The 62,157-nt window shown below is 39.4% G+C and overlaps 2 long non-coding RNA genes across 2 annotated transcripts; one reads left to right on the top strand and one right to left on the bottom strand.

Annotated features, from left to right (window-relative positions):
- Positions 1-3,038: 3,038 nt before the first annotated feature.
- Positions 3,039-43,923, bottom strand: LOC116578219. The gene is made up of 4 exons (XR_004280788.1): positions 43,836-43,923; positions 43,577-43,716; positions 9,471-9,525; positions 3,039-3,588 (listed from the first exon to the last, which is right to left on the bottom strand). It is a non-coding gene; the product is annotated as an uncharacterized LOC116578219 (long non-coding RNA).
- LOC116578301 lies at positions 8,903-12,512 on the top strand. Its single transcript, XR_004280816.1, has 3 exons — positions 8,903-9,060; positions 11,914-12,027; positions 12,304-12,512. It is a non-coding gene; the product is annotated as an uncharacterized LOC116578301 (long non-coding RNA).
- Positions 43,924-62,157: the final 18,234 nt, after the last annotated feature.

The raw sequence follows: 62,157 nt of genomic DNA, 5'->3' as shown, positions 1-62,157 counted from the left end.
GAATATATTAATAATTGGCAAGGCTGAATATGATAGGATTATAAGAGGGCCCCCCAAATTCCCAGCCCCTGATGTACACGTATGCCTCTTATAGTAACCCCCGTCCCCTTAAGTATGGGTGGAACCTATAAATATCGTGGAATAGCACACCTGTGGTTAGGTTACTAACCGGCTGACTCAGAATTAATCAAAAGACAGATTATCCTGGACCTGATTTAATCTAGCGGAAGAAGGGGAAGCATCAGAAAAGAGAGCTCCTACTGGCCTGGGGAAAAGGAGCAGCCACACTACAACCTATCTAGAGAGCTTCGGGCCTGAGAGTAACTTCTGGTTCCTAAGAGGGGTCCCTGGCTGGGAGCTACTAAAAAGGGGGGAGGTCAGTCATAGAACCACAAAGAAATTAAGTCTGTCAAGTTATCAATAAAATGAGCATTTTTCAAGATCACCAGTGGTGAGCGGTGGATCCAGCAAAGCCCTGGTTCCTGGCGCATGGGAACGGTAAGATACTAAACACGAATGTTTGTAGTACTTAATTACTCAGTAAGAGACAGCTAATATACTAGACCTGGCAAGCATCCAATTCCAAAGTCTGACTTCCACAGAAGCCATGCAAGGGGCAGTGTAAGACGAAGGGAAGGTAAAGGTAAACGTACCCCTCCCTCTTCCCCTAACACACACATCCACACTCACACAAACACATGAAACTCTTAAAACACATATCCAACTTGGAAAGAAGTGGAAGGACAGTTACTGCTGTCAGTTTCAAAAGGAGAAGTAACAATTCCCACAAAAACTCCATCCTGACCACCTCTGAGCCCTAGCAGAGCCAAGGACAAGCTTTAGAGGTTTTAATTTTAGAGGAAAGAGAGGAAACTAGAAAGACAAAAGGATTATTTAACTTCCCAATCTAGTTGTTTCTGGCAATTACATAGAGATTTAATTTAATAATCTATTCTCATGGCGGTATGAGCAGGCTCCAGCCCCCCACTGCTTTCCACACTATTCTACCCCTGGGGCTACATAAACAATACCTTTAAATTTTAAGTTATAAAACAATAAAACAGTTTTCAACTGGATTGGAAAGGGAGTCACTGAGACAGAAAAGAGAGGGGTGTATAATGCATCTCTCCAAGCATGTGCAGTAAAATAATGAGGGATAGACCTACAGTGTGGCAAAAATTGATGAAGAGTCTGTTCTAGAAGAAAATATAAGCCCTCATAAAAAAGGAAAATTTTTTAGAAGTGCTTTGGGTTATAAATTAAATAAGACCATGAATTTAAGAAATAAGGGTTCAAAAATAAGAGGAAAATACAGAAAAAGAAAAAAATGAACCAGATTAAGAGATTAAGATGAAGAGTTCAGTGTTGGAGAAAAAACCTGAGGACAAATATTTCACAATTACAGATAGATACATATTTTTGGACAAACAAATAAATAAGCATGGATGATAACCTAACTGTTGACAAAGAGAAAAAGCTAATGATAAAATACAGAATGCAGAGAAAAAAATTGATATATTAATAATTACAGAAAAGAAAATAGATATCATAGTGGATAAAGGTGTCCACCAAAAATATAACTGGAGTCCTTAAAAAAGAAAACTCAAAAAAAGGGGGGGAATATCATAAGTGTCATAATAGAATATATTCCTGAAATGAGTGGGAAACTAAATAAGTAAATTAGAAGGAAAACTGAGGAGTGTCTAGGCGGCTGTCAGTTAAGCATCTGCCTTCAGCTCTGGTCATGATCCCAGGGTCCTGGGATCAAGCCCCATGTCAGGCTCCCTGCTCATCAGGGAATCTACTTCTCTCCCTCCCTCTCTGCCACTGACCTCACTTGTGCTCTCTTGCTCGCACTGTCTCTATGATAAACAAACAAACAAACTAATTAATTAATTAATTAATTTAAATAAATAAATAAAAGGAAAACTGGTGTGAACAACTGACATGAAGACATACTCTGGACCAGTATTGACAACACCACATGCTGGTGAGGCTGAGGAGCAACTGGAACTCTCTTTCACAGCTGGTGAGAATACCAAATGGTAGAGTTACTTTGAAGACAGTTTGGAAGTTTCTTACAAAACTAAAGATATTCTTACACAACCCAGTAATTTCACTCCTTGGTATTTACTCAAATGACCTGAGAACTTATGTCCATACAAAAACCTGCACTTGGATGTTTATAAAAACTTCATTCAGAGATGCCAAAATTTGGAAGCAACAAAGATGTCCTTCAGGGGGTGAGCTGATCAACCAGAAAGCCGAAACAATGAAACATCTTTCAGCACTAGAAAGAAATGAGCTGTCAAGCCAAGAAGAGAGATGGAAGAAACTTAAATATTGCTAAGTGAAAAAAGCCAATCCAAAAACGCTCCTTACTGCATAATTTCAACCATATGATATTCTGGAAAAGGTACGCTGTTGACTGTGAAAATACAGTTATTGTCAAGAGTTAGAGGGGAGGGAGGGATAACTAGGAAGAACACAGGGGATTTTTAGAGCACTGAGACATGATTCCACAATAGTGGATACATATCATTATGCATTTGTCAAAATTCACAGTTTATACAACACCAAGAGTGAACACTAATACAAACTATGGGCTTCAGGTGATAATGACATGTCAGTGTAGGTTCACAGATTGTACAGATGTAGCATTGTAGAGCACGATGTTGGTAATGGAGCAGCCTATACTTTCTGCTTAATATTACTATTAACCTAAAACTGCTCTGAAAATAGTCTACTTAAAACAAAACATAATTATAGGGGTAGATATATTATTGAAATATTCATTCTTGGGGAGCCTGGGTGGCTCAGTGGGTTAAAGCCTCTGCCTTCAGCTCAGGTCATGATCGCAGAGTCCTGGGATCGGGCACTGCTTAACGAGGAGCCTGTTTCCCTGCCCCTCCTCCCCGCCCCCCTGCCCCCCCGCCCCCCCGCCTCTCTGCCTACTTGTGATCTCTGTCTGTCAAATAAATAAATAATATCTTTTAAAAAAATTCATTCTCTCAGATCATGCCAGGATTTGTGCCAGGAGAGAGAATAAGATGTGTTTATAAATTGTAGAAAATACTGTCTTCCATAGTTCACCAAAAGACAAATTGATTCTAGTGGGTGATAATCGATATATGAATGAACCCTTCTTTTAATAAAGGTATTTCAAGAGTAGAGGGCACAGTGTTTGCCTTTGGAATTGGATGATGTCTCCATTGTCTTCCTCACTGGATCTTTAATTTCCTTTTATGGTTTAACAATACATAGGTTTCCCCTCCTCAAGACTGAACCCATTACAGACTTACACATTCAGAAATGATTCAAAAAGAGTTTTGTTCTAATAGAAATATCTATTTCCAGATAACATTAAGAATTCTATGCCTTACTCAAATAAGAGATTCTTAATAAGATAACACCAGATTAAGAAGGAAATACAAGTTCAAGGTCATCTGGGTGGCTCAGTCAGTTAAGTGTCTGACTCTTGGTTTCAGCTTGTCATGATCTCAAGGTCCAGGGATTGAGCCCCACATCAGGCTCTCTGCTCAGATTCTTTCTCCACCCCTCCAAGCCCCCACGCCTCTTGCACTTTCTCTAAAGATGAAACAAAACAAAGAAAGAAATGTAAATCCAAGTAATCAATGGGGTAAACACTGAGCAAGGGTTTTCAATACTGTGTCTCAAGTTTTGGCACCATCCTTAAGAAATGTTCTCAGATTTACAGAAATCACTGTATTTCTATATAAGAAGCTCCATTTAATGTAACATGAAAATATGAGTGTCCCCTCTCCATTTGTGTGAATAATACCACTGCAGATAAAGTGCAATCTAAATAACAAAAACTCATTTTTATTGAATTTTTTCTGAGTGGGAGGAATTGTGTTAAGAACTTTACAGGTGTTCATACTCTTTAATTCTCTTAACCTACAAAATTAATAATTAATCCCAACTTTTTTTCCTAGATGAGGATACTGTAGATCAGAGATGGTAAGTAACCTGCCCAGGGTTGCACAGCAAGTATGTGAAAGAGCCATGATTTGAAACCAGTCGTGCCTAAATCAAAAATATCTGTTCCTCACTTTATTACTCTTCTACTTGTTTTGTTTTTATTTTTTTTTACGATTTTACTTATTTATTTGACTGAGAGAGAGAGATCACAAGAAGGCAGAGAAGCAGGCAGAGAGAGGAAGGGAAGCAGGCTCCCCACTGAACAGAGAACCTGATGTGGGCCCCAATCCCAGGACCCTGGGATCATGACCCAAGCTGAAGACAGAGGCTTAACCCACTGAACCACCCAGGTGCCCCTCTTCTACTTGTTTTAGATTCTCCTCCTCCTCCCCCTCCTCCTCCTCCTCCCCCTCCCCCTCCCCCCCTCCTTCTTCTTCTTCTTCTCTTTGTTTAAATTTAATCTCCACAATAATTTTGTGATAAAATTTAATTATTTTGATTTACAGTTGAAAAAAATACATCTTTTAGGCTTAGGTGCTGACTAAATGAAACTTGTCTGAGATAACTTTCCATGTGATTTGAACTGGGCCTTGCTTGTTTATTCTCACTTTTAAATATTGTTTCACATCATGTTTAAAAAGGGTGACACTAAGTTTCAACTACGACATGTAATTTCTATGGCAAAGGTGCTAATATGGGACTTATTAAATAATTAAATAGGGAGCACCTGCGTGGCTCAGTGGGTTAAGCTTCTGCCTTCAGCTCAGGTCATGATCTCAGGGTCCTGGGATCGAGCCCTGCATCGGGCTCTCTGCTCAGCGGGGAGCCTGCTTCCTCCTCTCTCTCTCTGCCTGCCTCTCTATCTCTTTCTCACTGTCAAATAAATAAATTCTTTAAAAAAATAATAGTAATTAAATAGTTTGCTTTCTTGCTTTCTCAGAAAAACCGTACTTTTCCTCTCTGCCTCTAAAATGCAGGGACAAATGAACAATCTTAATAAAATGCCCCCAGGAATCAGCACCAAAACTCCCTTTCAGGAACTGTCAGAAGTTCGAAAATGGTGGCAGGCCAGCAAAATGTAATTCTTTTAAAATCTTACCTCGGAGTCTAAGAAATTCCTCACAACTTTGAAACCTTCAAGAGAAAGGGCTTTGAGGGATAGTTTCAATTGTGGCAAGATTGTAACTTTCCCATCATCAGACCCCCGTCCAAAATGAAGGGCTTCACAGGTGTAATGAAAATTCTCTGAGTCTGGCTGCTTTAGACTCTAGCACAGACTTGAAAATAATTAGTGAACTACCCTAGCCATGATGCGCTCCTTTCTGCCAGCAAAGCTCTTCAGAGGCAATAATTTGCCTCTCCTCAGGAACATCAAACTCTTCAACTGAATAACGATGGGCTGGAAATAATATGGGTCTGAACTAGATCAGTGAGAGTCCGATTCTTGAAACCTGTAATCCCATTTTACTGCTTAGAAATTGAAAGGGCTGTGAGAGTAATGAAACCACATGCCACAGCCCTGATGTGGCCTCCTCACAGCAAAAGCACAGGAGCTAAATTCAGGTCTCATTTGACAGCTGGAGCCCTCTGACTAGGAACCCCCTTCTGCTCCCTTTACCCCATTGGCAAAAATATCCTACTGTCCTACGCTCCTCCTTTCTTGTGGCCTGTGCTTTGGAATTTCTGGAAATCACCATCCTCATTAATATGAGACGCCTAGACTATTAGATGAACAATACTTTGGTCGACTTTGCTTTGTGCAGAAATTATTAAAACAATCCATGTTCACTGTAGAAAATCCCGAAAATATGAACACAGGTATATAGAGGTAAAACAGCCTAATATAAAAATCAAAGAGTAGCCCTATCAGGGTTATAGAGGAATGTAGGGGGTGGTCTTGACAAAAAGAGAAACGATGGAAACTTCTGGGTTGCTCAGCATGTCTTATATCTTGATCTGGATGATGGTGACATGGGGAACACATGTTCAAAATATGAATTAAGTGACACAGTTTGCTATATATTCTACTTCAATAAAAAAAGAAAGGATTTGAAATCATTGATCACCTCAAACTTAGAGCCACCTTTACATTTTGAAATATTTCCTTCGTATCTATCCGTATCTATATACATATATATGGTATGTAGCATGTACTTCTGCTCTTGGTCTGGAATTCTTCATTTTTCCCTAAAATACGTCCCTCTACTTAGTAACATTCAACTTGCAAATATTTGTAGATAAAGCAAAGCTCTGTGCAGAACCAGTGGAAACAACCTCTGCTAGAGAGAGCTATTAGGTCTTTGTTCCATGATTCTATTCTAGGGAGCCTCCACACCCCTTCTTTTTATTTTTTTCTTTCCTTTTTTTTTTTTTTTTAAGTCTGCAAGATCTCTGCTATGTGTTTATTTCTAAGGTATTTCACAAAATCTGTGACTCCATTTTCTCCAATAATTCAAAAGTCACTGAGATGTTGAAATTATCAGCAGGAAGAGGGGAATGATGTGGATGGAAGGAAAAGACCAGAAGCACATGGAAGTGGGGCTTGACTCACGCAGAGATGCCTGGCTGGGCTTCACTTTCTCAGGACTTGGACTTGGGGTTCAAGCCAAGTTTAACCTAATTTCCCTGTGCAGCAGGCTCCATGTGACATCTGGTTTGTGTCAGCAATTACCTTTTCTTCCTAGCCTGTAACTTCATATAGAAATCCCTAAAACAGTAACCTAAAAATGAATCGAATTTTGTGGGAGCATCCCATTTTTGTGGCAGAATGGGCTTGCTTTTCAAACTGACATTCAATTATCTAGACATCTCCAACACTGGATTCTTAGCAAGTGGGAACATTCCGTTGTCATCATATCACCCCTGGACCAGTTCTAAACGTGCCTCTCCCTGGTGGATATTTGTGTCCAATCCAGTTCTCAAGATGCAGCCTTTGAGACATGCACTGGTGTACTGGTGGCTTATTAAGGAAGATTCTAGGAGAAATTAGTAAGGGCAGCAGGAAGCGGAACAGGGAAAGGAAGAGTCCAAGTGGGCATATGACTTCAGGCAAAGCCCCGGCCAAACCTAAGTCTACAGGAACGCTGGAGACCAAAGTAGAGAACACTGTTGGCTGGCCTCCAGGCAGGAGAGGTAGGCTTTCATACAACTGCAAGAGTCAGTCCTAGGTTGGAGTCTTCTCTAGAGATTATCCTCTCCTAAACACCTCCAAATTTCCAAGCAAAGTGGAAAAATGGCACCATTATCCTAAGGGGCATCCTCAGAAGGGAGCTGTAGGAGCTCCACTTCGGGAGCAAGGGCACACGGAAACTGAAGCAAGGATGTCAGGTAAAGGGATCCTGGGGGTGTGGGTGGAGTGTGGTGTATCTGGGGCAGTGACTATGAAACTTCCCTGTCTTAACTCTGTCACAGCTCACCCCACAGGACAAGGGACCCGCCCTCCCTTCAGTCACCCCAGTGCCTCTTTTGTGTTCTCATTTTTAATGACCAAGTCATGTCATCATTTCCATGAGTGATGTCACCTCCAGGTTGAGGGCAAGTTGCTGTTCTTAAAAGACTTCATCTCTATAGAACAACCCGGAGGAGCCTTGAGAGCTAAGTTTTCTTATTCTCATTTTACAGCTGAAAGAAACTAAGTCTCACATATGAAAACTGTTTCCTCCTTGTGTTCTTAGTCTGTGTGTTAAAGAAAGACATCTAAGGTCCCCAGGCACCTGCACAGTGCTGACTGGGCACTGTCTTATTCCTGGAGGCACCATTCCCCCAGGCTATGCTGTGCATGGCACCCCTTGAAGGTGTGTAACTCCCCATATTTATATTCTACTCCCAAAATCCTAGCATCAATATGGGGGTTCCTTGGGAAGAGGAAAGATAAACTTTGGTGCTGCTTATTTTTTTCGTTTTTGAAGCCCCCAAACATCTTGACCAATATTTCAACTGTTTTAACCTATTTACTCAATTAAAAAACCTCAGATCTCCCCCTTCAAATCTTATGGTACAGCCTCCTAAAGGGGCTATATTCTTAAATTGGAATCATTGTGTCTTCTCTAACTCTCCATCAAGAAAATATTTTCTATTTTATGTTAGAAAAGCATTTGGGGGGCATTGCTTCTCTTTTCACACATTTTGAACATATATTCTAAAACTGCACACTTTTTACCTCTGAAATATGTATGTGTCTCCTCTCCTAATATTTCTGAGATTTTAGGAAGTAGCCAGATCCTGTTTCCTATGTCATATGACAGCACGTACTCTTAAGAGTTCCTTCAGTGATTGTCTTATCTGAGTCATAATGACAGAAAATTAGGCAGTGTGGTGATAATCATATATTTAAAAAAACAAAATTGAAGGGACACTTCGGTGGTTCAGGCCATTAACTGTCAGACTCGTGGTCTGGGCCCAAGTCCTGATCTCAAGAGACCTGAGATCGAGCTCTGCTCAGGGTCCATGTTCAGCATGATGTCTGCTGGAGTTTCCCTCTCTCCCCCTCCCACTCATTCTCTCTCTCTCTCTTTAAAACAAACAAACAAATAAGTATTTTTTAAAAACCAGAAATCTGAGAGTTTTGGAAATGCCTTCAGAAAGCATGCTACATGCCGCAGAGTACTCAGAGCTCCGTTCTCTGACATAGGACAGCCCCTTGCCAGCCCAGCTCTGGGGTGACCTGCGGCAATGACTGAAGTTTCCGTATCCCACTTTCTTTCTGTAGAATAGGGAAAGAATGTCTACTTCTCAGGGTTCTTGAAAGAGTTCGACGTGATCATATTTGTGAAGCTTTGACTCACTGCCTGCATGGAAAGAAATCATCACCACCATATATGTACACTTGCAGGTTTGTATGTCCATATGTAGAGATGAGGGCACGGGAGGGCCCATTGCACAGGGAGCCAGGGACGCTGTGTTCTACTGCCGGTTCTACTCCTTACAAGGAGCTTGCCATGAGCACAAACAAGCCCTTTTCATCTACAGATTGCGGTTTTCTCATCTGTAACATAACATGGTTGGATGAGCTTATAAAAGTTTTCTTCATGACCTAAAACCTTTTTCTCTATGTTTCCACGGATCCAAGTGTCCATTCATGTCCGTGATACCTTTCAACTCAAAATGAACAACTAGATGGTAAGTATACCTAAATGAAATCTCTCCTTCCTTTTTCTATGCTAATGATCATTAAAAAATAGATATGTTTCCTCCTAAATGACCAGAAGACATCCAGAGTACCTGATCCCAAAGTCTTACGATCTCAGCCATGTTGTTAAGGTAGTGGACACCACAAAAGAAATCAAAGCAATTTAATAGAGCTGGATTTAACTAATAAGTCTCATAGCTACTGGCAACATCTCATCGCTAATTCCAGGAAGGAGACTTACCTAGACACAGATATATTTAGCATTAGCAACAATATTATACTATTGCAGAATTTTGTAGGCCACTAGATACGCTCTTATGTGTGCATGCCCAAGGCAAGAAATAGTTCATGGTGTGCCGAGTAAATGTTTAATTGTTAAAAATTGTTAATTTTTACTTACTTTATTGTCCATTCTATATTTTGAGCTCCTTGAGGGCCAGTACCTTTTCTAACATCTATAAAAAAAAAATTACTGCCTATTAAAGTGGTATACATATATTAACATATTTTACCTATACAACACAGAAAAGAAATACAAAGAACGCGATTAGACATACATGCGTGTTCTGCTGCATGAATGCCAGGAATCTGGGAACATTCCAATTTTCTGCTTTACCATCTCTGTGTGTGTCTTCCATTCTCAAGATCAGCCCACGATTCAGTATGGCTGCTAGAGTTCCAGCTATTATGTTCATTTTCCAGAACGAAAGAGAAAAGAAGGGAAAGGGGATCTAACTCCCAATTGTGTCAGAAACTTTAAAGACCCATTTCAGAAGTTAGGAAGAACACTTAGGCTAAAATCGTATTCGTGAGAACCTAGTTACAAGGAGGCTAAGGAGCACATTTATTCCTGGAGACAATGTCCTGACCTGTAACCAAAGGGAAGAGTGATATTTAATAGGCCACTGATGTCAATGTCATCTCCATGTTACAGATGCAGACATTAAGGTTTATTGTGGTTAAAAAGTTGTGCACAATCATAAGCCATTACATTACATCCCTAAGCCAATGCACTTCTCACAATGTAACACCTCCATCCATGTGACCCTGCAGAGTAGTCAGGTCGGAGATAGTCAATACTCATTTGTGCAGCGAGGCACAAATGAGCACCTTCGACCATCAGCAGTAAAATAGTGAAAAGCACGGGCTCTTGAGCTGTTCCTGTCAAACTTTTGCACACACGTGATTATCCTGCTTATCTCATGAAAAGGAAGACACTGATTTGGTGGAAATGAGGTAAATCTGAGAGCCCGCATTTCTAACAAGCTTGCGGGTAATAGCTGTGCTGTGGGTCCATGGAACACTCTTTGAGAAGGAGAGAATTACATTCTCCAGTATGCTTGAAATGCGGCTACTCTGAATTGAGATGTGCTGTGCAGTACATGTAAAATACGCAGTGGACATCAATGACTTAATATGAAAAAAATACAAAATATCTCATTAATATTTTAAATAGATTTCATATTATACTTATAGTATTTTGGTCATACTGGATTAAATAAAATATACTATTAAAATTAAATTAATTTCACTTTTTTCTTTTAATAAAAATTTATTTATTTATTTGTCGGAGAGAAAGACAGAGATAGAGCACAAGCAGAGGAAACAACAGGCAGAAGGAGAAGCAGACTCCCTGCCCAGCAGGGAGCCTGATGCAGGACCTAGTCCCAGGACCCTGGGATCATGACCTGAGCTGAAGTCAGACTCTCAACCAACTGAGCCACCCACGCGTCCCAATTTCACTTATTTCTTTTTACTTTTTAAGTGTGGCTACCTGAAAACATAAAATTACCTACCTGTCTCCTATTCTGTTTTTATTGGACAGTGCTGGTCTAGACTGAGCCTTGCTACTTTGTGCAAATTCTGAATCCCTACATACTAGCAAAAAAATCATGATCAGATTAACTTCACTAAGTTCAGTTTTCCCTCATAAGCTAGGAGTAAAAAAGTGTTTTCCTTCTAGAGTTGTTGTGATTACTGAACAAGAGAACCAAATAAAATGCTTAAAACCTGGTAACTCTGAAGTTGAGCTGTAGAGCTGGGATTTCATTAAGGACCATCAAACAAACAAAAATCATATGATGCTTCATATTTTTAAAGATTTTAAATGCTTATTTCCTTTTTAGAGAGAACAAGAGGTTAGGGGGAAGGACAGAGGGAGAGAGAATCCTAAGCAGTCTCCATGCCCAGGATAGCACTGGATGTAGGGCTCAACCTCACAACCCCAGGATCATGAGTAGGACGCTCAACAGACTGAGTCATCCGGGTGCCCCCAATATTTCATATTTTTAAAATATGCCAAACATATTAAAGAAGTACTTTCATAGTCTTTCTCGCCAATCATTTGAAAAGTGATTTTGGCCAAACACATCACAGAAATTTTGCCATGCTCATTCTCCTTATTTCCTAAATGTGATAAAATTGGTGAGGTTTCCAGTGAACACAGGGCTACCGAGTCGAGGTCTATCATCAGTGTCTGACATAGCTAGGGCACCTACCTTTCCAGGCTGGGGATCACCTGAGCCATGACAATCTTGCTTGCACAGAACTACATTTTACTCTCGGTCCTCAGAGCAATTTACATAAAAAAATTATCTCTTCCAAATTCCATGTTTTCACCAGTCTATCTCTTCTCAGAACACCCAGGGTCTAGATGAATTCACTAGAAGTCTATTTGCTGAGTGGACAGTTTGTCTAAAGCCAATTAGTGGAAAGGCTAATTTGCCAAATGACTGATACATCAAATTCACTTATACCTTTCAACTATTTAGCTATGGTTCATGGGTTTTGACTTTGTCCTCATTGCAACATTTCAAGACATGCTTAATTTGTTTTTGTCACAGTCCCCACTGCTCTGGATAGAGCAAAAGGGCAAAGAGAGGAAGAGGCCAAAGGAACAGCAGAGGGATGAGAACTGAGGAGGGGAAGCTATGGAAAAGAAGAGAAACACTGCAGAGGTAAGAGGTACATAATTATAAGATGACATTCTCAAATAAGGATCATTCTTATGAATATATTTTTCAAGAGTATATCATTAATTATGCAAACAGACAATGGTAATAGTTCCTAATATGCAAGAAAATATTCTAGAACGTATGTTTTTTGAGTATGTGGAGAATCCTTAACAATATAATGTCTTTGGGCATTGCCATTTTCATATTCAATCATTACCCCTGTGAAATACCTTCTTTATGCCCCAGTCTCCATGTCTATCTGTTTCTTTCATTCTCCAGCTGGTAATGAGCAGCAGGGGCAAAAATGGAAAGAAGTCCATCAGAAATAGCTTTTGAAAATGGAAGCTGGGTGGATTGGTCACCCTGAACACATTTGCCTTGGGTATCCAGTGAGTCAACTTCTGGAAGTTAGCTTGCCTATGGATGGACAGGAAGTTGACAATGGGTGAGTTAAGGGGGAAAAGGGAAGCCCAAAAAACTAAAGATGTTGCTCCACTTTTGTAAGAAAAGGTTTAGGCAAACAATGATCAGAAATGTACTTTTTGGTTTGTTTGTTTAAGTTCCCAAGCTGTAGTGATCTAAAGCAGTATCAAAAAATGTTTGACCCTCAACCAGCACCCTGAGCCCTGCCTAGCAACTCACCAACCCATCACTTAACAACCATGCTCTTCCTTCCTACTTAAGTGGATGTGATTGGAGAACCTTCTGACATACTCCTTGGTCACTGCACTTGGTGTATGTGATAATCAGAAATCGAATTGCCATCTTGAGTCTCCCAACTATATTAGCACAGTGCTTGCTTCAGCAGCACATATACCAACTATATTAGCACAGAAGTGTGAACAGAGGTGTGCTTAGAGATTAGTAAAGAAATATACCACTGTGTTAATGAGATAGTATAATTCAAAGATGAGCAAAACATGTCTAGACCCACACTGAAGGTGTTAGTATGACACAAGAATGAGTAGGGGAACAGGGGCACAGAGAGATCTGAAAGGTCACACCATCAGTGCTCAACTCAGATCGAGAATGCCCCTTGTGGGGGCACGTGGGTGGCTCAGTTGGTTGAGTGCCTGCCTTCGGCTCAGGTCATGATCCCAGGGTCCTGGGATTGAGCCCCAGGGTCGAGCTCCCTTTTCAGTGGGGAGTCTGCCTCTCCTCCTGTGCCCCACCCTCTGCTCGTGCTCTCTCTCGATCAAATAAATACATAGAATCTTTAAAAAAAAATAGTAATGGTCCTTCTGCCTCTCTCCACCTGTGTGGTCCTAGATGCAGGCATATTCATCTCATGAGATGGAAACCTGAGGTCATCATACCTGCCTGATGCAAAAGTTGCTTACTAGATTTGATTGTCTCTACTCTTCAGTGTTTGCACAACAAAGTTTCTAAATATACTTTGGTTCACATGAGTTACAAATTATGAGTTTCTGAGTCTCTTAGCCGATACTGTTTTTTCTATAAATTCTGCTTTATAATCATTTCCAGGACAATCAAAGCAGCCAATTTACTCCATCTTTTCACTAAATGTATGTGTGTATATATGAGGCTATTAGGTCTTTATAATTACATGCTGGGATAGATATTTGGATCCTTGTTTATAAAGGAAATAACTAAATCTCAAACATGTAAGGAATATACTCAGGGTATCGCAGCTGTTCAAAAAACTTGGACACGTATATTTGACTCCAAAGTCTCTGGGACACAACCTTTGCAGCCTCCAACCTTCGAAGAGTCACTAGCAAGTCACTCATGGGAGGTGACAGATCTGTGATCTGAGCCTAATTCTGAATTATGGAAAATCCATGCTTTGTCAGGCAGTCTTTTCTGAACAGTAATGTCATAATCACATCAACTACTTGCAAGTTCCTGGTTTTATCCTTTTGAAAGTTGTATTATTGTGAATAGTAAGAACTATATAGAGGTGCTGTCTTCTTTCCGTTTTTCTCATATGTAATTCATATTTTAATTATTGAAGTAGAAAAAAGCTGGCACTATTTTTTGTTTGGTTTGGTTTTTGTTGTTGTTGTTGTTGTTGGTTGTTTGTTGTTTGTTTTTTGTTTTGTCTACAAAACACCAATTAATGGGTGCCTGGGTGGCTTAGTGGGTTAGGCCTCTGCCTCCGGCTCAGGTCATGATCTCAGGGTCCTGGGATCGAGCCCCACATTGGTCTCTCTGCTCAGCGGGGAGCCTGCTTCCTCTTCTCTCTCTGCCTACTTGTGACCTCTCTCTCTGTGTGTGTAAAATAAATTAATAAAATCTTAAAAAAATAAAAACACCCATTAACTTCTCACATAGTAACAGCACTCTCAGGTGAACACAGGATATTACTGATAAGATGACTAGACTCTAGAAATAAACCTTTGGGTCTGCATCAGCTTTGGGCTGAGGTAAGGAGTTATGCCTTACCTACCACACACACACACACACACACACACACACACACACAAAAGGAATAAAAACAAAGTCAACCAAAAACTGACTCACACAGGAGTCCAGCCAGTAGTGAAAACTAGATATTCTAGAGCTGAGAAAAGCAAACATTAAGATAAAATTCAAAAGCAAAAACAGAAAAAATTCACAAAAAACTAAACCAAACCAAACCAAACCAACAAACAAAAAAATAGGGTCAAAGCAGAAATAGCTCTAGGATTAACTCATCATAATAACCTTGAAAATGCTCAATCATCAAAGTTTCCTTCTTTTCCCTTGTGTTATAAATATTTGTCTTTCACAATTTATGACTCCCTGAGTTAGTACTGGATCCCTTGGGAGACAGTGAAGACAGACCAAGGATTTACCACTTTCTCAGTGGAGAGAGTAGAAGGCTTCACAATGGGATCCTTGATAGGTACATATGATAATTCTCAGAATATTAAGCTTATCAGGACATCCTGTTCTTTGGTAAAATAAGGTTTTCCTGATACAAATATTCCTGACCTTGGGAAAGTGTTTATGATTGTTATGTACAAAAGGATGTGTTTTTGTATTTGCATCTGTGAAATGAGAGCAATGAATGATGCTAGGAAATTGTGGGAACACAATTCATTGGTGGGAGTGCTTCCAATATTTTAAAAGGCTCAAATTGGCATTAGAGGATAACATGAGAATTTACCTTAACGCCACTTAAGCCTTAACAAAGGAAGAATGACAACTAACATAGGAAAAAAGACTTTCTTTCAGAACACAGGAAACTGAGTCAGAGAAAAATCTGGATCTCAGATTCCAAGTTCCAATTTTGGCATGAATGAGGTCATTAGGAAGTAAGGGCATGTGAATGACAAACTTTCATTTGAGGGAAAGGCAGTGATAAGATGGCAAATGAAGCCTGTATAATTCAACCAACAATCCTACTTGTTATTGAAGTCTCAAAAAAAAAAAATAGGAAAAAGAAGGGAAGGGAAGAAAGATAGAATGAGAGAGAGAGAGAGAAAGAAAGAAAGAAAGAAAGAAAGAGAGAGGGAGGAAGGGAAGAAGGAAGGAAGGGGCAAAATATCCAGCAAACAGACAAAAAACTGAAAACCATGTAAAGGCCTAGTTCTAAACATAGAGTGGGATCAAAATATCCCGCAGGACATTCCTTGGCAGACAATGAAGAAACAAGAACACAGTAGTAGGTGACAAGCCTGAGACCTACAGGATCATATCTACAAGAGCATCAGCCAAATGTGAGCCTCTCTGGGTACATACTGACTGTGATTCCGCTGGACTCTTTTGACTTGGAAATGGGACATTAATGTGGAAGGTGCATCTGTTTGTATGAACTTTTGCCAAAGAAAAACTCTCATCTGGGTCCCTTGGAAGATGGTTAAATCAATGGGAAAAACAAACAAACAAACAAACAAACAACAAAACCAGCTTTTGCTTTACAATGATTCTGTATTACAGTTAAATTTCCTAAAATATATTGTTTTGTATTAAGCCAGTTGTGTCATTCAAAATCATCATGCCTTTTTGGGTCCATATCAGTAACTTCCAACTGTTGGTGGTATTCTTTCTCAACCATCATGACCAGGTTGCAATGAAAACAAATCAAAGAACAAATTCTTTCACACATAGAAACATTTAGTATCAAACACGTGTAACAGTTTATAAACTAGTGAGTAAACTTAAGGAGTGCCAGCCCTCTGTCCTTCCAAGTGCTCTGATGGCGCATACCAGAAAGATGCCTCAGGACAAATGCACCAGTGTTTCACTAGCAAGAGTCAGGCAACAAAGAAACCTAGGAATCTACTCTGCCTTTGGGATAATTTGGATCTATCTATCACCTTTATCTATCTATCTATCTATCTGTCTATCTACCTACCTAACCTATCATCCACCTACCTATCTACCTATCATCTATCTTTTAGAATCTAAGATTTGTTTATTTCTTTGTTTATTTATGTATTTGAGACAGAGAGAGTGTGTGTGTGTGAGAGAGAGAAAGATCATAAGTCAGGGCAGAGTGGGAGAGGGAGAGTCAGACTCCTCGCTGAGCAGGGAGCCCGATGCAGAACTTGATCCCAGGGCCCTGAGATCATGACCTGAGCCAAAGGCAGACCCTTAAATGACTGAGCCACCTAAGTGTGCCCCAATCTTGTAGAACCTAAAGTTCCATTCTAAAGCATACAATGCAGGTTTATTAGATTCTTGTACCCTATGAATGTCAGCTTGGAAATGCCTATAAAATGTGCCATATGCTAAGCTGTAGAATAAAGGCACCCAATGCTAAAGTATATAGACCATATTCTCTCAACTGAAGTGCTAATTGCCAAATGTAATCTGAATCACTGAATTCTCTCAACAACTTCATGACATTGGATTTACCATTATTCTTATTTTATCAGTGAGGAAACTGATGTCTCAGTATTTTGTCCAATGTCACAGCCTAGCAGGTGGCAGTGGAGGTCATTAGATCCAAGTGTATTTTGGGTTTTTGTTTTTTTGTTTTTTAACACGGGAGTTTTCCTGGCACCATCATCAAGAGCTCTGCATGACTCCTGTGTTCCTAAAAGCGAGAGGAGGAAACTATTAGAGAAAAAACATTAAAAGGTAATACTTCATCATGAGATGAAGTAAAAGGCATAAGGGAGAAAAGAACGGCATTGATTTCCAGTGACAGACCTTTATCACACGTGTCCCCTTCCAGGGGGGCTCAGGAGGGTTTAATTGCTGTCGAACCAAATGAAAATTATGAAACAGACTCTCTCTCTCTTTTTTCCCTGCGTCGTAATAAATGACCTCTCCTGCCAATTTCGAATTGCTAGACAATATTTTTTGTTCATTAGAAGGACGTCAATTCTGGTAGGGGATGACTCAGCTGATTGAGTCACCGTGATTTTACACTGCTTGGTTTAATTACAGTTTTGTTCTTTCACAGGATGTTTTACCAAAACTACTTCTAAAACCTCTGATTAATATTACAAGTCAGTCTATAAAAAATAAAATCAAGTTCAATCTTTTTCTTTTTTTTTCAAAAGCATAGTGAATTTCTTCTTAAAGAGTAGAACACAGGAAAACATCCAAAAAAAGAAAAGATCTCACCATTTCCTTTATTTATTCTCACTTCATATGTACTAAACTATCTTCAAGTTGAACAAATTCCCAAGAAACTAAACAAGCAAGCACACTCATCAGACCAGTTCTGGCATGCCCAGTTCTGTGTGAGCCAATGGCAATCCTGAGGTAAATAACTCAGTTCCACACTTCTCCGAGGAAAAGATTATAATTGAATATTACCATGGAAGCATATGCTTGTGATGGCTTTAAAGATATATATTTTAAAAGGTTTGGATTTTAGGGCTAGGCTAAATAAAGACAGGTGCCTTTCTCTGCCTTTCTTTGCCTTCTCTTCTGCACTCCCCTTCTTGTATGTACAGATCAAATGTTCGTTCACACCCCCACACATATTCAACATTCTGAACCAAACTGCATGTCCGTGGGGACAATTGAACAGTATTGGAGACTTTGCTGCCCCCCCTCCAATAGGCAGTGTTGAACTGACAATTTATGCCTGCAGGTGGCTGCCTGCAAATGCAATTAGGCCCTGCTCCCACTGGGAGGGCTCAAATGCACCTCATTAACTGGCCTGAGACTGTATTAATACTAGTAATTTTCCACCTGCAAGAAAAATGGAGAGCTTACTCCAAAGGAAGTAAAATATATGGTCAGGCGTCTAGGCCACATAGCCAGTGTGATTTTGTAAAGACAAGTATTCAAGCCTTGGGCCCTTATGCTTGCATTGAGTTGGATCATCTTAGGCTCATTAAGAAAGATCTTTCTCAACAGAAAAAGAAACTCCTGCTCCTGCTTGGGGGGTTTTGAAAAATACAGCATGTGGTCTTTCCAAAGCAAGGTGTTTCCAGTTTAGTGGAAGAAACACAGGCTTTGTTTGGAGTAAGACCAACAACCTACGTTCTGATCATGGCTTGAAGATGCGAGCAGACTGATGAGTCGCAGAATCCGAATTTGAACATGGATTTCTTCATGCTAGTCTCAGCTCTTTCGTCAAGTACTCAGGATCCAGGACATAAAACCAAATGAATGAATGTCCTGTCCTAGGAAATCAATAATGAAGGCCTTCATCAGTTTCAGTTAATCATTTACAAAACACAGGTTTATAACGGCAGGTTATGTTATTATGAAATAACATTTTAGGAGATCTTTCTGGGATTATGATATACCATGAGACATCATTCTCAGATGCAACAGAAAGCATGTTTCTTATGATTTGTGGATTGTTGAAGCTGTATGTTTCTGTTAGTCAGAAAATAAAACTTAAAATAAAAACACTGGGCTATTAATTTCAGATGATTCCTAATGTGAGTCAGAAAAAAAAAGCAGGTGGTTTTGAAGGTAAGAGGGGAGGCAAGAATTGAGTTCTTACAGTCTAGTAGCCCGAGGGGAAGAAAAGAGTTCCAAGGATAATGAGGACTATGGAGGGGAGGAGAGAGGATGGTGACTCACTCTACCCCACAGCCACATCCAGGACATGAGTGTGCTGGGTGACAAATAAGCAGTCGTTGCTAGGACCATGCAAATTTCAGATCTATCTGCTTTAGAATAATAGGCTTTCAAGTTTTCTGGTAAGGTGGTATATTAGCATATTTAAGAGTTCAGTCTCCAGATTTGGAGCATCAGGGTTTGAATCCTTGTTCTATCACCTACTGACTGTGTCTTTTGCAAGTTACCTGATCCATTAAAGCCTCAAATAGACACATTAGTATTACCTCTCTTGCAAGCTGATTACAGAGGTTAAATGGAAAAATCCATGTAATGTGCTTGGCACAGAATAGGTACTCAACTTGTTAGCTCTGAGTATTAGGTCTTGGACATCACTCTCACTCTTTGCTCTGATCCATAGCTTGGTTTACAAAAACACCACTAGGCACTGTTTCAACATGTTCCAAAACAAGAAAAAGATGATGCAGAACTCTGAATAAAAAATGAAACAAGAGTTCTTGGTCCAGCCAATGCCATGTGCTCCTTTAAACCTTTATCTCTTTTCTACCAACCCTTCAAGGATCAACTCCACTCGACCTTTATAAGTTCCAACCCCCCCAAATCAGATGAATCATTCCTCCTCTCTTCAAATTGCCAAAACGCATGGTGTCTACCCCTACTTGCATCAGTTAGTTCTTTCTGCTTGGTACAGTGGTTAATTGTATGACTATCTCACCAACTAACTTAGGAAATACTTGAGGATTCATCTCTGATTCCAAACAGAGGCTAATGCTTTCAACATAGCAAATAATGCTATCAATGCCTATTTAATTAATATTGAAACAAAAAAATATTTTCATGGACAATTAAGACACTAACATACACACATGCACACACACACATAACCTATTATAGTTCACTAACTTTGTCTCAAAAGTGAAAATGTACACATAGCCTCCCTGTACAATGCAATATTTGGAGGGGAACAGTGTATTTTTCTAATTAACGAAAGATCTGAAGGCAGCTCTACCCTCTCCTCAACTTGGTAGCCTTAATTAACCTCGCAGAAAAGATCAAGGAAAGAAAACAGACCAATAGTCCTGCACATAGAATTGTATTATTGAGAGAAAATTCCTGTAGCTCTTTGTTGTTCTCTGTAATGAATGAAAGGAAAGATGGGAACCCACCTGAAAAAGACAGTTGGAACACAGAGTTAATGACAAATTTCCTTGTAATTGCAAAGACATATATTTTAATACATATTTATATTAAATATATATTTATATTTATATCTTTATAAAAATATTTTATATGTGTTATGTCTTATAAAAATATTTTATTATATATAAATATACAAAATATATTTATATACCATAATAAATATATTTATTAAATATATGATATATTTATATATTATAACAAATCTACTATATGTATTAAATATATTATATTAAAAAATCTAAAATAAATATATTTTATAAAATATTTATATTAATATATAATTATATGACTAATACACATAATATATTTATGTATTATATATGTATATATATAAATATATATATTTAAAATTTTCTCACAAAGGTTATTGTTACAAACCAGGGGGCCTGAGTCTAGGACCCCCCCATACAAATAATTCCTGTATAGAGACATTTATTTATTTACTTATTTATATTATTGAGGTATAATTAACAGACAGTGTTCATTAGTTTCAGGTGTACAACATAGTGACTGAACAGTCTGGTACATTACTCAGTTCCCACCATAAGTACAGTCACAGTCACTGTCTGTTACAATGCCACATGATTACAATATAATTAACCATATTCCTTATGCTGTACTTTTCATCTTTTCATCCCCGGGACTTATTTATTCTATAACTGGAAGTTTCTACTTGTTACTCCCCTTCACCTATTTGCCCACCCTCCCCACCTTCCCTCTGGCAACCACCAGTTTGTTTTTTATATTTAGGTATCTTTGAGAGATCATTTTTAATTAAATTATGTTTAAGTACCCAGTACAGTTTCTTATCAAAACCCTGAGCGCCTCAACCAACACCTACAAATTCCCAGGTTACTTAAAACAAGAAATGTAGGGGTCCCTGGGTGTCTCAGTGGATTAAAGCCTCTGCCTTCAGCTCAGGTCATGATCCCAGGGTCCTGGGATTGAGCCCTGCATCAGGCTCTCTGCTTAGTGGGGAGCCTGCTTCCTCCTCTCTCTCTCTCTGCCTGCCTCTCTGCCTACTTGTGATCTCTCTCTGTCAAATAAATAAAATCTAAAACAAAACAAAACAAAGCAAAAAAAAAAAAAAAAATAGGTCTGTTGTTTGAAAAAAAAATGTTTCAAACTCTCTCTCCTCTCCCTCTTTCTCCTTCTCTCTCTCTCTCTCTCTCTCACAAGCACACACACGCATACTATATTTTGAGAGCACAGAGTGATCCAAAATGTGCCACCAATCACCACCAGCATAGCTCTTTCCCTTGCTGTGTAAGAGGAATTCAGATTATTTTTTTAAGTCACTGTTTGGATCCAGAAAGCCTTTTCTTTTTAGTCTCAAGAAACACAACAATCAATTCCTTTAAGAGAGAAAAATGTGTTTTTCCCAAATATGTTGCACAGAAAAGATAAGGTGGCTTCTCCCTAGGGAGATGGGAAGAACAAACAGTGTTGTCAACACAGGAAGGCCGCTGCAGAGGTGGACACATCCCCCTGCCACCCTGATTAGAGAAAGCCAGGAAGTAAAGGGCTGTTTACTTGGGAACTGCCATGAGAACCAGCCTGTAGCCCCCACCTCAAGGGGGGAAGGGGAGAAACAGCCCAATCTGGGAAAGCCTGGGATCCCAACAGAGCCTTCTTCTCCCATCCTCTGCGGGGTGATCTGTGTCTGAACTTGGGACTGGGGTGCCAACGAAGAAGCCACCATGCCTGCTCTCCCCGGGACAGAACTGGGAAGAGGGCCAGAGAAACCCGACAAGGCTTTAGGATGGGAAGAAGAGCTCTAAGACTCTTGACTTCAGACTGTCTCTAGGGAAAAAAGAGCTCTAGAGGGTAATCTATGTCACACGGATGCCGTGTCAATTTCGCTAAGCAGGAACTCGGTCTGTCAGGATTCCTTCCATTGCATAATCCCACGTTATCATGGGCCACGAGAAACTTACATGGTGGCATATGGAAATCTAGCATAAATCATTTGATTTTAAAGCTCTGAAGGTCAGTGCACACGCAAGTGGGCATGCGCAGAAGAAGCCAGGCATGCAGGTCCTTCTGCTCCCCAGTGAGGGTCCCGTCTGGGTTCCCAGCACCCAAGCCTGCGCATGCTTGCTTAGCACTGTGATGTAGCACACATTTCTTCGGCAGGTCACGCTCATCATTGACGCTGGAGGCTCCAAGACACAGGCTGCTGGGTCTTCCAGTGTGTCCCTGTGGGTTTCAGATCGTCCTCCTGCATTTGTCTTTTTTTTCCCCCCTCTCCTACTTCACATCTGTCTTTCCTTCTCCACCACCTGCCCCGCTGACTTCAGACTCTAGCTTCAGCTTTAGAGACAACAGCCATACATCAACCCCTTAACCACCTTCCATACCATAACTGTGAAAGGCTACATTTCTGTAAAAAGACAGTTTATTCTTTATCTGGTTCTCTTTCTCTGGTCGAAGTCTGCCTTATACCATCTAAATTCCAGAAAAGAATTTGCCAGTGTTCTTGGTACTGGGGTTGACATAGTTATTTACCACATGATTTGATATAAGGCAAAATGGAGCTTTTGAGATTTCTGATAAAATTAACTCATGAAAACATAATTGTAAAGTTGAAGAATGGGACAGGAGCAGATGGCAATAAACACCATTCAAAAGCAATGAAACTGACAGCTGAAAACCTTGTGGATTCTGGATTAGATAATGTTTCAAGGAATATATGTTCATTTTATATGCATAGACCTATGTTATGTTTATATATACACATATAAGTGTGTGTACTCATAGAGAGTAAGAAAAACAACATGTTAGCTAGCAAACACCTCCATGGGACTCATTTCTTAAAATAAACATGAATTAATAGGTTGCCAAAGGAATACTGAAATGTGAACCTTTAATCCAAGCTGGTTTGGAGAACATAACATTGCTCTCTGTAAGGAGAAATAAAAATGATTGGCTACAGTGCTTCATATATTACTTCTTTACACTTCAACTCATTTCCAAAAATGCTTCAGGTAGCTTGCAAAATATGTACACAAAAACAAAATAAAGTAAAATAAAAGTAAGTAAAATAAAATAAAATCAACCATTGTTGAACAAGGTAAAATAGGACTCAAAATATAAAACAGAGCTGGTTTAATATGAATTCAACAAAATGTAGAAATTTAAAAGAACACAAGCAATTAATTCCTGTGCAGTTGAATGTAACAGGTACCAGCAGCATGAAGACCTGAAAAACTAATGTAGTGTTAAACTAAATTAATAAAATTTAGTATCCTGTATATGGAAACTGATTATTTAATTTTACCCTTTACTAATCAAGTCCTTTCTATAGTATTTATTCAATTTATGGTTCCAAGTCCTTAAAGATTTAGACAATCAGGAAAATGTTCAGTCAAGATTAACAAAATAGTGAAAAGACTTAAGATGCCTTGGGAAGAATGGTTAAAGGACCTGAGTAGTTTTAACCTAGAGAAGAAGGATTTTATGAGACAGAATAAATTTTCAATTTAAAGGACTCCCATGTAGAATAGGGCACATTTGAACTATGTTGCCTGGAGAAAATTATAAAGTCAAGAGTTAGAGGTAGAGTAAATAAATGTAAGCTGACTGTAATATTCATATCCATACAAACGTAAATATGATATAAAATGTTTTGAGTGATTTTGAGCTGAGGTCTTCAAGGAAGCGAGGCTCCTCCTCATTGGTGATGTCCCCAAAAGAGGCAAACACTGGGCGTGAGCCTGGAAAGAGATGATGTCAACAGTCATTTCCTGTCTTAATCCATATCATAAACACCATCCCAGGACTGGTAGTATATGCTTTTTCCAAAAATCAAAGGTCAAGTCCTTGTAGTTTAAGAAAAAGAACAGAGCCCTAAAATGTGAATGCTTGGGTGCTTTGTTCATTTTCCTGGGGAGCTAACATGTGAAAAATACCCATACCTGAGACACACCTATTACCCAGTGATACCATGCCCACTCTCCTTGATTTCTCCTTCTACAGTTTATAACCTTTCCAATGTCCCTCTTGGAATTAAACCAGAGGTTACAGGAACCAGTTCCAGCCTACAGATAAATACGTTTAACCCTACATGGAGTTTAAAGTTTTAAAATCAGTTTCCAACATTTAAAAACAAAGAAAATTCACAGGAAATGACAGACTGAAAACTGGTCTTGTAAAATAGAAAGATCTGGAACTGCTAAACTTTCTTCCCTGCATGGCATTATCATGATCGAAGCTGAATTTTATTTTTCCTTTTTAGTGAAACCTAAGTCCACAGTTTGCCACCACTCTTCATTGTCTCCTGCATGTATGTTATCTAACTGGCCTTGCTGAATTTACAGTCTTTGTCATGTACTCTGAGCACACTGACTGTTAGACAACTTTTTTTTTTTGACTGGAAAACCTTTAGTAAATGTTTATATATATTCTTAAGAGTGTCTTAGCTGAGTTCCCTAGAGATTAGAGCTTGAGGCAAGGATTAAGTGTGGGTACTTTACTTGGGATGTGCAAACCGAGGGCAACAAGAGTACAGAAAGAAGAAAGTGAGAGAGGAAATCAAAGGAATCACTTGCTTGGAGATGAATAATGTCACTGGGCACAGCGCTGCACATGGCCAGTGCAAACACCAGCCCAGTGGGATGTCTCAGGACAGTTTGTAGAGGAAACTGTATTACCATGGACAGATAGATTAGCTCCCTCCCTCTACTGCTTCCTACTGGTCTAAATTTGCCCCATTGGAAGTTAACCTCTCTATGCTTCTGGCTTGCATGATCTAGTCCCTTCCATGACTTCTATGATGTCAGATTTACATCCTGAAGTGCAGGTTTTTCACCCTATTCTCAAAATGGGAGGCGGAGACAAAACTTCTGGGTGTATGACTGGTGAGGCTAGCTGTCAATAGCAGCCAAGGGCATTGCAAATAGGTGCTCAGCCCCCAGTGCTGGAAGTTGCCACAGACAGGTCTGAATGGAATCAGTCGGCCTCCAAGGAAAAGCAAATGAATGAGAGGCATTGGTCATGATGTTGAGGAAGTCAAAGGCAAGGGTCAGCCAAATATGTATGCCCTGCAGGTCTAATCTGGTCTGCCACTTATTATTATTATTTTTTTTTTTTTTTACATCCCATGAGCTAACGATGATTTTACATTTTTAAATGGTTAAAAAAAATCAAAGGGAGAATAATATTTCACAACATATGCAAATTATGTGAACTCCCAACATCAGTGACCATAAATAAAATTTTATTGGAACACAGACACGGTCATTCATTATGGATTGTCTATGTCTGCTCTTATGAACAGAGACTGTGCAGCCTGCACACGATAAAATATTTACCTAGAGGCTTTTTGGAAAAGGTTTGCCAATCTCTGGTCTAAGGAAGCCCATTTATTATATCAGAATCAAGAAGCAAAATGGAACATTCTCAGCAAAATGCAATAGGGCTATAATTGCTCAAAAATTATGTTAAAAGCTATTATAATTTATACACACCAACTTACATTTTCATAATTGTGAATGTAATCACAGTCCCATGTGCCATCCAAAGAACTTTCTGTGGTTAATGTCCCATGTCTATGTATGGAATCACCTACAAAAAAGACAAAATAACTTTTCTGGCTTTAACCCAAAGAGTAATAGTCACTCTCCTCCAGATGAAAATAATCTCAGAGCATTATTCAGACATAGAAGAGAGCAAGAAAAAGAGGTGGTATTAGTAATTAAGTTTCTTATTCAAGTTGCATGTTCTGAATTTAAAAATCCTACATGGGGGAAAAAAAAAAAAAGATGGACACACCCAGAGAAGCCACATCTCCAAGCATGTTCCTCTACCCTAGTGGGCACCTGATTTTCTGGGGTTATCCTTTGAGTTGAGTTAAAGGTCCACAGTGAGCCCACACGGTGCCAGGTGAGAGGATTTGCAGCCACATCAGTAATAGGACCAATTTTGCTGGCGGCTAGAACCACAGAAGCAGTCTCTGTGACTGACTATATTAAGAACTCCGGACAAAAAAAGATTTTGAGCATTTAGAGGCTATCTTTTATTTGGGGATTAACGAAATGCTGTTTATTTATTCACTCAGAAAGCATCTGCTAAGAGCCTATTATGTATGAAGTGCTAGGGATACTCACACAAACAGGACACTGTGTCTGCCCTAGCCCTTGGGATAGGATCCAGTGACGCTCCGGCCCCTATGACTGGATGCCGTAAACTATGCATTTGCTCCCAGAATAGCCCTCCCCGGGGACCTGGGCTCTCAGTGGAACAGCATCTAACTATTCTTGGCTCCCCTTCCCAAGACGAGCCTGACCTTTCGTGGCTGCTGGAGAACACGACTGACTGGAGTCATGCAAGCCTCGCCCAGGACATGCGCCCCAAAGCCAAGCTTCTCCAGGGCCTGGGCTCCAGGAGGCCTCCTCTGCTCGGTCAGACTCTCAGACGCCAGCCTAGCTTAGGATAACCAGACATTCTTCTGATCTGTTTAAGTGTGGATCTTCCTTGGGGGTCTTAGAGGGCTTTGGGCTGTGAAGCTGGGCCTGACTTATTCACGTGCTTTAGGAGCACTGAGTTCTTCCTTTTGGATAGCATCAACAAGGCCTGGGAAGGAGTCTCTTGGAAACAGCCTCTTGGTCACGCTCTGTGCATATGCTAACATGTTCTCAATACTGACTCCTAAGAAATAGCACTTTTTTGAAAGTAGTTTGCCATGAGGCAGCGAGGGGTAGAAGGACACACATACGTTCTCTTTGATTACTTTCCACCATCTTTGGTCATTACACGTACATCGCTAAGTTCTACAGTTCTGCCCTAAAGGGGAAGGAAAGCTGTATCTCTGGGTGTAGAGTAAGAATTCTGTCACTTGAATGCCTCAAAAGCAGTTTATCTTGTTATTTCATAATCTTAAAGAAGTTACGGTCATGACATTCTGGGAAAGGCAAAACTATGGGGACAGTAAAAAGATCAGGGGTTGTCAGGGCTTAGGGAGGAAGGGGGATGAATAGGCAGAGAGCACAGAGGAGTGTTAAGGGAGTGAAAAGACCTACATGACAGTGGGATGGTGAATAGATGCAATGATTCATTTGTCCAGACCCATAGCATGTACAACACCAAGAGTGATTGCCACGTAAACTTGGACGTCGAGTGACGACAACATGTCAATGTAAGGTCATCAGTTATAACAAATTCGCCACCAGGAGTGGGAGGCCAAGGAGGCTGAACATGTGTGGGGGAGGGAGTGCATGAGAAATTCTCCGTATGCTCCTCTCCCTGAGGCTGGGAATCTAAAACTGCTCCAAAAAATTAAAACTTGAGAAAAAAAGTCTCTGAAAAATGGTGGTAACAGAGAACACTTGATGGTATCAAAGAAATGTAAACAGATGGTTCCATGTAGAAATATAAAAGCAAACTCTTTCTGGGAGACAAAGTCTTTGCCTTCGGCTGTGCGTCGGTGTCCTGCGTGTAACTGGACAAGTTTAGACCACCTTGAGCTTCAGTGTCCTGGTTTCTAAAATGACAAAGTAGGGCAAGGCTCCTTGTCTATGAATTTTTGAATGCTAGAAGAGCATAAAAATTTGGCTTATTGTTAATTTAATTTATTGAACTGAATCCAGCTCTCACCTTCTATGGCGGCTCTTTTATGTGATTCCAGAAAAATCTAGGCTAAGCTAGAATGTTCTTTCAGTTGACCATTGTGCATGGCTTGCCTGCTGGCCTGAACTCTTGTCCTTCTGCATCTACATCTTCCCTTACCCCCTCAGCCCCTCTGCCCACCTGCAGTCCCAGCTCACCAGGCTTCTGCCCCATCCCAGATGCAGAATTTCAGAGAAGGCCACGATCTTGAGTCTAAAGAAAGCATTTTGAAGAAAATGTTTCCCAGTGTTTTTACAAGGATTCTACACACATTCCACAAAGTGCTGGGTTAAGCTTTAACACGCAGTCCCCTGGGAACGGGAGTACCCGGAGAGGAGAATGAGCATTGTTCTTTCCCGCATCGTGCCATGAGTGTTAGGGGCAAGGCCTTCAGATGAGCCTTTGGGAGAATATATAGGTAAAAACCTAAAAATATTTACTACAGATTCATATTTTATACCAACGGGTAGGCTCTAAACAATAAGACAAAAATCATGTGTAGTCAAACTAACAGCAGGAAATACCCAAGAGTTCTCATCTTCTAGTATTCTAGTGTCGTATAAATGTAAACGATGTCCTCTACCTCCAACCCTTTCTTCCCCAGCACTGAAAGAAAAATAAATAAATAAATAAAATTCTTTCTATAGTTGAATGTCAGAGTAGACAATTGGCTTACCTTTAGGGGCTGGGTTATATATAAATATGTATATTATTTTTTAAAGAAGAATCATAATTAGTACAACAAGTTCACATTATGGGATGTGGGCTTATCCTGGGTCTTACACCTATTCCGTGGAATGGCAAAGGGAAAATAAGCTGTTTTCTTCATTTTCTCTCTCTTTGCTGACCTCTAATAGTTGGGGTTTTGTGTTAAAAGTTTGCATTATGACATTGCCTTATATCTATAGGAAATTCAACATCAGGCCTCAGCAGAGTCAGTGCATAGGGCCAACTAGAAGGAAAGATTTCTGGGGCAACCTGAGAGTAGGCAGAACCCTTATAGGATGATAGGTTCTGAGAGAGGGAAAAGAGTTGTTGAGGCAGGAGATAATAAATGATGGGTGCTGGGCTCATGCTTCAAGGAAGCATAGGTCATCATATCAGAAGGTCTGGCTCTGGATCCAGGAAGGTGTGACACTGGGCCTGGGGTAGAGCAAGAGGATCCCTAACTGCAGAGGGCATGAGTATGAGAGATGGGCAGGCCCCCATGGCATCACAGTGCATCCTTAAGTGAATTAGAGCAAGGTACTCCTTTGGCAGACAGCCCTGACCCAAGGTGCACAGCTTGGCACCAGCCTCTCAACTGAACTCCTGCCCCACCCCTCCACTCCTGCCCAGCACTTTTTAGTAGTGCGCAGACTGTGCAACACAGTGGCCTAGATGAGGAGAGCCACACCACAGGGGGAGAGATGGTCAAGATTTGTCTTAGTCCTCTCGCTTTGTGAAACCAAGATGGTCTCAGGGCTTGGGGCGTCCCAGCAGGTGGGGGCTCCCGAACGCGGAGGAAGGCAGCCAGGTCTCTCATTTTGTGCACTGCGCTCGAGAACAATCCTTTAATCCCAAAAACAATCCCTGCAACAAGAAACACTGATTCTCCTTTTATTTAATTAGAGGAATGTTTTCTCATGAGCATTCTGCCTGATTTATGAATACCTATTGTTTAAAAAGTAATTGCGGATTCAGCACTGCTCAAGGGAAGTGGGACCATGTAGGCTCGTGCTTACTTTACATTTTTCAAAGCTTATACTTAAATGTATATGATTCATTTTATTATGATGCTTAGAATCAAGGCATTCCAGGAGGCACTCCATGAGTATGTGTTATTTTTGATAGTTGTTAGGACATGTGGAGAAGGCTGCACCAAACCAGTCAGAACCCCGTCAGGCTGCAAGACAAAAAGTCTTGCAATTTGGAGCCGTGAGCAGGCTAAGGCTGAGTCTTCAAGATGCCCCCCAGCTTCAGACATTAACCCAATAAACAGGAGATCCATTTCAAATGAATGAAAGATTGAATCGTACTTTCAAGGACTTACTACCACCCAACGGCAATCAGGTACATTTTTCCACAGATATCTTGATGTTCTCTAGACACCCACATGCATTTTAGAGAAAAGTTTACAGGTTTGGGGAAAATTGTACATGGTAGTGTCTGCCACCATGGGGCCAATTCATTTCAGTGTCCTTCCCTGCGGCATTAGGAGCTGGAACTCGACAGGCAGGCACGTGTGAGCTCGAACGAAAGCTCTAGCGTCATCATTTGATGTTTAATATCACGCATTCGTCTTATCCTAACTTTATGATTTCTACCATCTTCCATCATTAACTCCCACCCCCCCACCCCCCCCACCCCGTCCCCCGCCATCAGCCAAAAGGAACTCCTTACTCACTCTTCCCCACACGGAGCCAGGCTGTTCCACACCCTTGCCTTTGGCCGTGTTGTTTTTTTCTGCCTCATCTCTGTTCCCAAGGCAACGAGAATGACAAAAATGTCCAGGAGGCTAAGACTTATTTACAATTGCAACACTACATTTAATAGACATGAAGTAAGAGTGTTGGCCACACCCTAGTAGGAACACCGTCTTCTCCTCTCAGAGAGCAAAATATTCAAATATACATTTATTCTTTCTCAACAGCTATTTACCTGGCACCTATTATGTCCTAGACTTTGTTCTGAGCACTGGAGATACAGCAGTAAAAACAAACTAAAACCCTTTCATTCACAAGAGCTCCCAAATAAATCTGTTAACTGCTCTATGCTCAGAAATATATTTGGTTCCCCATTCTAACTCAAAAAAATACATGAAGTTACACAATTAACCTGAAATTATTCCATTAATATCTGGAAACTATTTATAGTTGGCATTCTAGTCATATATGTATGACTAGAGGGTGTTTGCACAATGTTCTCCAAAGTTCTAGTTGAATAGTCAACATTGCTTTTCATTGTCTGTAGGATAATTGCATACACTTAGAGTTGGGGGAAAAAAAGTTCTGGTTTTAAAAACTGACTGAGTTTTAGAAAAATTTCCACTACTTAAAATTTTAAATTAAAGTTTTCAGGCTAGTTTTTTAATAAAACACATATACAGAAAAGTACACAGAACATAATTGTGACTTTCAGTGAATCACATGATGAATTTCTCAGAGCAGACTGCATGTTACCACCACTCAGATGTAGAAAGAAAATATTACTGACACCCTCAGAAATATTGCTTGTCTTGTAGAAGTCAAAACACCCACCCTTCTCCACAAAGTTGACATCTAATAATCTTAAGTTTGACTTAGTTTTGAACTCCATATAAATGGGATTTAAAAATCTGTATTCTTACATGTCTGGCTTTCTTTGACACAACATGATGTTGTGAGATTTGCCCATGTTATGGTATGTGGCTGTATGCTAGTGTGTGAATATGCCACAGCTGATTTTCCTGTGCTATTCGTAATGAAACTTCTGCTTCACTCTAACCCTTACTTATATAGAATTCATCTTTCAAACTTGAAATCTACACAAAAACCCATTTTCATCATTTTATTCATATTCTCGCCTCTTGATGACATCGATCAAAGAATGAGTCTCTTCGGCTCTGGTATGTCAATTAAGCCTCTGTCCCTACAATGAAATAGTGAAAGTATGGTGTGTGTATGGATTTTAACTACCCTCAATAAGACTTTGCCAAAAATTTTCCCTAAACATGGTAAATTTCCTTCATCACCTCCTCCTGTAACTCTCAGAAATCTATTCCCGTGCTAGAGTACGTAGTTCAGACTGATTTGGAATACGCTTCCATGTGAAAAGGGGTCCCATTTGTGGTTTCTAAATATCATTGATTCTCATCCTGTCTTAGAGACCTGCCCTTGTGGACTCACAGATCACTAACATTCCACCTGTTTTTACAAAGTTACCATCTATAGATGAGTTTATGTTACATGGATTTTTGCCTGGTCAGCACTGAGCAGAAGAAAAAAAAAAAAAAAAAAAATCACCTCAACAGGCTAATGATGAAACAAATAGGATGGTCCTTAGCCAGCTGTGTCTGCCAAAGCTACAGGAGTGGATTTCTGAAATCTGTTGACTTGACAAAGAAGTTGGTCATTGCCTCCTGAGGTTTTCTTTATGTAGCACCCTGAGGAGAAGTCCCTGTCAGAGCTTTGTTCCAAAATCCGCTCTACTTCCCTGAGCAATTATACTGTTTTTACTTCAAAGAGCTTAAAAATGTTAAAATAAGGTTTTCAGAATATGCAAAGCCAGATTCATGACTCAAAGGCACATTTTTCATTTTATCTCTGCTCATATCTTAACCTCACTATCTCTTTTCTTTTGCCCATTTTTTCCCCTTTTATCCATTTTTAGCTAGCAATCTTGAAATAATATCTGAAACAAAGTAGAGGAGATAGTTACTAACACATGAATTGTGTTATTACTGGTTTGGTTACTGACTGTTCTTGTGATTCAGAAGCACCACCATTTTGATCAGGACACACAGATGAGAAAATGAAAAGCCATATTATCTGTCAAATTTATCATGGTCTCTTGGGTTCAAACCATGCTATAATTATTTTCTAAATTAATCACAATCTCTCAAATTTTAAAATTCTATTTTTTTCTCTTTGAGGGATTACTTGATAACTTAGGAGAAAAATTACTGAGAGGCAGTTTTTCTGGAAACATTTTCATGCTTCTGCCTATCATTCTACATTATTGTCTGGTACAGAAAGATTTTTAAGATATTCTATTTAAAAGAGAAAAATAGTACCCTATGATTTTATTCCCTTGAATAAGCATAAAGTATCTCTAGGAAGATACACAAGTAACTGATAACAAGGGTTACCTGTTTGCGGGCTGGTAACTGACTGAATGGAAGAACAGATAAGGGTGAAATATTTCACTGTCTTTGTATTTTTTTTTTTTTTTAGATTTTATTTATTTACTTATTTGACAAAGAGTGAGCACAAGCAGAGGGAGCATCAGAGGGACAAGGAGAAGCAGGCTTCCCGCTGAGAAGGGCTCTATCCCAGAACCCCGAGATCATGACCTGAGCCCGAGGCAGAGGCTTGGTTAACTGAGCCACTCAGGCGCCCCTAACTGATGCTATCTTTACTGAGTTTTGGCACACGTTGACAAGTTACAAAATCAAGAACTTAAATAAACAAACAAAAAAATCATACAGAAAAAGTTTTCAAAACAAAAGCACCTCTACCCCAGTAAAACCAGGACAATTATCATAAAAGGTAATTCTATATAGCAGTGTTTTTATATAGTTATGATGATGAGGCTTGAGAAGTCAATTAAATGCAATTATGTCAACATGCCAAAAATCTAATAGAGTAAATTTATCTATGTATATGTATGTGTATATATGCGTGTGTGTGTGTGTATGTATTTATTTATTTTTACTGTGATCTTCAAAGGGAAGGGTATAAATTTGCTGCTGGCCATTACAGAACAAGTTGCACTAGGCTGAGCAAAATAAAAACTAGACAACTGGAAAAAATGCATGTAACATTTTTTAAACATTGAGCTACAGGACAAAGTAGGACATGATCCTTGAGATAAGGAAACTAATGTGGGGAGTCCTAGAATCAACCCCACTTTCTGCCTCAAAGCATACTCCAGACCACAGTGCAGTAAGGGAAACCAAGTCTCTGGTGGCATACGAACTGAGCTAAGGAAACGGCGATCAGAGTCAAGGGAGGCTGGGGCAGCCGGAATCTGTGGGACAGACTGGAAAGGAGGAAGCCACGCAGAGAAATAGCTCTGGAGATTGACATTAGGGTCTTAAGTGTGTTGCTGAATTCTGGGCCGCATAATGTAGGATAAAAATCCACGAGTCTGGGAAAAATGATTGGAGATCTGTAATCTGATCATTTTCCAGAGATCTCATGGAGCTGGCAGAAGTTTGCATCCTGGTAAGTCAGTGGGGAGAGTCCTCAGTGAATGCCAGAGCATTCAGTAGAGACCCCAGAAGAGTAAATAGTATGCAAATAGGACTAAACCAGTCCTAGAATAAAAGCAACTTGAAGCCAGCTTTCCTATAGAACTTGCTACATTTATGGAAATGGGTTGTATTTGTATTGTGCAAGACACTTGCCACAAGATACGTGTGGCTTCTGAGTACTCAAAATGTGGCCAGTGTGATTACGGAAATTAAATTTTTTTTTTAAGATTTAATTTATTTATTTGACAGAGAGAGATCACAAGTAGGCAGAGAGGCAGGCAGAGAGAGGAAGGGAAGCAGGCTCCCTGCTGAGCAGAGAGCCCGATGTGGAACTCGATCCCAGGACCCTGAGATCATGACCTGAGCCGAAGGCAGTGGTTTAACACACTGAGCCACCCAGGCGCCCCCGGAAATTAAATTTTAATTGTCTTTAGCATTCACTAACAAATTTAAATAGCCACATGTGGCTAATAGCTACGTGTTACCCCTAACTTCAGACTCACTATAGCAACATTAAAAACTTGAAAACAATCTTCAGAAGGATCAAGCTCATTCTAAAATAACAACTGCCTTTGAGAATATAAAGTAATTACTTTTTATAAAAGAAAACAAGGGGCATCTGGGTGGCTTTGCCAGTTAAGCATACATATGACTCTTGATCTCAACTCAGGTCTCAGTCTCAGGGTTGTGAGTTCAAGTCCTGCATTGAGTTCCATGCTGGGTGTGGAACCTACATTAAAAAAATGAAAAACAGAAGGAAGAAACAAAAAGAAAAAATATTCGCTCCTGGCTCAACCACGTGACAAAAAGCAGACTGTAGAAGTAACAGTGTTTGACTTCTAAGACTAGATCAGAAAGGCATTGGAGCTACCATCTTAGTGTCTTAAACCTTGATAAGAAAAGCCATCTGCCATGTTGGGGAAACTGAGCAACCCCTCCTCAATCCTCCCCGCCTCACCAAAGGCTAGAACCAGCTTGCCAGCCATGTAGGTGAACTATGTTGGAAAAGATCCTCTGACCCCTGTCACTCCATCAGATAACTGCAGCATCAGGGACTTCTAACCACAACCTGATGACAAACTCTGAACTAGAACCAGTCAAGCCACTCCTGCATTTCTGGATGGCAGACAGGATTAGAGGCTATAAAAAATATGTCACTGCTCTTTCACACCATTATGTTTGGCGACATCTTTCCAAACACAGTATTAGATAACTCAGGCGATAGGGAATTATTTAATAACAGTAAATTTGACAAACCTAAATGAAAAAATACAAATTCCTCCAAACATACTAATTATCACGACTGTCACAAGAAAAAAATAGAATATATGAACAGCTTGATATCTATGAAAGAAAAGGAATTTGTCATTAAAATGTTCCCACAAACAAATTCCAGGCTCTGATGACTAACTTCACTGGTGAATTCTACCAAAGTGTTAAGAGAAAAGAAAATTATATGACTTCCTCCAAACTCTTCCAGAAAATAGAGGAGGAAAAAACATATCTAAACTCATTTTACAAGGCCAGCGTAACTCAGATACCATATCCAGGAAAGACATTAAAGAAAAGAAAGCCAAAGACTAATATTCCTCAGGAACATAAACTCAAATATCCCTAAGAAAATACTAGCAAATTGAATCCACTTATAAATAGAATAATGCATCATGACCAAGTGAATTTTTCTCAGGATTACAAAATTGGATTAACATTTAAAAATCAATTAATGGAAAATGTTTTGAAATTAAACATTGATAATGGTTGCAAAACCTAAAGAATATACTAAAAATCACTGAATTGTATACTTGAAAAGGATAAACTTTAATGGCATGTGAATTATATCTCAGTAAAGCTATTACAAAACTTGCAATTAGTATAAGTCATCAAATTAAGAGAAAAAGAAGGAAAATTCATGATTGTCTTAAAAGATGAATAAGAAGTACTTAACAAAATTCATCTCCCACTCATGATAAAAACTCAGAGAAAGTTAGAAACTTAGCCTGATAAAGAAAATCTAAGAAAACAAACTGCAGATAACATCATCCTTGAAGGTGAAATGCTGAATGCTTTCTTCCTAAGATCAGGAACAAGGCAAGGATATCCACTCTCACCATTTCTATTCATCATTGTGCTAGAGATCATAGATAAGGCAAGAAAAATAAATAAAAGGACAAAGCAAAACTGTCTTTATCTACTGACAACATAAGGGTCTCTAGAAAAAGCCCTAATATAATCTAAAAAAAAAAAAAAAAAAAAAAGCTGTGCTAACCAATGAGTTTAGCTATTTTGCAAAATGAAAAACCAACTCACAAAAGTCTATCGAGTTTTTATATACTAACAACGAACAACTGGAAATTGAAATTGAAAAATAAAACAACTTTGTTTATAAAAGCAAAGACATCCATTTTTAGCCAAGATGGAATAACGGGTACCCTTCTGCCCAAAACGGTTTTTTTAAAAAGGACAAAATATATGGAACAAAAGTTTTCAAGATCCTAGATACCAGATAAAGAAGGCCTGTAATTCCTGAGAGACAGAGAACAAACGAGGTGAGTCATCCAGTTGCTTCATACTGTCATGAGACAGTTTCCAGGCTGTGGTGAAGAGGGGGGCAGGGCGGGAGGGTCCCCAGGGAAAGGACTCGCTGAGTTGAGGAGATGAACTTAGGCATCCAGAAGGACCATGGCAGACAGAATTTACCAGACAACCTACTGAGAAGAGATAACTGAATACAGAGAGAACGTGGAATTTCGGCAGGGTGTGTAACAGAATACTGCTCAGTGCATGAATGGGAAGAAACTGCCAGAACCCACAGAGAGAATTAGAGGTAATAGTTCCCAGCACTCACACTGGTCTAGAAACCATACCATTATCTACCTACCGGAGTGGAAACCCTCCTGATTCATTGGGCAAGGGGTAGATGGCCAATGTGTCACGTCCAAGTAGTGCCCGACAAAACTTGAAAGCAAGACTCTAAAAAATCAAACTGTTTCCAAACGACTTCACTACAATCCTGGCGCCAATCTTAAAGATATTTATAGGAATACAAAAATATCCAGCTCTAACAACACAAGTTTTACAGCAGTGGAAGGTCAATAAAGAATTACCGTGCGTAATAATACAATAATAACATAAGGGAATACTACGCAGCTGTGAAAAAATGTAAAGTTGAAGAAAATCTCTCTGAAATAATATGGAATGATTTCCAAGACAGTTTACAGCAAAAAAAATGCTAAGCCCTAAAAAATTGTCTAAAATTGTTTGTTACACTTTTTTTAAATTAAATTTTATTTATTTGTCAGAAAGAGAGAGAGAGAGAGCACCAACAGAGGGAGCAGCAGACAGAGGGAGAAACAGGCTCCCTGCTGAAAAAGGAACCCAATTTGGGACTCGATTCCAGACCCCTCTAGGATCATGACCTGAGCCAAAGGCAGGTGCTCAACCGACTGAGCCACCCAGGCATCCCAGTAGGTTAGGCTTTATAGAAGAAAGGAATATAAGATTGTACACCTGTATCTGCTTATTTGTCTAACAGTGATTCTCTCCTGGCTACATTCCTGAAGAAGGAATTCTGGAAAGATAAACTGGAGACTAAGAAAATGGTTAGCCACAGGGGTTTGTGGGAAAAGGTTGGGAATAAAGAGATGAGGGAATAAGGTACCAGGGTTGAAGGGGGAGTATACTTCCTTGAATATAACTTTTGAGCAAACTCTGACTCCTAAAACTGTAGTAACATTTCATACATCCTTCACATACCCCAAAATTACACAAATTATTAAAAGCAATCAGGACATCAGGGTAACTCAAAATGGAATACAAACACTAGCAAGTGAACCTGACTCTACTACAGATAAATACACACCCACACCTAAGGGTATGGGAAGGAAAGAACTATGCAAAGTCACTCTGGAAACCTGTGTCTTGACTGGATACTCTAAGGCTAAAGACAAAAATAAACATTAAAATCTAGTTAACTAATTTTTTGTTTTTGTTTTTAAACAAAGGTAATATCTAGGGATTTGGAAATTACCTTATCTTTATAATGAAAAAAAAAAAGAATAGATCATAGATAATGAGATCCAGGGTTTCTTAATGTTAAAAAAGGAATTTATAAAGAAGGAAAGAGGGAGGCCTAAAATAACCTTCATGGTAAATAGAGATAGCAGTATTAACTCATGACTTTTTTTAGTATTAACTCATGATTTTTAATGTATGTCTATAGACAGACAAAATGTATATGTACATATGGATGAGTATACATATATAAAATAACTAGCTGTTTTTGCCTGAAGGTCAGAGCAATGATAGCCCAATAACAATGAAGCCACCTTAACACTCAGATACTGGCTCTAAACACTTCATTCAAATAAAAGCAACCAGGGCTCCATCGAGAAGTGATTAATTCTAGGGCTGGAGCATTGTAAATATAAAGTGAACTAGAAGAAAAGATTTAAAAAAAGATATATAAGTAAAAAAAAAAAAAAAAGGAACTAGGAACATGATGTGGGGCCAGAAAGTTAAGAAAATATTAAAAAGTTGGGGAGAGTCTTGATAAAAGAACACAGTAGCCCACCTGAAGGCCTTAATCTCCCAAACTGGAAAAAATGTTAGCAACAAAATTTTAAGAATGAATCTGGATTTTAATCATGAACAAACATCCATGAGTCCTTATTGATATACATAGATAATGAAACACGTAAGGAAATATAGGAGAAGAGATAGTTCTTCCTCACAAATAGTATACAAATTGGTAAATGGAGAAAGGAGGAAAGAGTCATTACTATAAATACACCATAGAAATAAATGATGCAGACAAGATTTGGGAAACGTTGGTTGCTACTCACTCCAGTATAATTTGCATAGAGTAAAATGCTCCATTTTATGTAGATGGCTCAATGACTTTTGACAAATATATACACCTATGTATCCATCATAAAAATCATGATTTGGAATACCTTCATCTTTTGAAAAAGTTAAAGTTCCCAGCATGACCCTTGCAGTTTATCTGTCCCATCCCTGGGTCAAGACCACCACCGATCTGCTGTCATTATATATTAGTTTGGCTTTCTCTAAAATTTTATATAATATTACTCTAAAAGCATTCTGACCTAAGCTGTAAAGTCAATCAACAAACTCTAAAGAGAATACAAAGGTTTTCTTGCTTTTCTTATGTTCTCTGAAAACATACTATATAATCTCTAAGCCTCAAGCTGGGCTTCATTTGGAAGGAGATTCTCCCTGTAATAGTGGAGATTCAGAGAGAAAAAAACAGAGCCTATGTCATGTTGTGCAACAGATGAAATTTAATGTTGGACATATCAGCTGCTACCAGCTCTAGGGCTGGAAGGACAATAGGAGGAGATGTTGTAGCACAGCTGGCTTGAAACCCCATCCAATGCTAGAGTTGCCTGGAGAGACTGGAACCAGGCAGGAGGGCTGCTTTCCTCTCCTACCTTTCCTCCAGGGTGTCTTGTTGGTTGAGCATTGGTGGAAGCAGGTGGCAGAGGAGCCTGGAAAAGGCAGTGTGGCAGGAGCAGCCCCTGCAGTGCTAGGTCAAGCAGGGGAAGGCCAGGAAAGGGGTTTCAGGGCAAACGGGCAAACAACCAAACCCCTCCCAACGTGAAAGGCTACTTTATCTTCCATTTTGGGGGGGAAAAACTGGAGGGAAAAATGGGGTGGTAGGGGAGGTTCGAGGTTCTAAATATTTTATCTTGACCTTCTCAAGGAAGGTGAAAGGGGACAAGTCATTTCATTTCAAAACACCTCCCTGGGGTGTTTTGTAAAATAATGAAAATACGCCAAGAACGAATCACAGAACCAGAGCCAGATGAACACGAAGAATTCTCTATGCTTCAAATCTTACCTTGGAGGGTCATTCCATTTTGAGTAGAAAATGAAACAAATCGTAAGTGAAAAGAGAACAAATATTTTAACATCTGAGCATTCCTCTTTGTAAAATTAAATAAAGCAGAGAGACTGATAGAACAACAGCCAAGACATTTATCTTTTAGAAACGCTGAAGTATCACTAAGCAAATAATAAGCCAGAGAAAGCAAACATTCGTTTTCCTGCTATTTCAGGGTGTGATCCTAATTCCTTCAATTCAGCATATTTGTGAACCGCCTTGCCCTCCTTCCTGCATTCTCTTGAGTCTTCCGTCCTTGCAGGATGCCAGGGTGCCGTTCCTTCACACATGTTGTTCTTTCTTAATAAAGTAATAGCCGACACAATCCGCCCTCTACAGTGTAATTACGTTAGCCTGGTGTTATTGATTTTGTTGCTAAGGTCTGAGAGTCCACTAATGCTCCACGGAGGGAGGAGTAGGAAGTGGGGGAGGGAAGAGCCTGTTCTTATAATTTTCCCATAAACCAGATGTTTTCTTTAACTCTTACATCTTTAAAATATTTTCTCTTGAGAGAGAGAGAGAGAAAAAAAAAAGGATTAGAACAAGTTTCAGATGCCAGTTCGTATTTTCTCAGCATACCACAAGTACACGCCCAGATAACCGAGTGTGCAGAATTCATGCCTGTGGGTACTCATGTATCTGCCCTCATTTGATAAGCTACCCGTGTAATGCAAGTAAAACCTGTCTCTTTGGTCGACTAGATATTCCTCTCACTTCCTGGTAATTCTGTTTCAAGTGCCTTTGCTGCATTAATGCCCCCCCCAACTTAGTGGGGTAAAACAACAACTTATTATTTCACAGGTTTTATGGGTTGAGAATTTGGCTATCACCTGGGCTCAGCTGGGAGGGTTCACCCAGAATATCACCCCTCCAAGGATGGCTGCTTTGGGGTAGTTAGATTTCAGGGGTATCTCCCAGAACAAGTGTCCCAAGAGAACCAGAATGCTGAGTGGTCTTTCATGCCCCAGCTTTAGAGGTCCTATAACTTCATTTCCTTCGTATTCTATCACAGTGGCTCTCAACCAGGGGCAATTTTGCTCCCCACAGAAAGTTTTCCAATGTCTGAATCTACTTTTGGTTTGTACAACTGGGGACAGTGGAGGATAGGCTAGAAGCATCTAGCGCCTCCAGCCCTGGGTGCTGGTACATATTTTACAAGGCCCCCAATAGCAAAGAGTCTGTGGCCCAAGGTGCCAACAGCAGTGAGTTTGAGAAACCCTGCTTCATTCTGGCAGCCACAATCTGCCAGAGCTGTGGAGAAGAGAGGGATCATGGGGCCTGATTCTCAATGAGAGGAGAGTAAAAAATTTGTGGGCAGTTTTATTTTTATTTACTTTTGTTTGCTTTTAAATATTTTGTTTATTTATTTGACAGAGAGATAGAGCGCAAAGTAGGCAGAGTGGAAGGCAGAAGCAGGCTCCCCGCTGAGTGGGGAGCCTGACCATGGGCTCCATCCCAGGACCTTGGGAATCATGAGCTAAGCATGACTCTGCTCAACTGACCAAACCATTCAGGCACCCCTGTGGGTAGTTTTAAAAACCACCACAAAGTTGTTGGTTTGCTTTCTTTTTTCTAACCGAGAGACCAAGTTTTCTAACAATTTGAAGCATTGGAGATAAATTCCAAAATGTGAGCAGAAGCTGAAATTGCTTCAAAGCCATGTAGACACAAAAATGCCAGTCCCTAGATCAAGTGACAGAACCAAACAGGAGAGCCTAGATGCAGCTATCAGTTCTATACTTTGACGTTTGCTTTTTTTTTTTTTTTTTTTAATTTTAAAGATTTTATTTATTTGAGAACAAGTAAGAGTGAGAGAGAACAGGAGGAGGGGGAATGGCAAGTGGAGGGAGAGGGAGAAGCAGGCTCCCCACTGACAGGGAGCCCGATGTAGGGCTCGATCCCAAGGCCCTGGGATCATGACCTGAGCTGAAGGCAGACGCTTAACCGACTGAGCCACCCACGCCCTGACGTTATTTGCTCTTGACTCACATTTCTACTTCTTTTCACTTGTTCCAATATTGTCCAGCTTCAGATGGATGTTATTTTTAGACTTTAGGTTGGTTATATTTAAACATAATTTCCAGCCGGCCTGCCTGAAATGTAGAGCACATTTTTAAGCCCCAGGGCTCTAAGGAGAGGAAAATAGCATCGCTGTATATCAGGGGGATGCGTGTCCAGACATCTGCAGCCCCACTACCTGTGGACAGTTTCTCTCTCTGTCTCTTCCCGTTGAGGAATGGCTGACTCAGCAAGGAGAGAGCCTCCCTCGAGACTGCTCCTAGAACCGGGGTGATGTGTGGTGGCGGTAGCTGGAGGCAGCGGATGCCACTGAGCCTGCCGACTAGTTTCCTATCATGGGAAATAAGAATTTAAGACAGCTCGTCTTTGGGGTAACTGGGTGGCTCAGTTGGTTAGGTGTCTGACACTTGATCTCAACTCAGGTCTCATATCTCAGCTCAACTCAGGTGAGTTTCAGCTGTGTGATGAGAGAGAGGGGGAGATAATCACACCAACAGCTTTGTATTTTTTCTTGTTTTCCTTTGACTGTTTTCTAAAGAATGTGTATAGACATTCCTTCACTTGTTCTAACATTCTAACCGTCTTTCCTACTGTCTCCATATAAAGCACCTGACTTCTTATTTCATTTTCTTCCAATGATAAAAGAGGGAGATAATCTGGTTTTGTTCCAGTGTTCATCAGATACTTCTGGAGCAACTCTTACGTTCCATGTTCTATTCTGAGTATTGGACAGAGAGACACAAACTCGCTGACGGAACCCCCGGGGATTACATGACCCAACATGGTCTAGTGGGAGATAAGCCCAACTGATACTTATATATAATAATGTAGATCTTATTCTGATGTATAACTCAAACATAAATCTATATTTGTATGAATTACAAATGAGGAAAGAATCTATCGATGCTTAAAGTGTCGGGAAGCCTTTCTAGAGTCAAATAAATCTAAATCAAGAGTGAATTAGAGTGAATATTACGCCTCCATCAGAAAGGATGAATACCCAACTTTTGTATCAACATGGACGGGACTGGAGGAGATTATGGTGAGTGAAATAAGTCAAGCAGAGAAAGTCAAGTATCATATGGTTTCACTTATTTGTGGAGCATAAGGAATAACATGGAGGACACTGGGAGAGGGAGAGAAGTGAGTTGGGGGAAATCGCAAGGGGAGACAAACCATGAGAGACCGTGGACTCTGAGAAGCAAACAGGGTTTTGGAGGAGCAGGGTGGGGTGGGGAATTGTGTGAGCCTGATGGTGGGTATTAAGGAGGGCACATATTGCATGGAGCACTGGGTATGGCACATAAACAATGAATCTTGGAACACTGAAAAAATTAAATTAAAAAAAATTTTTTTAAAAGTGAATTAGATGCAAAACTGTTGAGGTGAAGTAGGGAGTGGGAATAAAGCAAAGTAGATAAAGTCTCCTTTTTAGGTTCAACATTGTTGTTTTTGTGTTTTGATCTATCATTGGATTTTCTCCCTGTTTGTATACGAATTAAAGATGGTAGACACAAATTCACAAATCTTTATATAAAAGTGTCAAGTAATTTAGCATAGGTGTGGGGTATTTGCTTCGTATACCTTAATTTTACTGCATGTGGGTATGTGCCATTATAATATTATATCCTTTTTATCTGTTTTGCCCTGCTTTATATAATCCAGGAACAATTCATCTTATTCCTTTTCATCTCAGGTGTTTTTTTGTTTGTTTGTTTGTTTGTTTTTAAAGATTTTATTTATTCATTTGACAGACAGAGATCACAAGTAGGCAGAGAGGCAGGCAGAGAAAGAGGGGGGAAGCTGGCCCCTGTTGAGCAGAGAGCCCCAGGTTCAATCCCAGGACCCCGGGACTATGACCTGAGCTGAAGGCAGAGGTTTTAACCCACTGAGCTACCCAGGTGCCCCCTGTTTATTTGTTTTTAAGATCAACCATAGATCACACTCACCAGAGACCTAAGGTGCTCCTTTTAACCAAGCTCCAGAAGCTGACCTCATGCGGTAAACACTTAGCTATCACTTCTAACAGCTCCATATTTGCCTCAAAAAAGCCGCAAAGCTGCTTTAATTTTCATCTCTGGGTAGTCTCCTAAATAACAAAGACATCTGTTAGTAATGTGAACAATGGCAAGTTTGCTAATTGCCTTCACTATTCAAACACTGCCTGACTAAACTGGGCTTTGTTTTTCAGAAAAATGGATTCTCTACCTTTTTGCTGTACTTGATAAAATGCTCCAAGCCGCAATGCCAGTTAGACAGAGACAGCCTTCCAAACTGCAGACATCAGTGCTTGGTGAATCATCTGAGGAAAAAAGGAAGGTTTTAAATGAGAAGGAAAGATACAACAGGACTCTAAAAATAATAATTGGGGTTTTCAATACACCACTCTTTTCCTCTCCGCACCCAAGCAAGCAGAGTGAGAATCAGTAAGGGCCCAGTTAAACCCAGTTTTGGGGGGGCCCCATGGTCTAGCCCAGGGCTATTGCTCTACACTCTCTCCTAGGGTTGCTCACAGACCAGTCTTTGATCTGACGCCTGAGCTCCCACCACATTCTCACCTCTCACTCACTCTCCAATTTTTGTTTTTATTCTCCTGACTTCTGTTCTCATTTCTTTGCTCCATTTTTTGCCCCTACTTCGTGTTTCGACTTGATTGATTAGATGTAATCATAGGTATAGACTTATCTTCAGAACTATCAAGTCTTCAGCCCAGGTTCAAGCTCATGGCCTCACGCTCCTTACCCCCAGGATTCCTGTTCCTAAGACTGCCTCACCCAAACGTAGACACTTAATATGTCTCACATGAAACCCAAAAGTGGAAATTTATCTGGAAACAATATAATGCCCCGGTTAAGATTGAAGAACATAGAGACAGACATACTTGGATTTAAATATCAGCTCTGTGAATTACCAGTTATGTGACATTTACAAGTTCAGTCACAATCCTTTAGATTTAATTTCTTCATTAAGGGTTGATGTTGATAGCATCTACCTCCTGGGTTTATAAGAACTAAAGATAAAAATAGAAAATGATTTTCCTATAGGCAAATAGATACCGTTATTAATGTCATTATTAGCATTATTGGCAGCACCATAAAAGCAATAATGAATTATAATAAAGGGCTTTTAAAATTATCTTGTGTTTTTTATAATTCCCAGTGATAATCACATTAGTACCCTCTCCTCTAGGGTGCACGCTCAGTAAACACAAGCAGATTGATCGGATGTGTTCATAGTGAGGTCATTTCAAACTGGGAAAACAATTTTTGGTAGTGTCACAAATTGTGGCCATTTAAGATATTTATCTGAAGTGGAAACAATGCCATTACTTAACAATTCTCTTTGTTATCAGGGTTTCCCAAATATTTTATTTGACACTACAAATGAGGAAATCATCATTTAATAAAAAATTCAAACTCAGTTTTCTATCTTTACAATCATGCACTGTTCCCTAAATCAGCAAGTCTCAAACTTCAATTTGCCTCAGGGTTCCTAGAACCTGCCCCCAGACAGATTGGTGTGCCATGAGCCATGAATCTGCATTTTTAACAAGTATCCCATATTATTCTTTTTTTCCCCTAAGATTTATTTATTTATTTATATGACAGACAGAGATCACAAGCAGGCAGAGAGGCAGGCAGAGAGAGAGGAGGTAGCAGGCTCCCCACTGAGCAGAGAGCCCGACTCAGGGGTTGATCCCAGGATCCTGGGATCATGACCTGAGCCAAAAGCAGAGGCTTTAACCCACTGAGCCACACAGGCACCCCCATATTATTCTTACTATGGTGCTGCCCAGACCTCAAACTCGAGGACAATTATTTTGAATAGACAAGGTCAGAAAAAAAAATCTTAAACTCACTTGTTATTATTTTTAATTGAGATACAATTCACTTATTAATTTCAGGTTTATGACATAATTCAATATTTGCATATACTGAATAATCGGCATGGTAAGTCTGGTTAATATAAATGACTATATGTAAGTACAAACTTTTTTCCTTGTGTTGATAACTTTTAAGATCTGCTTTCTTAGCAAATTTCAAATACACACAGCAGTTTTACTAACCAAAGTCACCGCCTTGTATATTACACACGCTCATTAGTTTTACAATGGAAGCTTAGACATTTTGACTCTTTTCACTCCCCCTACACCCTCCTCTGGCAATCACCAATCTATCCTCTGTTATCTGTAAGTTTGATGGTTTAAAAAAGCATGCTTGATCACTACGTTTGTATCTTTAGAATAAATACCCAGTAGTGCAATTGCTGGGTCATAGGGCAGTTCTATTTTCAACATTTTGAGGAACCTCCATGCTGTTTTCCAGAGTGGCTGCACCAGCTTGCATTCCCACCAACAGTGTAGGAGAGTTCCCCTTTCTCCGTATCCTCGCAAGCATCTGTCATTTCCTGACTTGTTGATTTTAGCCATTCTGACTGGTGTGAGGTGATATCTCATTGTGGTTTTGATTTGTATTTCCCTGATGCCGAGTGATGTGGAGCACTTTTTCATGTGTCTGTTGGCCATCTGGATGTCTTCTTTGCAGAAATGTCTGTTCATGTCCTCTGCCCATTTCTTGATTGGATTATTTATTCTTTGGGTGTTGAGTTTGCTAAGTTCTTTATAGATTTTGGACACTAGTCCTTTATCTGAAATGTCGTTTGCAAATATCTTCTCCCATTCTGTCAGTTGTCTTTTGATTTTAACTGTTTCCTTTGCTGTTCAAAAGCTTTTGATCTTGATGAAATCCCAATAGTTCACTTTTGTCCTTGTTTCCCTTGCCTTTGGCGATGTTCCTAGGAAGATGTTGCTACCCTATGACCCAGCAATTGCACTACTGGGTATTTACCCTAAAGATACAAACGTAGTGATCCGAAAGGGAACGTGCACCTGAATGTGTATAGCAGCAATGTCCACAATAGCCAAACTATGGAAAGAACCTAGATGTCCATCAACAGATGAATGGATAAAGAAGATGTGGTATATATACACAATGGAATACTATGCAGCCATCAAAAGAAATGAAATCTTGCCATTTGCGACAACATGGATGGAACTAGAGCGTATCATGCTTAGCGAAATAAGTCAAGCAAAGAAAGACAACTATCATATGATCTCCCTGATATGAGGAAGTGGTGATGCAACGTGGGGGCTTAAGTGGGTAGGAGAAGAATCAATGAAACAAGATGGGATTGGGAGAGAGACAAACCATGAGTGACTCTTAATCTCACAAAACAAACTGAGGGTTGCTGGGGGGAGAGGGTTTGGGAGAAGGGGGGTGGGGTTATGGACATTGGGGAGGGTATGTGCTTTGGTGAGTGCTGTGAAGTGTGTAAACCTGGCAATTCACAGACCTGTACCCCTGGGGATAAAAATATATGTTTATAAAAAATAAAAAAATTTTTAAAAAAGCATGCTTGATTACAAAGGCTTGCAACCTATTTATCTTAGTAATTGCTGCCATCTCCATTTGCTCTCTCCATGTAGATAAACAAAAGGGTTGGCCAATGGCAGAAAGAGGTATTTTGTTGCTTCCATTCACGAGTTAGTTTAAAAAGTCATTTTTGACTTAAACAAAGTGTTTAAGGGTTTGACTTAAACAAAGTGACCTCCTTGGTCTTGTGTCATATCTAAGACATGCATTAGAATGGCAGTCCCTGTCAGGACTGAGACCCACGTGTTTCCCAATATGTGCCATTTCCTGCCATTATTGCCCAAGTGCATGTCCAAATCCCGTACTCAGAACCAGGTCATTGTCTACCATGTAACATCCTACTCCAGGCAGCTGGCTTCCCTATGTAAGAAACTGAGATAAAGAAAAATATGTTTCTACAAATTCCCAGAAAAGTTTTCTGTTTTGGGCAACTGATAGACCCCAAGGAGAAAAAAATGAGCAAGAACCCATGTGTGTCCACAGTCCATATTTTAAGAACCTAATTAATTTGGTTGACACTTTATCGATGATACGGAGTTCTCTGGAGGCCACCAGCTATCCATCTAGTGCCTCTGTCCGATCAGTGCACTAAGGAAACTTTCTTACTGAACGGTAAGCTTAGGAATAAAGCAGAAGCATAGTCCTAGATGAAGCAGAGATACATTTAGGAAGGAGTTAATATTTTCCTTTTTTGGTGCCTCAGCCAAAAGATGCTTTAAAATGTAAAAAGGAGTAGATGCCACAAATGGGAAATGTATGGAGGTGATCTCATTCTGATCTCTCCCAGGGCGGTCACATTTCCCAAAAAATGTTCCTAAGAGGTAGGACTATATATAGTAAATAGGTTAAAGCGAAAAGATGCAGGACCTTCTCAACCCTGAGGATTTGTTGGCAAGAAGTGAATAAAGGCTCTCGGTGCCACAGTGATGTAATCTTTATGTAGCTGAATTTCTACATGCTGAATTTATTACACATGTAATTACATGCTCATTGATGGATGTCTTTATCATCTGGGGATTAGCTGGTATTATTCAAGTGGAGGCACAGCCAGACCTAGAGCATAACCCACATTCTCCTGATATTTACCTGCCAGAGTGTAACGATCATTAATTTTTAATATTTAGCAAGTATGCTAGTCACTGGAATAATACATGTGTTTTCTTCCCCCCTTCCTTTGGAAAGCAAATCATTTTCTGTGAACATAAGAGGGCCTTGAGGGAAAGAGTAACAAAGACTTTTTTGGTAATTAAAACAAATGGTTCGACCATTGTGCTAGACTGAATAATGGCCTCTCAACAATGTCCATGCCCTTGAGCCCAAAACCTATGTAAGTATGTTAGGCTGTGTGGCAACAAGAGCTTTGTTGCTGTGAATAAATGAAGGATGTTAAGATGGAAAATTACCCTGGATTATCTGGAGGAGGCCTATTTAATAATCACAGGGGTCCTTCTAAGAGGGAGTCAAGGAGATTAAGATCAGAGACAGGAGATGTAATGACAGAAGTAGAGAGGTTGGGGTGATTAGCTTTGAAGATGAAGGACAGGGCCACAAGCCAAGGAATTCAGGATGCCTTTACAAGCTGAAAAAGACAAACAGATTCTTTCCAAGAGATTCCAGAAGGAATGCTGACACCTTGATTTTAGGCCTATGAGACTATTTTGAACTTCACACCTCCAGAACTGTGAGATAATAATAATCTATGTAGTTTTAAGCCTTCACATTTGCAGCAAAGGAATGCAGGCAATGTACCTTAAATTGAGATCTACATGGTCTGGTGTGTTAATTAATATCCATAAGATATTTGGCGCCTGGGTGTCTCAGTGGGTTAAGCCGCTGCCTTCGGCTCAGGTCATGATCTCAGGGTCCTCGGATCGAGTCCCATATTGGGCTCTCTGCTCAGCGGGGAGCCTGCTTCCTTCTCTCTCTCTCTGCCTGCCTCTCTACCTACTTGTGATCTCTCTCTGTCAAATAAATAAATAAAATCTTTAAAAAAAAATCCATAAGATATTAATATCCATAAGATCCTGTTCTGGTTAACAAACTTTAGAAAGAATCACCATAATGCAAGGTAATGCCAATTGACATATGCATGTAAACAGAAATGAGGTGAACACAACACAGGTAAGTAAAATACAGAGAGTTACTGACATACAACAACAGATAGAGCCAAGAATAATAAAAGTAGTTTAGAAAAAAGAGGAGTTTATTACAAGTGTTATTGGATGGAAGTTCTCCAGCTGCACCGCTATGAAAACTGGGGCACAGAGAACACTCACCCACTATTACACAGTTGGTCAACGGAAACCGGAATTTTCACCCGGAAGATCTGGCTTTGGAGCCTGTGCTCTTAGTTTCTCTGCTCTACCATCTCCCTCGTTATTCTAGTGGGCAAGTTTCCTTAACAGGCCAAAGTCTAAAGAACAGTGTTGAGCTCCTTTGCTGCACAGGAGGGCTTTAGCCAAAGATGGCAAACAAGAGCACGAGAGACAAAGGAAAAGAAAGAGTGATCTGGACCCAAGACATGTCATCAGTACACCCAAACCAGCAGAGTGGGAGAGAGTAGTCAGATGGCAGAGATGAAGGCAATGAAGTTGCTCTAGAAAGGCAGAGGGTCAGAAGAGCGGGAACACAATTAGGAGCCCAGTTTAACCCAAAGAAGCCTCTACCTACCTCAAAAAGGATAATGAAGACAGCCCCTGTGATTGGACCCAAGTGTTATGCGTAACTCTAAGCATACGGGAAATGTCTTAAGAGTGGATGTTAGGAAACACTGGGGTATCTGTGTGGACATGTATCATGTATGCACCAAAAAATAATGTACAATAATATTTATGAGAACACTTTTGATGATGACACTTCTAATGGAAACTACCAACTGTCCATTAACAGCAGAATGCATAAATAAATGTGGCATTTTTACAATATGAAACACTATTCAGCAATGTGAATAGAAGACTTACAGGCATACCTGAAAATATGATTGAATTTTATAAATACGAGGACATGGGAGGGAAAAGCGACATTTGAAAGATCTCAAGATTCTATTTAAATGAAGCTCAAAAACAAGCAAAAGCAACTAAAAGGATTTAAAGTCATGAGAGCTGTTGCCCTTATAGGGGATGGGCAGGGAGGGTCTGGAGGGAAACAGAGGTAGCAGAGTTTCCAGAGGACAACTATCCTGGGTTTTGAGCATAGGCGTGTTCAATCTGTGAAGAGTCAATGATTTGTATACTTGTCTGTGAGCTCTTCTATATAATTTTATACTATAATGAAAAAAAGAAAAAAAGAAAAATATGGATAGATTTCTGGGGTGATAGATGTTGAAAAAATACATTTGTATCTGAACTAAGAATTAATCAAACTCTGCTTGCATATTTAATTCACGAGGTGGAAAAAAATTTTATAGCTGGTTGAGAAGAATCAGTATCCTGTGCTTTTGTCAACTGAGCTTTACTTAACACTGTTTGGAGCCTATAAGCTTATTGGTTTATTAAGGGATAAATCCTCATTGTTTGCTATTTCTAATTACTAGACAGAGATCAATTTACTTCTTATGTCTGACATAGATTATCTACATTTTTTTTTGATGAATGGTTGGTTCATTCATATCTGTGAAAGATTCAAATCACATATGTCCTAAAAAGTAATCCCCATCAGTACAAGGGATGGTGGGTTTTCAGCTGAGTGAAATAGCCCAGTATCTGTGTTTAACTGTTCAGTGACTTGTATAAACATTCTGTCATCTGGGTACATGTCTCTTTCCTCTCCTGTTTTAGCATATTCACTACTTCCTGTTGTGCCAGAGATCACCTTGTCTAAATTTTGATCTGTGCTGGAGATCACTTTGTCTAAAAAAAATGTTTAACAATATGTCACCAGGGCACTCAATTAAATATGTATCTATATTTTATAATGGGGAAACATCTACTGGGCAGTGTGGCTGAACACAAAAGGCAGCCGTAGGAATGTGTCTAAATCTACACTCAATTCCAGCCAGTTCTAAGTCATGCAGAGTTTGGATTTATAAAAAACTAAAGGTCAAAAATCTGAATTGTCGGGTGCCTGGGTGGCTCAGTGGGTTAAGCCGCTGTCTTCGGCTCAGGTCGTGATCCCAGGGTCCTGGGATCGAGTCCCGCATCGGGCTCTCTGCTCAGCAGCGATCCTGCTTCCCCCTGCCCTTTGCCTGCCTCTCTGCCTGCTTGTGATCTCTCTCTCTCTGTCAAATAAATAAATAAAATCTAAAAAAAAAAAAAAACCTGAATTGTCTAATTTTTAAAAGTTGTCAACAAATTTGAAAAACTTTTAAGCTTTCTACAAGTCAAACCCGTATTTATGGGTAGGATTCAGCTCACACATTGCCAATTTGAGCCTTCGAAAAGTATGATTTTCTTCATTCCTCACAAATACCCTAGGAGGTGGGCATGGAACAGAGAGGGAAACTGAGGCACATGGAAGTGAAGTGTGATTGTCAAATTCACACAGCTAATAAGTGGTCCCGCCAGGGTAAAATTCAAGTCTAATATGCAAGTTACTATTCTTTTCCCCAATGAGAAAAGTTTTTTTTCTCAGCACTGATATTTGGGCTACCAATCAAATTGCTTTTTTACTTATAGTGAGTGAAAATGTGGAAAATATATTTGCATTATTTGCTAAGAAATTTATTTTTAAAAACTTCCTTTAAAATACTGTACTACTAATAGAAATATATTACCCAGTAACAGATCCTTCATAATTATTCTGGCAAAAATGTTCATTATAAAGATACAGCAAATAAGCCAATCACTTAGCTTTGATAATTCAGTGAATACAAAGAGATGTGGTTTAAAATTATATCTGAATAACAAGTGACAGACGTTCTCTAGTGGAATGGATTTGTGGGGCATCAGAATGCCCTTCTTTGGGTTTGGATTATACGAATCCTTCCAAACCCTCAAGGTAGTTTTCCAGACCAAAGTCTTAAATCAGTGTCAATTAGTCCAAGTTTACACACAGTTTACCTGAAAACACTTCCTCTTCATCAAATAAAGTAAAAGGAAAAAAATTATCTGGAGAACAGAAAACATAGAATTCCTAAGAAATGTTTCTTGCTTTGTCTTTCATGTGGGAAATGGACATGAAATTCATCTTGTCTTTGATTAAAAGTGAACACATTTGCAAATATAATGAAACAGGGCTGATAAAAATAAATGTGAGGAAAAAATTGGTCTATTTATTTAAAATGATTCTTTCAGTTTTTGTTTTCTTTAACATGGAAAGTTGCATGTTATGTTGCACCCAGGGCGAGGAGGGGTGTCCTGCCTCCTCAGATTGTAATACTGGGACTAGCTTTCCCCATTTCTACACATCACAATACAAGGTTCTTTAAAACGAAATGCTTGTTTGCTTCACACCTTGTTATGGCTTTGGCTATTTTGGTTATAATGTAGCATTTGTTAAGTTATTTGGTTAACATGTATGGGAAAGTGGGATTTACATTAGTTTGGTTCTCCACATGTTTCCTATTCAGCAAGCCACGTGGAACTGTGTTGAATGCAAATTTATTTTCAAACCCTACTAACCAATGAGATATTGCTTTTTCCTTCCTTTAGTTTTACTTGTTAGCCTTTCCAACTTTTCATAAATGCTTTCAGAGAGACCTTGCTGTATACACCGCCTTCCTTCCCCTGACTCAGGCCTTGACAGTAAATTAAGAATGTTAATTATGTTCCCTTCACATTGTTTATACATGAGTTGGCTTAGACTCAAACATAAAGATATTTACTAGAGCATAGCTTCAACTTTACTCTAGACATTCTATAGTCCCAGGGGCAGAGAATACCAGGCATTTAATCCTAAAAAATAAAAATAGACCCTCCAAGGAGCTTATACTAAGGGAAACCATTCAATATATTCGCCAATTCAAAACTCATTACTATAATGGGAGTTGAAAGGAAAAATTAAAAAGTATATATTTTAATCTTTAGTAATATATTATTGATACACTACTATAATTTAACAACATATATTATGTATGTTTACATATATATATATACATATAAATATATATGTGATATCCTCACTATGTTTAGGAGAATTGCAATCTGTAAATAAACTTGATGAAATAAAAAGAGTATAAAACCATTTTAAGTGCATGTGTATTTTACTTAGATTTTTACTTAAAATAACCTGTGATAATATTAACACACTCTGACACAACTTTGGAAACTAAGTAAATGGTACAGTTAGATAATTTCCAAGGTGGTACAGTTAGATAATTTCCAAGAATGTGTTATCTGCCTATTTCATACAGCTTTTAATCCGGTATATGTCAATTTTAAAAAGTAGTAGAACAGGGAACGTTCCTACGTAAGGGACTTATTTGTAAAAATACTTATTTTTTTAATAAGAGACATGTAATAATTACAGAATCAAAGGCCATTCTAGCATCTCTTCATCTTTGCCAATCCAGAATTTTGTTGTTTTTCAAATAGTTAACATACACTCAAATAATGTGCCAAATGCTATGCTAGATTCACAGGGGAATCACAACGGTAAATGGTAGTCTCCACCCTTGATGAAACCCCTTATCCAAATGGGAAACATGATTGTAAATAAAATGTAAGTAGATCCCATTTGGTGGGAGGAGATGCTAAGAGCTTCACTGTCCAATCTACGAATTCTAAATTAGACCTTCCCTTATGGTAGTGGCTGCTTTCAGATCCTGTCTCTGCAGCCATGCCATCGGAAACAGCTGCAAACATTAATCATTAAAATATATACACGCCAACTACATGTCAAAGTTTCAAAACAAAATAATTTATGCATCTATATATCTTTGGTTTTTGCAATACAATGCCCTCTTCCAATATTGTATCCTTATTGACCCTTTGGTCAATTGCTGATTCCAATCCTTTGCTCACATTTCTACTGGTCTTTTTATCCTTTCTCCTGTTGCTTAGAATATCGTCAAGTTCATTAATCTTTGCCTTATGATTTGTAAAAGAGGGACCAGTGTTTATTTATAAAATCCTTTCCCACCACACTGTATCAAAGACTTTGATTGCTAAAGCCTTTATTCTTTATTCTTATTTTTCAAATTTGCTATACCTCAATTCTTCCATATGAATTTTAAAATAAGCTTATCATTTTTGCTAAAAATATCTTGCTGGAATTTTATTGAATTTATAAAACCAATTTTGGGAGAACAGACATCTTTACAGTTGGGTCTTTGTAAATATGAACATTGTATAACTCTCAATTTATTCAAATTCCGTATCAGTATCTTACAATGGAAGTTAAAATTTCCTTCCTACGGTTTTTTGTTGTCTTTGTTAAGTTAGTTCCTAAATATTGTAGTGCATTGAGAATAGTATCTTTTTTTTAATTTCTTGTGGATTAATACTGTGAAAAGAACACTATCAGTCTCTGTTTAGCTTATCTTCTGCAACCTTGCTAACTTTCATATTGATTCAAATAATCTTTTAATCTTGCAATGTTCTATGTAGACAACTAAGTCATCTGCAAACAAATAAGTTTTGTCTTTTCTCTTCCTGTGCTTGCAACATTTTAGTACTTAAATTGGACAGACTCTTCAAAACCATGTTGAACAGTAATGGTGATACAAGGGTCTTTGTCTTTTTCTGGATTTTAGAAGAAAGTACATCTAATGCTCCTCTTTTATATTTGATATTTGTCTAAGTTTTGGATGTATAGCTTTTATGAATGAAAAGTAGTTCCTTATTCATCATCATTTTCTAAAAGTCTCTCGTATAAATTGGTTGAGATTTAATGCTGCTTATATAGCAGATGTGAATCTTTTCTTCAGTCCCAAACATGGTCATCAGAGCCAGGACTAAACAAGGCAAGCTAGAGTGTAGGGCACAAAATAAAAGGAGGCTCTCAGCCTGAGTGTGCATGCCTACTTAAATAGTTCACCCCAGATGTCTCACCCTCGGCACTGTGATCCCAAACTCAGAGGTGATTAAGAAAATTAGATCTTCTAATGCTAAACTTTCTTTCGACTCATTGAATAAGCCCTAGTTTATCATGATGCATTTTTCATACTTTATTAGCTTCAATTAATATTTTATTTAATTTTTTTATCTATTATCATAAGTGAAGTGAGCTGTAATTTTCTTTCTTTTATAACCCTCACCCAGTTTTGGAATTCTAGCACCTTAAAAGAAAAGGGGTAATTTTCCTTGTATTCTTATTTTTTGGAAGAATTTGTACATGACAGATATCTGTGCTTCTAGTCCTTTCTAACTCTAGAAGATATTATGTGCGGTGAGTTTGTACAAGTCATTTTATCTCTCTAAACATCAATTTTCATCATCTGCAAAATGGAGGTAATGAAACCCATGAAACCTGTCCAGTGTATTTGTGAGGAGGATAAAATGGAATTTTTTAAAAGTACAGAGCAGTGAGCCTGACCCAAAACAGATGATTCTCTAGGTTTACATTATACTGTTGGTCATTTTCTTGAATCTACTTTCATTTCACTTGTGCCTGTGTTCTCTTCCATTTACAACCACTGTCCAACCTTGACTGTATTGCTAATTCCTATATGTTGGGATGTGGTGGAATAATATTTTTGAAAAAATTAACCAATGTGCTTCTCATATCACAGATTTCTTATGATTTCATGATCCTTCTTATGCAGAAGTTTAAAGATATCTATGGCCACTGCCTCAAGCAAGGGTGGAAATGTTAACAGATAAAATAAAGAAGTGTATTACACTTGTTTTCTTTCAAAAGTCTAGATTTTCAAGAGAAAAAAATTATATGTGTAAAATACACAGTAGAATTAGGACTGAAGATGGACTTTCAGAGAATGAGAGTCAGGATACACTACCCTCCCCAATCTAAAACCACGATGGTGAAGTGGAAGAGAGGTTTGAAAGAGTTAACAAGGTGTGGAAAGACTGTAAAAACCATGGAAATATGGGTTGGGTTAGAACCCGACCTTTTTGGCATCAGTTTGGGGTACAGAGATATGCGAGGAACCTTAGGTAATTTTGGTGATTCCAGAGCCAGGGAAACCTATGCTCCCTTTCACAGACCAAGCCCAAGGTCATAGTAGCAAGATGTCTGGATAGAAGTGACTGTCCAGGCACACAGCGCTGACAGCCTCATTAGCAGCCCGCTGCTCAGAGTAACACAGGCAAAACTGACATGTAAGAGCATCCAAGAGGAACATGGAAACAAGAAAGGGAGAGCCATAGGTGGTCAAACCAACTTTCTTAATCACAGGGTAGCCTGGTTTTGGAGAATGATTCCAAATCCCAAAAAGGTTCTGAGAATCAAAGGAGAGAGCACTAGACCCCAGAACCTGGTTATTGGGGTTGAGCCTGGTTATTACGACCAACTCAAGAAGGATCTGCCTGGATCAGCACCCAGGGACAGGAAGGAATGAAGCCGTCTTGGTATGTGCCAGCCTGGACAACTGACAACCCAGGCTGTGTGTCTCCTTCAAGCATTGGCTTGAAGGAACTATACAAGCCCACCAGAACTTAGACACCATTCCAAGCAATAGGCAAGAGAGAAAGAATTGACCAAAATAAATTTCTGCCACTTCAAGGAAAGGGCAAAGAGGAGGAATCCAGAATTGACTGAGCTAACATACCTACCAACAGGCCAGACGGAGGATTTACAGTGGAAATCGTGTTCTGTACAAAAAACAGAAGTTGTGCTTCTTGCACACCTGTGCTTGGGAAATGAAGTTCCTACCCACTGCACACCTGTATCTCCAAATTAAGAAGAAAATTCTTGGAAGACCTGGGTGGTTTATTTGGTTAAGCGCTGACTCTTGATTTCAGCTCTGGTTATGAACTCAGGGTCCTGGGATAGAGTCCCATGTCAGACTCTGCTCTCAGCGGGAAGCGTGCTTGGGAATCTCACTCTTCCTCTACCTCACCCTCCATTTAGCTCTCTCTCACTTTCTCTCTCTCAAATAAATAAATATTTTAAAAAAATGAAAAGAAAGTGCTTGCCAGATATGTTGTTACAACCTCTAACAAATTATTTATTAATCTCTCTCTGCCTCAGTCTCCATATCTGTGGATGGGAATGTGGGCTTTAGTGTACCTTATTTAATAAGGAAATGAAATGAGTTTCACAGTGCCTAGCATCTAATTAGCATTCAGTGTTTATAATTTAGCTTCCCAACTCCAATTCCAGAGAGAAAACCTGGGGAAAAGAGCTATAGAAATTAAATAGAAAAACAAAGAGCTGGGGGAAGGTGTTTGTCAGAAGATTATTAATGCTGTTACTGCTAATTATGAGACGGGGTGTGCAGTTCCCAGACAGAGACTGCAATCAGCAAAATTTGCAGTTTGACACTCACTACAATTAGCAAGACCAGGCCTGTTGATGAGCCACGACTCCCCAAATCTTGCCAGCCTTTTTAATCCTCGTTGGTAGCATCTAAGCCATCAGCTGTGTAAGACGATGACATTGCTATCTTCTCCAAAGGATGCCCATCATATTTGTTGTTCATCTAAAGGAAAGAAGAAAACCTCCTAGATCTATGCTAGTGGCAATAGGCATTTCCTATAATGTGTCATCACAAATTCATTCCAGTGAAAACAAGATCTGGGTTTATGTGCTCACTCTTTCAGTCCCTCTGAGATTCTGAACAGAAAAATTATAGGAAGTTGTTTTCTTCTATGTGCCAAATGGCATTCATGATTCAATATTATACCTATAATTAAATATCATGAGCTATTTGCTCACCTGTGTTCAGAATTTTATCAGCTGAGATTTATTCTTCTAAGTCCTCTATAGTATTCCAATGTCAAGAGTTCCTTCTGGAAATGTAGTAGAAAAACTCTTTGCTCTTACAAGCTTAATGCCTTATGACAATTTGTGAATGAGAGCATGCAAGATGGTCTTGGAACCACAAAGTAGTGCAGCCTTGGACAGTGTCTGAGGGCTTTGCCTTTCTCATCCATAAAATGAAGTGTAAAGTCAAGTCATCTCTGGTTATGATGCTGGTAAGCTGGGTCCGAGGACTTAGATAGGATTTTCACAAGAAGATCCTTGACTTCATGAACGTTGAAAATCAGATATGCAAGACAGCAGGAGGTGGTAGCAGTTTTTTTCAAGACACCTAGAAAAGAGAGATACTCAGAGGATCTGGAAAATTTGGAAAGGAAAAGGGGGGTGCTGCTTTTGTTCAGGGTCTGGGGGGTTTTATTGAGGATATTGATCCTTTCAAGCATCTGGGAACCAGTTAGAATGAAGATGAGGACCCAGGTCTTATTTCTTGGAGCAAGGAGGCCTTGGTACAGAGATATCTGGCTCAGGTGGTCTGTAATTCACATAGGATAGCTTCTTCCTGTCATTCTCACCTGGTCCTTCCTTAGATGTTATTCTGGAGAATCATTAATTCCTTGTCCTTTACAAGGAGTAACTATGCTATTCACATCACAAAACATGTGCAGAGTAGGGTATGGGTGCAGGTCATAGCAAAAACAGAAGGAAGAAAAGAAGCAAAAACATATATGTATGGAGTCCTTCAGTTTTGTTGTCTCAGGGACGTGGAACATACATCATGTATTTTCTGGAATAAACTCAATTTCAAACAAACATCCTGTACTTTTTTGTTCCACTAGTGGATTCATTCCTTTTAGACCAAGCGTTCAAAAGATTCTCAATTTACTCTAAAGATTATTGCTGATCAAAATTTCTGATTCTGTTGGAGAATGAAAATGAAGAGCCTTGGGAACAGAAAAGAGAATAAGCATCTTAGGGGTAAAGGGAGAAAGTTAGAAGGTAAAACATTTCAGAATGAACACTGGAAGGGAAGCAGGCAAGACACCAAAGGCAGCCTGCATTTCTTCACAATTTTGCTTAGACTCCCCTGGTTACTCTACATTAGACGGGAGCAGATAAATGCTTATTGACTCAAAGATCCGGGCAACAGGATCCTTTCTGTCTATTTCCTTGTGTGTTAAAATCTAAACACTTTGGTAAATCTTTTCAATACAAATGGGAGTATTCAGTGTTCTCCAGATCAATGGGATATTCAACTGCCTGTGATAAAGAATGGCCACCATTCAATGAAACACTGTCTATAAAAAATCACTTTGCATCAGGTTCTGTGCTTGTCTCTGGGACCACAGAGATGAGTAAAACCCAGGCTCTGTTCTTAAAGATCTTGGAGTCTAGAGGAAGAAATGAATTTATAAGTACAATAGAAATATAAATAAACATGGAAGGCAACTCATAGAAAGTAACTCATAAGAGTTACTCATAAGAGTAACTCTTAGTGGGAAATATTAAAAAAGTAATTCCTGGGTAAGGGGACATTTGAGCTGAATGCAGATGAGTAACAGTCTCTCTGGAGAGAAGAACCAGAATGTTGGTAGAAATAACAGTACAGGTAAATGCATTCAAGTCATGGTATAGAAATTTTGTTTGGGATAGTATAAGAGGCTTGATATTTTTAGAGCATAATGTGCAAGATGGGGAAGGGTGGTGGGAGATCATAGGAAATATAAGCTAAGCTAGGCCATGAATGCACAAGAGTTGCATGTCAGGAACCTCTTACAGTATTTGAACAAGGCCTAAATGCCTCTGAGGTGTCAGTGACGTATTTGAAGCAGAAGCAAGTAGGTCTGGGTTTGCCAGCAGGGTTCTGAGTTGATGCCGAGATGAGCAGATGATAGACACAGGCAGATGTTCTCTGAGTATATAGAATTTGCACAGCTGAAAGATAAGCAGGTCTTATCTAAGACAATAGGAGTGAGAAAAGAAACAACAGCTTAACTTAAGAGGTGGCCAAGAAATATCCAATAGAATACGGTGATGTCGATGTGGGACTCTGAGAGGCTTCAATTCTGTGGCCCGTATAACTGAGTGAATTTTGTTGTCATCATTTAAAAAGGAAAATAAGAAGTGGGGGAACGTTGGATTTAGTGGGCCAGTAGACATCCAGATATCCAGAGATAATTGGAGAATAGGTGCAAAGAGCACAGGAGAAATAATTGGTGTCAAGATATGGAAAGTACCAAATTCTATCACTTATTGCTCACTGTCTGCCACATAATAGTCACAAAACTAGACCCAGTGGATAAGATGGAAGATGTCTCTACCCTCAAAAGTATCAGAATCTAGGGAATTTACATGAAGGCAAATATAGTAGAAGATATTCATGCTATTGGAGGAAATATGAGGTATGACAAGAACATAGAAATGGTTAAAAATAGAACTACCCTATGACCCAGCAATGAAAACGAAGGGATACCTGCACCCTAATGTTCATAGCAGCAATGTCCACAATAGCCAAATTATACAAGGACCTGAGATGTCCTTTAACAGATGAATGGATAAAGAAGATGTGGTCCATATATACACACAATGTAATATGACTGAGCCATCAGAAAGAATGAATACCTACCTTTTGCATCAACACGGGTGGAACTGGAGGATATTATGTTAAGTAAAATAAGTCAATCAGAGAAAGACAATTATCATATGACTTCATTCATATGCGGAATATAAAAATAGGGGAGGGTCATAAGGGAAGGGAAGGAAAACTGAATGGGAAGAAATCAAAGAGGGAGACAAACCATGAGAGACCCTTGACTCTGGGAAACAAAACAAAACAAAACAAAACAAAAAACCCTGAGGGTTGCTGGAGGGGAGTTGGGTGGGGAGATGGGGTGACTGGGTGATGGGCATTAAGGAGGGCATGGGATGTGATGAGCACTGGGTATTATATGCAACTGATGAATTACTAAACACTACATCAAAAACTAAGTATGTATTACATGTTGGCTAATTGAACTTGAGTAAAAAAAGGGAGTTCATAATAAAACATAGGTCTCCTGGTGGCACGGTGGGAGGTGTATGGGGCAGGAACCAAGTCCAAGAGCAGAATGGCAGGAGCTGAGACTTGGGAAGTTAGCTCGAGCGCCATTGTGGGGAAAAGCTGCTTTATAGAATTACAACTTTATCCAGTGTGCAAAACTTTGTCCAGTACGCAAGAAAAAGGTACTTAAGGATTTTTAGCAGGGTAGTGATACAAATCAGATTTATATTTTAAAAACTCACTCCAGCTACTATACAGAAAAGGAGATGTTCATTAAAATAGTGAGCCTGCAGGTGATTACTTACGGCAACGACCACAATTCAATTCAACCTGCTAATGTGCCCTGGCCTGTGGAGTGCTGTTTCTTTGTTTTGGTTTGGTTTAGTTTGGTTTGGGTTTTTTGTTTTAAATTCTGAATTACTTGTGAGCATTTAAAAATTGGAAGCTCTCATAAAAGCAGGGTTACAGGCTGCTTTTGAAAATCGAAGGACCCGGCAAGTCTGGGTCCACATTCCCAAGCTGTCAACAATTGACTGGTGCTTGGGGTATCTAGAAAGTGACTCTTTTGGACAAGGTGGGTGTTCTCCTGCATGCCACCATCTAATGGAAGCATTCCGCTTGATTTTATCACTCTTGCTTTACCTGGAGAGATCATGGAGACAGAAAGATGAAATGCTGTGCGTGTCTATCTAAAACCAAACTCATGTAACAGATCCCTTACTTGTGCAATTTGTCCCAGTGATTCTCTCTTTTCTCATCAGATTTTCCCCCTCTACTGGATCATCACCATTGGAAAAACCTGTTGTTATTCTGTCTTAGAAATAAATTTTGCAGTCCACTTTCTTACACTTGGAGAGATTATGCTCAAACCCAGCCTCCTGTAACGTCAGGAGTCATCAGCTGGCCTTTCTAGCAAATTTTTGTCAACATCTATGACCTCCACTGAGCCAGCTTGATGCCTAAGGATCTGTTTATCCTTACTGAAACAACGGTCTTCTCACGCCCTATAAGAGGGAGGACAGGTCCCTCTTCTTAGGGCTAATCCAGCTGCTTCCTTCAAGCACATTCCTTCATAGAAGACCTAGGAACTGGGAAATTATACACCTCCTGACCTTCTATTTCTGATGTCACTTGAGCCCTTTGCACACCAGTCTTGGCCCTTTTTCTCATATTCTCCTGACTCTCCCTTCAAAGCCATAGTAGATCACTTCTCACCCCTCCACTGCTACCATGCTATTCCCAGCCATGATCACCTTGTACTTGGAATACAGCAATAACATCTGTATTAGTTATCTGTTGCTGG

Source organism: Mustela erminea, chromosome 1 (assembly GCF_009829155.1).
Source record: "Mustela erminea isolate mMusErm1 chromosome 1, mMusErm1.Pri, whole genome shotgun sequence".
Lineage (NCBI taxonomy): Eukaryota > Metazoa > Chordata > Mammalia > Carnivora > Mustelidae > Mustela > Mustela erminea.
The sequence above is the reverse complement of the archived record's forward strand: the minus strand, read 5'-3'. Positions and strand labels throughout refer to the sequence as shown.